Consider the following 72,089-nt stretch of genomic DNA (forward strand, 5'->3'; position numbering starts at 1 on the left):
TTGAAGTTAATGCCGATGATGTTGCATTAGGGGAGGTGCCTGCCTTTCACACTGATAATTCTGTTTCTGTATCTCCACCTTTTCCTCAGAATATAGAGCAACAATCTAAACGACCTTATCCTCAGAATATGGAGCAACAATCTAAACGACCTTATCCTTAGAATAAGGAGCAACAGCCTAACCCGAGTTATGATCCTTCGGCGCACATTGATCTATTGAATGCTGAAGTTGAGAAGTTGAGGATTGCTATTGGAAAGGTACTGCAGCTTTAGCTTTTCTGCAGTTTATCGGTACTTTTTTATATATATAATTTTTTGGTTATAAACATGGTTGTTGATTTACTTTTATTGTTTTTGTTGTTTTTTGTTGTAGTTGACCGATATAGTTACGACACTCAAAAGTTATGTAGTTTCTTCCTTTTAAAAAGTGTTAAGTTTTCTGAATATGAAGGAAACCAAGCAAACGAGGGAGGAGGTTCCTGATTTTAAGGTAATGTTTTACTGATAAAACCAAATCACTCAACAGTTATGCCTTCTTTGAATCATCACTCAACAATTATGCCTTCTCTTTCTATTATTTTTTATTAGATTCGTCAGTGCGTGTCTGATGACAATACATCTGGTCTCAGTGAATATGATGGCTATTAATATGATGTTGTTCCTGACTTTGTCGAGCGAGTGAATCAAGATAACATGCTAGCTGACCAAACAGATTTAGGTTTTAAATCAAACGAGGGAGTTACTGATGGTGTTGATCATGGTATTCGTTCTACATTTTATCTTTTTTTGTCTGATTTTTCTTTTCTTCATTTTGAAAGTTTTTATTATTGGTTTTCTCTATCTGAGAGGCAGCAGGTAATGTCAAGGGTGATACATTTTGGGATGACATTGGCGATGAAGATTTAGCTGCGCTAGAGATGTCCCAAATTGTCTTCACAGACCACCCATCATAGACATAGAAGAGGATTATATTTCTCCTAAGCAGTCGGTTCAACAGAAAATACCAGGAAAATATGCCAAATCTCCGTATTTGCCAGTTTTTAATTTGGGGGCATCAGGATTAGCGCACAAGCTCATTTTTGATATCAAGCATCCTTTCACGATCGAAATTGATGAATTTGATTCCTTGTCGCCATTGGCCAAAGAGTTTTGCGCGTTTGTTAACAATGGGATGGATACAAGGCTAAGGTATCTTAACTTTCTTTAAGCTTTCATGTTCTGATTTTATACTTGTCAATGAAGGTAGTTCTGATTAGTTTTTATTTTTTGTGATTTGAAGTGCCAAAAATATTTATACCGATGAAGTAAATAAGCTTGCGGAAGCTTTTACTTTTGACTCGTGTCATGTGACCACGAAGGATTGGTTCCACTCTCTTGTGTATTATGGTCGACCTTTGATTGACATGGTATTTAATAACTTTCTATCCTAATGCCTTTTTTTATTTGTTGCGTATCTTTATTTTTTGATACCCCCATAGTGTATACATAACTTTGTATAATCAAATGCAATATTTTTGTATAATCACGGTATAAGATTGTATAAATATGTATATGTCATGACCCCGGTTCGCCCTTCGTGAACCATCGTGACGGAACCTAGTCTCTACAACTAGGTAAGTCTAAATTGCGGAAGAAAACCAAAATTTGCGGAAAGTAAAAAAACTTTAAAAAATAATAAAGTAATAACAGTGTTTAAATGTGCCACTCGGCATACACCATATTCAACTCTCAATACCAAAACATAAATCCAAGACCCAAAAACCCACAAATCACAAGCTAAGATCAATACTACATAACTCTAACTCCGGAATGTCTAATAAGAACAGAAAAATACAGAAGGGCTAAATACTAAAAGTAGGAATAGAAAGGGACTTCTCGGTCTGCGAACGCGACAGATGTACCTCGAAGTCTCTAGAGCAGTCGCCTCCTCAAGGATGATAGGCCTGAGTAGCGGTACCTGGATCTGCACATGAAAAACAAGCGCAGAAGGGGCATGAGTACACCACATCGGTACTTAGTAAGTGCCAAGCCTAACCTCGGTTGGGTAGTGACGAGGAAGGTCAGGGCCCTACTGAGGTTAAATAAATAATAAGATGAGAGGATAAGATAAACAATACAATTGAGAACCTACAGTAAGAATCTACACAGGATAATAAGGAGTACAATAGCTGAAACAGAAATAAAGGCAAACACCAGGATGTACCACTCATAACAAGGATGATAGCTGGGGATCTCTTAATATCCCGAGGATCTCTTAGTATCCTCAATGTATGCTAGGGATCTCTTGGTATCCTCAATATATAATAGGGATCTCTTGGTATCCCGATGATCTCTTGGTTTCCTCAATATATGCTAGGGATCTCTTGGTATCCCGAGGATCTCTTGGTATCCTCAATATACGTGCCAAGGATCCCTTGGTATCCCGCACTTCAATTCAGATCATAAATATGTACAGGGGAATCTCTCGGGATGCCGTCCCATAGTCCCAAAGTAAAAACACACAGCAACAACACAAGAATACCCAATTAAGCTAAATTTTGTACCAAGTAAATAGTTAATTCTAGCCTAACATGCTTCACGTAATGCAATTAAGGCAGTTTAAGCAAATAGACAATTAAGTCAACTAAACATGCTTCTCTAAACTAGCAACAGACTAAATTCACAAGTAGAATAAAACAGGAAAAAGAATTCAATTTAAATACTTAAGGAAAAACCGGATTTTCAACAATTAGCTCAAGTACTCACTTGTCACCTCACGTATGAGGCATTTTAATTATCAAATATATCATATCCTAATGGGAAGGTCCCCCACATAAGGTTAGATAAGCCACTTACCTCGGACCAGCTCAAAATCAATCTAAAACCACGCTCTTGCCATGAGTACTCGACTCCAAATGGCCCAAATCTATTCAATTCAATTGCATAATGTAAATAACACTTCAAGTAACTGATTCTACAATTAAATCCTAAGCTAATATGCGAAATTCTGTAAAATGACCAAAACGCCCCTCGGGCCCACATCTCGGAATCGGGTAAAATTTATATTTTTAGAATCCCCATGCTCTCACAAGTTTATGCATACCGAAATTATCCAAATCTAAGGTCAAATCCCCAATAAAAAGTCGAATTCTAGGTCTAGAACTTTCTTCCAACTTTCCCCAATTTTCATCTCCAATCCGAGATTAAATGATGAAACTAACTATAGATTGATGGAATATAACTAGAAAGGGTTAAAGAATTGTTACCCAATGATCTCCTCCTCAATTTCCTCTCCAAATCGCCCTCTCTCGAGCTCCAAATCGAATTTCCAACTTTTTAAACTAAACCCTCGAAATTTCATATTTCTGCCCAGCTATTTCTGCATCCGCGGTCAAGGGACCGCATCTGCGATCCCGCTTTTGCGGACAAAAGGTCGCATCTGCAAATTCTCACTTAAGGAGGACTTTCCGCACCTACGATTACATTATTGCAGATGCAATGCCGCTTCTGCGATTACCTGACCACATCTTCGGACTCTGGCCCCTTCCTCACTTTTGCTTCTACGACTGGTGAGCCGTATCTGCGGCGCTGCACCTGCAGAACCCAAACCGCAGGTGCGGTTATGACAGAACTAGCAGCTGAAACTGCAACTTTAATTTCAAAATCTCTCCGTCAACCATCCGAAATCATCCCGAGGCCTCCGGGACCTCAACCAAAAGCACCAACAAGTCACAAACCACTATCCAAACTTGTACCAATCCTTAGAATACCTAAAACAATATCGTAACCTCAAAGTAACCATGGATTCAAGCCTAAGAACTCCAAAATTCTCAAAATACACTTTCGATCAAAAAGTCTATCAAACCTCATCCGAATTACCTGAAATTTTGCACACATGTCACATTCAACACTACGGAGCTACTCCAACTTTCATAATTCCATTCCGACCCTCGGATCAAAATCTCACTATCGGGCTGAAAACTTCAAATATTCAACTTTCGGCATTTCAAGCCTAAATTAGTTATGGACCTCCAAAATATCTGAACATGCTCCTAACCCCAAAATCACCCAACGGAGCTAACGGAACCATCAGATTTACATTCTGCGGCCGTCTTCGTACTGTTCCAACTACGAACAATTTTCCAACACTTAGGCTCTCATTTAGGGACTAAGTGTCCCAAAACTCTCCGAAACTCAAAACCTAACATCCCGGCAAATCAAAATAGCAGGAATAAACTCGAGGAAAGTAGTTAATAGGGGATCAGGGCGTAAATTCTTAAGACGACCGATCGGGTAGTCACATCCTCCTACACTTAAACATTAGTTCATCCTCGAACAAGCATAAAGACATACCTGAAGTAGTGAAAAGATGAGGGTAACGACTGCACATATCCTGCTCGTTCTCCTAGGTCACCTCTTCGACCGGCTGGCCCAGCCACTGAACTTTCACAGATGCAATGTTCTTTGACCTCATCTTTCTAACCTTCCTGTCCAATATTGCCACTGGCTCCTCAACATAAGATAGATCCTTGTCCAACTGGATTGAACTGAAATCCAACACGTGCGATGGATCACCGTGATGAACTCCGTCCAGGCTGGGAGGTAAGGCAAGCTCATAAGCAACCTCCCCAACACGCCTCAATATCTCAAAAGGGCCAACAAATCTTGGAATCAACTTTCCTTTCTTCCCGAATATCATAACGCCCTTCATAGGCGAAACCCAAAGCAGAACCCGCTCTCCAACCATATAGGAAACATCACGAACCTTCCGGCCCGCGTAACTCTTCTGTCTGGACTGGGCTGTACGGAGTCTATCCTGAATCACCTTGACCTTGTCCAAAGCATCCTGAACTAGGTCTGTGCCCAACAATCTAGCCTCACCCAGCTCAAACCAAAACAGCATGGATCTACTCCGTTTACTGTCGCGCCCCCTTTTTCTCGCGAAATCGGGTTTATGAAATTTGGTATGGGACAACTCGTTCCTTTTGGGAACTGGGTTTTGCATTTTTGAAGAGTCGCCATCTAATGATTTAAGGTGCATTAGGACACCAATGGGGTTCAATTCTAAGTCATTTGAATAACCAGAGATAGGGTAAGGTCTTAAAGTTATCCCAAGAGGAAGGTGTTAGGCACCCGTCAGAATCCACTTGTGTGGTTCCCGACTAGACAATTATTGTGAATTTAGAAAATATACAAGTACTAGCTCAAATATTAGGGGATTTAAACACATAAAAAAAGAACAATTAAAAGAAGAGTTAAAAAAAGAGTTTGCAAATAAAAGGAAAGGGGTCCTAGGTTTATATTTAATATGGATCACGTCAATGCAATACCCGGTAATCACTCCTTAAAAGAGGGGTTACACGTGGCATTAGCACACCGGTCATCATATCCATATCTGCCCTTCCCACCCCGTTAAGGTATTAAAGCGCAGATTGGTCTCGATTACCATTGCATGCTATTACCCGTTCCATTCCTATCAGTCCCGGAGGAACTTAGGACTACTAGTCCTAAGGGGTGGGATATTAGGCTGATTGGTTTCAAAGGATAAAAATCTAAGGCGACATATAAAAACACATACTGCATGTTGGGAAAGCATATAAACAGATAAAGGATCAAATATACCTCCTTGCACAAAAACACATAACTAACATGACTTGTACATACTTTTTAGGTCTGATTAAAATACTAAAGACTAGGGGAGTTTGATTAATGAAGTAGATTTATTTATTACATAATTCAGATAAGAAGTCCGAATCAGGCCTGTGTGCTGGTTGTAACAATTAACAAAGGCGGGCTTAATTTTACAATCATTACTCTAAGGATTGCTTAAGTATTTAGACGGGGTCCTATAGGCATGATATCTACTTAATTTAGAAGGTGGTGAAAAAGTGATAACTTAAAGCAAATTGTTTGAAATCCTATAGGCATGCTTGCTAAACCTCGTTAAATTAAGGGAATCAAATTATTAAAAAAAGATTCAGAATAGACGAATTTTAAATTAGACTAGTTTCAGTTTCTGCAGATGATAGTATCCACTATCGCTGATTTTTACTTCTATGAACATGGTATCTAGGATTTTTGATTTTAGACCCCTTGTAGACATAATTGCTGATTTTAAACCTTTGCGTACATAGTATCTGAATAATGTCAAACCCCTATAAGAATAATATCTAGTAGACAAAGGAAAGAGGCGGATTTTCACTTGGGAATTCCTATAAGCATGATTTCTATTCATTATGTTCATTTTAACAGGCGACTGGGTTATAGCCAATTGGGCCCTAAAAAAACATGATATCTAAATGGTGACAAACATGCATAATTTTAGATAATTCCTATACGCAGGTTATCTAGATGTGAAGTTGAACAAGTAGGTCCTATAGACATGGTTTCTAAATGTAATGTGAAAATGCAGAATTAAAAGCAGTCCTATAGGCATGTTTTCTACATGTGAATTGAACATGTAGATAAAGTAGTCCTATAGGCATGTTTTCTACCCTTGTGCATGCATAATTATCCAACCCTTTTAACTAGCCAACCCCAAATATTCATTACAAATTATTACAAACCAGGAATACTGAATCATATCAGAAAAGTACAAATAAAAGTTACAACCAGAAGAAGCCTGATTCTTGACTTCCTCTCTAAGTTATGGAGTAAACCACCTCAAAATGCCATTGATCCAATGCCTTTCTCAGACTTGAGTGTGTCAGAGCTCCCCAAGGGCCTTAATAGAACCATGGGCAGTGCTCACACCCAAGTTACATAACCAGAATGGAGATGAGTGCAGTGTAGAAATGCCAGCCCTCATGTGTCCAAGTTCAGAGGGAGCTCATGGGTCCTAAGGCAAGGCTCACATGAGGGGGGGAGGGGCAGAACTTAAGTCTAAGAAGAGAGTGAAAGTGCAGAAATAGATTTCTAAGAGCTGAGGGAATAAAGGAGAGGGAAAGGGTGATAGGAGATAGCCATTAACATTTCAGGGAGTCAATAACTTCACACAAAGGGGGCAGGGGATTGGGAATCCATTGCAAGGAGCTTATACACTTAGGCATGGGTTATCTTCGGGCATGTACTGCAATAGGAAGTGCTGACATGCCTGTAAATCAACCAGAACACACAACATATAAGAGAAACATGAAGGTTATGATCCTAAAAGGATCAAGTTTGGGTCATGCACATCAATTTCCAATGCTGTCATGCTCCAAACCAACCACAAGTATTAAAAACATTGGGGGTAGGGATTTAGAATTCACAGGTCATGATACATTGATTCAGAACAGGAGAAAGGAAATTACAGCATGCTAAACAATGGTACTGGGCTAAATACAAACAGTAGGTAGACAAGAATGCAAGAAACAGTAAATAAGCATATTGTTGTTGGTGCAGAAAACTTAATTAGAACATACCAGTAAGAAATACAAATGCAAAAAATAAGCAAGTTTCCCCATAACCTAGCCTTGGTTTTTAGCGGGCTAGGTAAGGCAACAATATAGTAGTAATAGAGAAAAGAGAGATTTGGTGGAGTGTGTGTTTGAACTCAAGTGTTTATGCCTTGTGTTCGTGTTTTTTGAATGAATATAAGTACATGGTATTTATAGCTTTTTGAAAACGAGTAAGAGAGAGTAATAAGCTACAAACATGGAAACAATCATGATTCAGAATCAATTCAAGTGATTGCCTTTAATTAAGGGATCACTTTGCTTAACGGGTAGTGATAGGTTCAAAAATAAGGAAAGAAATCAATTTATAAGCAGGATGACAATTGCCATAAAAGAAGTAGTAAAACATTAAGTAGGCCATCGAGTCTAGGTACAAAGATACACTAATTTTGGAAAGAATTCAGCGACGCACAACAGGAAAAAAAATCAATTAACCCTAACAGGCGAGTTAAATCAGAATTTCACAAAGGAAAAGTTCGAAATCAGTCACAAGTTGAAGGTCAAACAAAGAAGGAAACTTAACATATAAATAGGGTGCATAAACACTATACATGCAAGGCCAACCCTGTTAAAGAAGGAAATAACATACAATAATAGCACAAAATTCAGTGGATAGCAACATTCGAAACATGATAGCCCAGTAGGTCAAGTAGTGAAGAAAACTTAAAATATCAAAGCATGTGAATATCTCACAGTAGCAGGTGAAGAAAACCCCTCTTGAAAATTAGGGTTTCAAGCATAATCGATTTTTAGAGATGATAGAAAACCAGAGTCAGAAGAATCACACAAAGAAATAAGAGATTTTGAGATAAAGAACTTCAAAATCGAGTTATGCACTTAAACGAGCAGCCTCAGACCCAAAACCATAGGATTTTCAACAGTAGAATAGTTTTTAAAAGATGATAAACAAACAAATCAGACAGAAACTCAGGCAAACAAACATTCGTCTAATAAACAGTCATAAGAAATTAGGGCTTTTAACATGCAAACTCAAGTAGAAGAAAGATATAGGGAAACACAGCAGAACATGTCAAAAATCAGAGAAAAGTTTTGAAATAAACTAACAAGAACCCTAATCGGAAAAGATAAGGGGTTTTGAAGGCAAAGTTTTAAAAGAAACTTCGAGAAAAATGCTTAGCAGTTCAGAGCAAACATAGATCTGAAACAGATCTAAAAGAAATCGATAGATCCTTAGAGGTTAGGGTTTCAGAAGAACCCCAAGTGATGAGAAAGGCTTTGAAAACCATCGATCAAAGCAGGAGAGTCAAGAGTCTGACTCGAATAGCCATGACTGACCGGAGGATAGTCATGAACTAAAATCGAACAGGGTCTGGACCAAGCTCTTTTAAGATCTAGCCTTGAGACCATAAGAATTGAACACGTAGAAGCCATAGGGGGTTGATACATGTCTCCGATGACCTTGGAAGCCATAGATTTGGGAGGTATTAGGGTTGGGTTAGGTGGCGGCGGCTAGGGTTTGTGAGGGATTGCAGAGAGAGTTAAGAGGAAAAGGGATCCAAGGGTGGCGTTTGGTGTGAAATGAGGTGGGGTAAGGGGTCGTTTGAAGTTAAAAATGGAAAGGGCCGATATTGGCCGTTGATCTAAATGATCAGCGGCCAGGATTGAAAGGGTTAGGTAGCTGATCTGGGTTGTGTTATTTAGATTGGGTAGGGTGTTGGTTGGAATTGAAATTGGGTTGTGAAATTAGGGGCTTGTTTTGGGTTATAATTGAAACTCAATTTGGGCTATAATTGCAATAGCCACTTTTCCCTTTTAATTTTATAAAAATAGTAAATTAATTCCTAGAAATAAATTGAAGGTACTAAAATTATTTGTCATACATAATTATCAATTTAAAAATATTGGACTTAATTTTTTATAAATATAAACGCGATTAAATCTAAAAGAGGCTAATATTGCAATTATATGCAATTTAGCTTTAAAAATACTAAGTAAATTTGTAAAAACATGCAAAATTAGCTTGACTATATTTTAGTATAAATATGAGAATCAAATAAATGAATCACCAAGATTGATAACTTTGGGAATTATTATTGGGTTTTTTATGAATAAAATAGAGGAATAAATTGGTTAAAAAATCTTTAAAATTAAGAAAATTAATAAAACATTGGGACATACTTATATATGCATATATATGCTATTTTGAAAGTATTTTGCATATAAAAAATATACATGGAAAAATTGGATATCAACAGCTGCCCCTCTTTACCCGGGAAAGATGAAAGAGTTGACGGGTAAAGATATGATGGCCAATTTTGACCAAGCGAAATGGTTTGAGAAATTAGGTCGCACCTTGGTTTCTGAGTTGCCTACATATCCCTGGTTTTACAGGAATCAGGCCATATGTAGTTCGGGATTCATTGGCGGGCTATGTGGATGGAGACTTTCGAGAACGGACGCAATATCCAGGATGCGAGAATGGTTAAGATTGGACATGGATGTGGGAACTGAAGCGGGATCGCTTCTGCCGAGATGGCCATTGCTTGCCGGTTTACCTGCAAATAAGCAATACAAGCATATATTGTGCATAAATTTAAACATGATGCAATCTCTCGTCGTACCATGAGGATTGTCTTCGGACGGTTAGAATGACGTCCTTAGACCATGATGTACTGGGTTATGAAGTATATAATAAAAGATATGCAGGCCATGAAATGATGCTCTTGGGCTATGAGGATGATGCCTCCGAACCATGACGCCTTTGAATAATGATATGCAAAAGATTAAAAGGGGTCCTCAGGCCATGACATGGCATTCTCGGGCTATGAAAATGGTGCCTCCGAACAATGACGCCTTCGGATGATTTGGCGATCTTTCAGCCCATGAGATGCAGTTTTTGGCGATCTTTCAGCCATGCAAATATGGATAAGATGGCGATCTTTCAGCCATGCAAATGTAGATAAGGTGGCGATCTTTCAGCCAGGCATATGTATATAAGACAGCGATATTTCAGCCATGCAAATATAGATGAGGTGGCGATCTTTCAGCCGTGCAAATATAGATAAGGTGGCGATATTTCAGCCATGTAAATGTAGATGAGGTGGCGATCTTTCAGCCATGCAAATGTAGATGAGGTGGCGATCTTTCAGCCATGCAAGTGTAGATAGGGTGGCAATATTTCAGCCATGCAGATGTAGATGGAGGTTGCGTTTAACCCCGGAAGGCAGAATGGTAGCCTTATGCAATGCAGAAGTGCAGATGGAGACAACGTTTAGTCTCGCAAGGCAGAATGGTAGCCTTACGAAATGTAGAAATGCAGATGGAGACAACATTTAGTCTCGAAAGGCAGAATGGTAGCCTTATGCAATGCAGAAATGCAGATGGAGACATCGTTTAGTCTCAAAAGGCAGAATGGTAGCCTTATGCAAGAAATAATGTAGCAAACGGTAACAGAGCTTTCTTAGCTGATAGTGGATTGCGATATTGTGACTGCTGGGAACGTGGTGACACACGGAACGTCAACGGTATGCATGGATGACAAATGTGAGTAAGTGTGATAGTTCTGAGAGTTGTATTCCTGAATGATGTTTGTCTCGTGAGTGTATTGTATGTATGATGCTTCTGTAATACAAGTGCCTGCATCCAAAGAAAAATCGTGAGTTTTGTAAAGTGGGGAAGGTTAGTTCGTATCCCACTGGCTCCGCTTGACTTGCTCGGCTTCGATCTGGTGATACTATATGTATCATTGGGGTAGCATTGCTAAACAAGGCAATTTTAGTAATAAACATGCATGATTTGTAAAAATATAACATAGGCATATAATTAAGATAGTTTTTTAGATGAACCGACGACTGTGATGTGGTTCGAGACATCGCAACCTCTCTTGCTATGGTGCGATACCCCAATAAAGCAAATGATAAATTCTCGTGCCACTGTTTATGCTTCTCTACCATTTTCCTCAATATCTTCTTGATATTCTTGTTAGCGGCTTCTACAACTCCATTCATCTGAGGCCTGCAGGCTGTAGAATTCTTGTTTTTGATCTTGAAAGCTCCACACATAGCTTTCATCAAGTCAGTGTTGACGTTGGAGCCATTATCAGTAATGATTGACTTTGGAATCCCGAGTCGACAAACAATGCGGTTGCGGACAAAGTTTGCCATGACTTTCTTAGTGACTGCTCTGTAAGATGCTGCTTCGACCCATTTGGTGAAATAGTCAATTACTGCCAGGATAAATCTGTGCCCGTTGGAAGCGGCGGGCTTGATTGGTCCAATAACATCCATTCCCCAAGCGGCGAATGGCCATGGTGAGCTTGTTGCATTAAGATCGTTTGGCGGTACCTTTATCATGTCTGCATATATTCTGGATGCAGTCTGTTTCCATAGTCATCCAAAAGTAACCAGCTCAGAGTATCTTTTTTGCTAAGACAGTTGTTCATATGTGGACCGTAGGTCCCGGCGTGAATTTCCTCTAGTAACCTGGATGCTTCTTTTGCGTCGACACACCTTAGTGATCCCAAATCAGGAGTCCTCCTATACAGGATTCCTCCGCTATGAAAGAAATTATTGGAAAACCTCCGAAGTGTGCGTTTCTGAGTAGGATTTGCAAGCTCTAGGTACTCTCTTTTGCCAAATATTCCTTGATATTATGAAACCAAGGCTTTCCATCTGCTTCTTCTTCAACATGGGCATAATAAGCCGGCTGATCATGGATTTTTACTGGAATGGGATCAATGAAGTTTTTGTCTGGATGTTTTATCATGGATGATAGGGTAGCCAATGCATCAGCGAACTCATTCTGGACTCTAGGAACATGTTGGAACTCCGTTTTTGTGAACCTCTTCCTCAATTCATGTACATGATGCAGATACGGGAGTATCTTTGAGTTCTTGGTTGCCCATTCTTCTCAGACCTGATGTATGAGCAGGTCTGAATCTCCAATCACTAACAACTCTTGAATGTTCATGTCAATGGCCATCTTGAGCCCCAAGATGCAAGCTTAGTATTCGGCCATGTTTTTGGTGCACGGGAACCTGAGTTTGGCAAACACCGGATAATGTTGACCGGTTCCCGATAATAGGGCTGCTCCTATGCCAACTCCCTTGAAGTTTGTTGCTCCGTCGAAAAACATTCTCCAACCATCGTAGGATTCTGCAATGTTTTCTCCTATGAATGATACCTCATCGTCAAGAAAATACATTTTCAGGGGTTCGTATTCTCCATCCACGGGGTTTTCAGTAAGGTGATCTGCTAGTGCCTGTCCCTTGATTGCCTTCTGAGTTACGTAGATAATGTCAAATTCACTAAACAGGATTTGCCACTTGGCTAGCTTGCCAGTGGGCATGGGCTTTTGAAAGATGTACTTCAAAGGATCCATCCTTGATATGAGATACGTGATTTAGGCACAGAAGTAATGCCTCAGCTTCTGAGCTACCCAAGCCAAAGCACAACAGGTGCGCTCTAAAAGAGAATACTGGGCCTCGTACGGGGTGAACTTCTTACTGAGGTAATAGATGGCCTGCTCCTTCCTCCCCGTTTCATCATGCTACCCTAGAACGCAACCGAAAGCTCCATCTAATAATGCAAGGTAGATTAATAATGGTCTACCTGGATCAGGCGGGACCAGGACTGGTGGTGTTGACAAGTACTACTTGATTCTGTCGAAAGCCTTCTTGCAGTCATTGGTCCATTTGGTAGCGGCGTCCTTCTTCAACATCTTAAAGATCGGCTCAAAGATAACTGTAGACTGTGTTATGAACCGGCTGATGTAATTAAGCCTTCCCAAGAAACTCATCACATCCTTCTTGCTCTTTGGCAGTGGAAATTATTGAATAGCTTTGATTTTGACGGATCCAGTTCTATTCCTCGGCTACTCACAATAAACCTAAGCACTTTCCCAGTGGGACAAATGCGCATTTTGCGGAGTTCAGTTTCAGGTTGTACCTTCGTAGTCTATTGAAGAATTTCCTCAAATCTTCCATGTGATCAGTGGCTCTCTTGGACTTGATGATTACATCATCTACATATACCTCAATCTCCTTGTGTGTCCTATCGTGGAAAATGGTGGTCATGGCCCTCATGTAGGTGGCCCCTGCATTCTTCAACCCAAACGACATCATCTTGTAACAATACATTCTCCACGGCATAATAAAATCTGTTTTCTTAGCATCTTCTTCATCCATCCAGATCTGATGATAACCAGCGAAACAATCTACAAATGATTGCAATTCATGCTTGGTGCAATTGTCAATTAGGATGTGTAAGTTTGGAAAAGGGAAGTCATCTTTTGGACTGGCCCGATTGAGATCCCGGTAGTCGACATAGACTCTGACCTTTCCATCCTTCTTTGGTACATGCACGATGTTGGCTAACCATGTCGAGTATTCTACTACCCTGAGAACCTTAGCTTGGACCTGCTTAGTGACTTCTTCCTTGATTTTCAGAGTCATATCAGGCTTGAACTTTCTGAGCTTTTGCTTTACTGGCGGACATGTTGGATCGGTTGGCAGTTTGTCAGCCACAATTGACGTACTCAGGCCAGTCATATCATCATACGACTAAGCGAATATGTCCTCTTATTATATTAGAAAATCTGTGTATTCCTTCTTTTATGATGGTGATAAGTGGACGTTGATTCGTGTTTCTTTGACATTTTCTGCATCTCCCCGGTTAACAACTTCTGTCTCATCCAGGTTGGACTTAGGTCTGTTTTCAAAATTCTCAACTTCTTTAACAATCTCCTCTGGTATGTCATCTTCCTCTGAATCTATGTCAGTTTGTTGCGTTATCTAATTGCATGTCACAGTCATTGGCTTATCAAGATAAGTAATAGTAATGCTATATAAGTAAAGCAATGAGAGAAAAATAATAATGATCATTGATTCATAAGAAAAGTCAAAATGCTTTGATAAATTGCATAACTATTTTGGAACATTAGAGATCTTATTGCTGGAATTAAGATGCGAAAATAAAATCATTTAGTAAAATAAAGATAGTGCATGATGCTTATTTTAGCCTTGCTACCGCGAGGCTCGTTGGGCTCTGGTTGTCCTGATGGTCCAGTTATTGAGGCATGCTCCTCTGCTTACAGCTTGTACGGTAGGGCCTTCCTCCCCCTCCTCCTCGAGAATAACACAACAATCCATATCATTGTCTTCTAGGAACAAGTTCTTAACCGCTGCTAGGGCTTCCTCCTCATCAGACCCATAGATAATATCGACCGGTTGGAAATTTTGCTCCAAATGTGGTATTGGATGCTCCAGCGGATAGTAGGGACCGCGCCATGGTGGCGACCAGTTGTTGAATTCTTCCCAGGTGTACTCGTATCCTAGACCGAAAGTGGTGCCATGTTTCTTGAGTTTTATGGGCTTAGTGATTCCTTTGAGGTTCTCGCCGAGCCCCTTGCCAGGTTCGTACCCACTCTAATTCAGTATACTCTCGATCTTGTTATCCCACAATTTGTCTTTGTCAACAGCATTTACCCGTTTGATGTGATGGTAAGTCTCTCCACCCAGATTCCTTCTTCCTTCGATTGATGGAATGGTCTGGCGATTGTATATAGGGTTGCTACCGTCGCCATGAATGATCACCTTCTGGTGATTCCATTCAAACTTTACCACCTGATGTAGTGTTGATGCTACGACCCCAGCAGCATGAATCCACGGCCGTCTAACTAGTAGATTGTAATATGCTGTCACGTCTATCACTTGGAAATCAACATCGAACCAAGTTGGCCCCATTTGCAAACACAGACTAATCTCCCCAATGGTGGACCTTTGGGAGCCGTCAAAAGCTTTCACATTGATAGCTCCATCCTTTATTTCATGCAGTCCCATACCCAACTTCTTGAGTGTTACCAGCGGACAAATATTGAGATTGGACCCTCCATCGATCAGGATTCTGGTGATAAAATAGTCTTCGCATTGCACGGTGATGTACAACGCCTTGTTGTGACCCAAACCTTCAGGTGGTAGCTTGTCGTCATGAAATGTGATCTTATGACTTTCCAATACCTGTCCTACCATGTTAGCCATTTCTCTGCCAGTGATGTTCCTTGGTACGTATGCTTCACTCAACACCTTTAATAAAGCGCTCTTGTGCGCCTCAGAATTTTGTAGCAGAGCAAGAATGGAGATTTGCGCCGGTGTTTTGTTCAACTGGTCGATGATCGAGTACTCCCTGGCTTGTATCTTTCTCCAAAGATCATTTGGACCTATCTCAATAATGGGTGGCCGGTTGGAGGCCTGCTTGCTTGACTCAGCTAGATGTTCCGGGGTATAAACCCTACCAGTTCTCGTCATACCTTGTGCGGCAATAGTTTCTTCGAACCTACCATTGCCTTTCCTCCTTGTATCGGTTGTATAGTCCTATGGGCCTTTGTATGATATGGCGTCATGGTTGACATCACCACTGGATTCGGCGTGGAAATCTTTACTCCGAATGGAGCATGTGCCTTAGGTGGTAAAACCACAACTTCAAACGGTGTGGGTGCATTTGCTGGAGACACGAATTCGACCTCAATTTGTGCTGGTGTCTTTGCAGATGACGTTGTTTCTAACTCAAGTGGCATAGACATATTTACCTCGGCGTCCCCAAAGGGCTGAATCTGGACCACGATCGGATTAAGTGTAACTATTGGCTTCTTTGGGTCATCACCTTCTGTGATCAAACCGATCAATCCCTCGGGATCCCAATCATCCTCTATTTCGATCATGTGAACCCCTCTAGCCTTGTGTTCTAACAACGAATTATTGCGAACATTCGGAGCGGGTTCCTTTGCCACAATAATTTTGTTATTAATGTTTGGATCTTGTCCTTCAAAGAACGACATTCGTCGATGGTGTGTCCTTTCATGCCGGAGTGGTATGAACAGGATTTGTTTGGGTTAACCCACTGAAAAGGGTTCTCAGGAGTTGTAGTAGGGATGGGGGTGACATAACCAGTAGCTTTGAGTCTTTCGTACAACTGGTCAATAGGTTCAGCGATGGCTGTATATTGTTTCAGAGGTCTGCGGTCAAAATTTGGTCGAGGTCTAGGGAAGTTTTGGCATGCAGGAGGGGATTGATAGTGGAATGGTTAAGCATTGTAGGCTTGGTAAACATGTGCGGGTTGGGAATATCTGGGTGAAGTAGGCTAATATGTGGGAGGTGGAGGTGATTGATAAGCGGGTGGCGGAGTTTGGTAAGAGGGTGAGGGTGCTTAATAGTTCGGGGTAGGCTGATACGTGAGTGGAGGCATTGGGTAGGTTTGGTATTTGATGGGATATTTGGTTCTTTGTGCAACCATTGCGACCCCTACGTCCCTTTTCTTGGATACACCACTAGACTGTAAGGCCTTATTTGTAGCTTGCAAGGCCTCGAAGTTTGTAACCACACCACTTTTGATGCCCTTTTTGATCTTTTCACCCAGCTTGATAATGTTAGAAAATTTGTGGCTCTCGATCATCATTAGTCATTCATAATACTGGGGGTCCTTAGCCCGAACGAAGAATTTTTTCATTTGTTCCTCTTCTAAGGCAGGTCTGACCTTAGCAGCTTCGGACCTCCAGCGAGTAGCATACTCGCAGAATGTTTCTGTGGGATTCTTCTTTAGATTCTGAATATAGAACACATCTGGCGCATTCTCTGTGTTGAACCTGAACCTGTCCACAAAGTCGGACGCCATGCCTACCCAATTTGACCACTTCTTCGGTTCTTGGCTAATTTACGATAACAAAGCATCTCCCTTCAAACTCCTCATGAACAACTTTATGTGGATTCTTTCATCTTTCCCTACTCCAACCAACTTGTCACAGTAAGTTCTCAAATGGACCCTTGGATCCTCTGTACCATCAAACATTTTGAACTTTACAGGTTTGTACCCCTCGGGCAGTTCGACATCGGGCTGTATGCAAAGATCTTCATAGTTCAGCCCTTCAATTCTGTTACTTCCTTCAATGCTTTGAATTTGGCTAGTCAATTTCTTGAGTTCTTCAGCCTGGTTCCTGATGAGCAAATCCTTTTCATCAGACTCGGGTGTGCTTGAGATGGATTGGGTGGAGTGTGGCATAGTCTCCACATAGATGGGGGTGTTACAGTGGGTGTGGAAGTGGTCATTTGTGGAGTTTTGGAGTTCTGGGATGAGCAACGGGGTGTTGTTTGTGGTATGGCAGGTGTTGCAGTGATGGTGAGGAGCAGGATGGCTTTGTTGCTTTGGGATATTTTGTGGAGGTGTAGGGTTCTGAGCATTTGTGAAATTGATATCTGGAGTGGTGAGGGAAAATGACAGATTTGCCAGATTTCGAACCTGATCAAGTTCTTCTTGGAATTTCAGCAGCTTTTGTTCGAGTTAGGATGCATGTTCTTTGGAAATCTGAGTACCGTGACCATGAGTGACCTCTACCCGTTCAGTTGAGTTCTCTTTTCTGACATTATTTAAGTCTTCCATCTTCCCTTTGTTCTTGTTTTTGACAAGATTAAGAGGGGGAGTGGGTGGAGGGCCCCTGGATCTCGTGGAATAAGATGATGTTGCTAGAGTGCACAAACAAACCTTTGGGGAGGGGAATAATAAACAAAAAGTACAAAAACAAAAAGGTAACAAGTTAGTGAGGATTATAGGAAGTATTACAATATTTAAACACATAATGCGGGAATGTAAATCGTGTCCTAATTTGGGGACCTCTTTGTGTCTGAAGTAGGCCTAGCGACAAATTGATTTGGAGAACTTAGAATGCTAAATGCCTCATTTTTTTGATAGAAAATAAGATGAATCCCAAATCGACACTGAATAAATAGGAAATAAATGTCACTACTGACCATTGGCCTTATTATATTTTATAAAGCAAAAGAAAACAAACTCCTATCTACTTGGTGCCAGAAGGACCTTCCCCTTCAGCATCTTTGGCTCCGTCGAACAACTTTCCCAACTCGCGAAGTCCTAGCAATAGGTAGGCTCTGGCTAGATGTCCGCCTTCATTTCCTTCACCATTTTGGTAGTCTTCGACCTTCTTGAGAAACTTCCTTTCCAATTCCACTATGCCCCGCTCCAAGTATCCCAGTCGCTTATTGGCACTAATAGCCATGTCTTTTCACTCCTCAATTAACTTCTGGTTGGCTTCTATATCTCACGGTGCTCGCTTTTGCACTTCCGGATCCTCTTGCACAGTTGGTTGTATTTGACATGTGCCTCGGCCCTTTCATCTATGATCTCTGTGGCCCCTAGCGAACCTTGGCTGGCCCAGACCATCGTGATTATCTTCCAACCAGCCTGAATAGTAGAGAGCGCAACTAGCGTGGTATCTGTCTGGCTCGATGGTATCTCTCCCCATGACGATCTTGCAGTGCCACATATGCTGAGCTTGGCACTTATAAGGACTATTATCAACCTGAAAGTCAGCACAGAAATGACTTATCTTGTCGACCCTAAGTATAACCTGCTTCCTACCAGCTTGCCTCATAACCCGGAGAGGGACATAAGGGTATGTTCCTCGCAGACCGATTAGTAACAGGAAAGGTGCATCTCTGGATCGGGCGATGAATTCCTCGGTCGGAAACCACTGATCTGGTCCTCAGTTATATTGTCAAATAACTCTACCCATCCTTTGGCATCTTCTGGCTGGGCGAACATATTGTGCATGTAATTCATTCGCTTCGGATGATAGAAAGCGATATGATCATCCCAGTCTCTTCGCTGAATCTCTTATCGGTATTCACCCCTTTGGAGCCATGAGCCAGAGCTGAAGTAGCAAATTGCAGCCTTCAAAATGTTTGGCTCTCTGTTGACACTTCTCTAGGGCTCTGTATATTTCTGCAATGATCATGGGCACAATGCTGAATGGTTTCCCGCCAGTTCCTTCCATTAAAGTCTTAGTTACCATAGCCAGTCTGGTGTGGATTCTTGCTTTCTTCATTGGAAACACGATCAATCCGAGGAAGCAAAACATGAATACAAAGACCCTTAGGTGAATATTCCCCAATGATGTGATGGCAAACTCGTTAGGATAGGTACGGTAGGATTTTCTATGCCCGTACCTCTCATACAAATAATCAAAAGGGATGTAGGATTCTTTCAAACATGTCAGTTCTGGGCTCTTCTTCAAACCCATCATTTTGAGGAAGCCCCTACCCTTGCGGTTCTCAAGCATTAACAAACCCGGAGTTTCCCATGCTATACCGGCCAATCCTCCTATCTCTTCTAGCAAGGGTGTCATCTCAATGTCCCCTAAGCGGAATACAGCCCTCTCACAGTCCCAGAACAAAGTAGCAGCTTCTATGATCCTATTGTTGTATTAAATCTCCAGAAGTGAAGGTAGATTGCCCAGATATTTCCGGACAAGAGTTTGATCACTAGAGTGAAGGTCCTCCCACCAGCTTAGCAATTTTGGGTGGATGTTGGTAACCATGCCGAATCTGGGGACTTTGTGCCTCATATTTCTACAAGACAAATAAGGTTAGACCCTTGCCCCCACCAGACTCGACTATTTAATATCAACAATTGGCATAAAACATTTAGTTCTCCAAATAAATGCACAGAACGTGGTGATGTCCGTTTGGGTTTAGGGAAACCCGGTGGACTTTGGACAAGGCTATCTTAAAGAGTCATTATGTGGACAACATAACTGACTCGACTAGGTTTGATTATGATGCATGCACAGTTTAAACAGAGTAAGGTTTCTATGAGGTTTTAGACTGGTACCTTTGAGCGGACAACTCAAGGGGAAAATGCACGGAACTGTCGACGACACCGTTGATCTACTGGTTTTACCGCAAATATGTCTTTTTCGGATTTAGGGGGTAATAATATAAGAAGAGCGCAACCACTCATTATAAGTGTTGCTATGGTATTTGTTTGGGCACGAGTGGAATATGATGTAGAGCATGATTATGCAATAATTAAAAGAATGTTGGCACGTATTTGCACGTTAAAAAAAGCGATAAATATAGCAGTTTCATAATTTAAAGCAGTAATAAAGGAAATAAATGAAGAAGATAAGTCAGTTTTGTAGTTAAAAAGGAAATTAAATGCTTAAAGGAATTAAACAAGTAATTGCACATAAAGGAGCATAGATTCACAATGATAGTCTGAAATGGTAGAAGCCTAAAAATCCCCAGCAGAGTCGCCATGCTGTCGCGCCCTCTTTTTCTCGCGAAATCGGGTTTATGACATTTGGTATGGGAGAACTCGTTCCCTTTGGGAAATGGGTTTTGCATTTTTGAAGAGTCACCACCTAATGATTTAAGGTGCATTAGGACACCAATGGGTTTCAATTCTATGTTATTTGAATAACTAGAGATAGGGTAAGGGCTTGAAGTTATCCCAAGGGGAAGGTGTTAGGCACCCCTCAAGATCCACTAGTATGGTTCCCGGCCAGACATTTATTGTGAATTTAGCAAATATACAAGTATAGGCTCAAATATTAGGGAATTTAAACACATAAAAAAGAACAATTAAAAGAAGAGTTAAAAAAAAGAGTTTGCAAATAAAAGGAAAGGGGATTCTAGGTTTATATTTAATATGGATCACGTCAATACAATACCCGGTAATCACTCCTCAAAAGAGGGGTTACACGTGGCATTAGCGCACTAGTCATCATATCCATATCTACCCTTCCCACCCCATTAAGGTATTAAGGCGCGGATTGGTCTCGATTACTATTGCATGCTATTACCCGTCCCATTCCTATTAGTCCAGGAGGCACTTAGGACTACTAGTCCTAAAGGGTGGGATATTAGGTTGATTGGTTTCAAAGGATAAAAATCTAAGGCGACATACAAAAGCACATACTGCATGTTGGGGAAGCATATAAATAGATAAAGGCTCAAATATACCTCCTTGAACAAAAGCACATAACTAGCATGACTTGCACATACTTTTTAGGTCTAATTAAAATACTAAAGACGAGGGGAGTTTGATTATTGAAGCAGATTTGTTTATTACATAACTCAGATAAGAAGTCCGAATCTGGCCTGCCTGTTGGTTGTAACAATTAACAAAGGCGGACTCAATTTCACAGTCATTACTCTAAGGCTTGCCTAAGTATTTAGACGGGGTCCTAAAGGCATGATATCTACTTAATTCAGAAGGGGGTGAAACAGTGATAACTCAAAGCGAATTGTTTGAAATCCTATAGGCATTCTTGCTATACCTCGTTAAAATAAGGGAATCAGATTATTAAAAAAAAAAGATTCAGAATGGACGAATTTTAAATTAGACTAGTTTCAGTTTCTGCATATGACAGTATCCACTATCGCTGATTTTTACTCCTATGAACATGGTATCTAGGATTACTGATTTTAGACCCCTTGTAGATATAATTGCTGATCTTAAACCTTTGCATACATAGTATCTGAATAATGTCAAACCCCTATAGGCATAATATCTAGTAGACAATGGAAACAAGCGGGTTTTCACTTGGGAATTCCTATAAGCATGATTTATATTCATTATGCTGATTTTAACAGGCGACCGGGTTATAGCCAATTGGTCCCTAAAAAAACATGATATCTAAACAGTGACAAACATGCAGAATTTTAGATAATTCCTATACGCAGGTTATCTAGATATGAAGTTGAACAAGTAGGTCCTATAGACATGGTTTCTAAATGTGATGTGAATATGCAGAATTAAAAGCAGTCTTATAGGCATGTTTTCTAAATACGAATTGAACATGTAGAACAAGCAGTCTTATAGGCATGTTTTCTACCCTTGAGCATGCATAATTACCCAACCCTTTTCACTAGCCAGTGCCAAATGTTCATTACAAATTATTACAAACCAGGAATACTGAATCACATCAGAAAAGTATAAAGAAAAGTTACAACCAGAGGAAGCCTGATTCTTGACTTCCTCTCTGAGTTATGGAATAAACCACCTCAAAATGCCATTGATCCAATGATTTTCTTAGACTTGAGTGTGTCAGAGCTCCCTAAGGGCCTCAATAGGACCCCGGGCAGTGCTCACACACAAGTTATATAACCAGAATGGAGATGAGTGCAGTGTGGAAATGTCAGCCCTTATGTGTCCAAGTTTAGAGGGAGCTCATGGGTCCCAAGGCAAGGCTCACATGAGGGGGAGGGGGGCAGAACTTAAGTCTAAGAAGAGAGTGAATGTGCAAAAACAGAGTTCTAAGAGTTGAGGGAATAAAGGAGAGGGAAAGGGTGATGGGAGATAACCATTAACATTTCAGGGAGTCAATAACTTCACACAAAGGGGGCAGGGGATTGGGAAACCATTGCAAAGAGCTTATACACTTAGGCATGGGTTAACTTTGGGCATGTACATCAATAGGAAGTGCTGACATGCCTGTAAATCAACCAGAACACACAACATATAAGAGAAACATGGAGGTTATGATCCTAAGAGGATCAGGTTTGGGTCATGCAGAGTAATTTTCAATGCTGTCATGCTCCAAACCAACCACAAATATTAAAAACATTGGGGTAGGGATTTACAATTCACAGGTCAGGATACATTGATTTAGAACAGGAGAAAGGTAATTACAGCATGCTAAACAATGGTACTGGGCTAAATACAAACAGTAGGCAGACAAGAATGCAAGAAACAATAAATAAGCATATTGTTGTTGGTGCAGAAAACTTAATTAGAACATACCAGTAAGAAATACAAATGCAGAAAATAAGCAAGTTTCCCCACAACCTAGCCTTGGCTTTTAGCCGACTAGGTAAGGCAACAACATAGTAGTAATAGATAAAAGAGAGATTTGGTGGAGTGTGTGTTTGAACTCAAGTGTTTATGCCTTGTGTTTGTGTTTTTTGAATGAAAAGAAGTACATGGTATTTATAGCTTTTTGAAAACAAGTAAGAGAGAGTAATAAGCTACAAACATGGAAACAATCATGATTCAGAATCAATTCAAGTGATTGCCTTTAATTAAGGGATCACTTTGCTTAACGGGTAGTGACAGGTTCAAAAATAAGGAAAGAAATCAATTTATAAGCAAGATGACAATTGCCATAAAAGAAGTAGTAAAACATTAAGTAGGCCATCGAGTCTAGGTACAAAGATACACTAATTTTGGAAAGAATTCAGCAACGCAAAATAGGAAAAGAAAATCAATTAACCCTAACAGGAGAGTGAAATAAGAATTTCACAAAGGAACAATTCGAAATCAGTCACAAGTTGAAGGTCAAACAAAGAAGGAAACTTAGCATATAAAGAGGGTGCATAAACACTATACATGCGGGGTCAAGCCTGTTTGCAGAAGGAAATAACATACAATAGTAGCACAAAATTCAGTGGATAGAAACATTAGAAACGTAATAGCCCAGTAGGTCAAGTAGTGAAGAAAACATTGAATATCAAAGCATGTGAAGATCTCACAGCAGCAGGTGAAGAAAACCCATCTTGAAAATTAGGGTTTCGAGCATAATCAATTTTTAGAGTGGATAGAAAACCAGAGTCAGAAGAATCACATAGAGAAATAAGAGATTTTGAGATAAAGAACTTCAAAATCGAGTTATGCACTTAAACGAACAGCCTCAGACCCAAAACCATAGGATTTTCAACAATAGAAGAGTTTTTAAAAGAAGATAAACAAACAAATCGGACAGAAACTCAGGCAAACAAACATTCGTCTAATAAATAGTTATAAGAAATTAGGGCTTTTAACATGCAAACTCAAGTATAAGAAAGATATAGGGAAACACAGCAGAACATGTCAAAAATCAGAGAAAAGTTTTGAAATAAACTAACAAGAACCCTAATCGGAAAAGATAAGGGATTTTGAAGGCAGAGTTTTAAAAGAATCTTCGAGAAAAATGCTTAGCAATTCAGAGCAAAACTAGATCTGAAATAGATCTAAAAGAAATTTAAAGAACCTTAGAGGTTAGGGTATCAGAAAAAACCCTAAGTGATGAGAAAGGCTTTGAAAACCATCGATCTAAGCAGGAGAGTCAAAAGTCTGACTCGAATAGCCATGGATGACAGGAGAACAGTCATGAACTGAAATCGAACAGGGTCTGGACCAAGCTCTTTCAATATCTAGCCTTGAGACCATAAGAATCAAACACGTAGAAGCCATGAGGGGTTGATACATGTCTCCGATGACCTTGGAAGCCATAAATTTGGGAGGTATTAGGGTTAGGTTAGGTGGCAGCGGCTAGGGTTCATGAGGGATTGCAGAGAGAGTTGAGAGGGAAAGGGATTCAAGGGCGGCGTTTGGTGTGAAATGAGGTGGGGTAAGGGGTTGTTTGAGGTTAAAAATGGAAAGGGCCGATATTGGCCGTTGATCTATATAATCAACAGCCAGGATTGAAAGGGTTAGGTAGGGGATCCGGGTTGGGTTATTTAGATTGGGTCGGGGGTCGGGTTGGAATTGAAATTGGGTTGGGAAATTGGGGGCCTGTTTTGGGTTATAATTGAAACTCAATTTGGGCTATAATTGCAATAGCCACTTTTCCCTTTTAATTTTATAAACAATAGTAAATTAATTCTTGGAAATAAATTGAAGGTACTAAAATGATTTGTAATACATAATTATCAATTTAAAAATGCTGGACTTAATTGTTTATAAATATAAATTGCAATTAAATCTAAAAGAGCTTTAAAAATACTAAATAAATTTGTAAAAACATGCAAAAATTATCTTGACTATATTTTAGTATAAATATGAGAACCCAATAAATGAATCACCAAGATTGATAACTTTGGGAATTATTATTGGGTTTTTTTATGAATAAAACAGAGGAATAAATTGGTTAAAAAATCTTTAAAATTAAGAAAATTAATAAAACATTGGGACATACTTATATATGTATATATATGCTATTTTGAAAGTATTTTGCATATAAAAAATATACAGGGAAAAATTAGATATCAACATCTACTATATAAAGCCTCATACGGTGCCATCTGAATGCTGGACTGATAACTGTTGTTGTAAGCAAACTCTACCAATGGCAAGAACTGATCCCAAGACCCTCCAAACTCAATCACACATGCACAAAGCATATCCTCAAGAATCTGAATAGTGCGCTCGGACTGTCCGTCCGTCTGAGGGTGAAAAGCTGTATTCAACTCCACCCGAGTACCCAACTCATGTTGAACGGCCCTCCAGAACCGTGATGTAAACTGAGTACCCCTATCTGAGATGATGGACACTGGAATACCATGCAGACGAACAATCTCCTGGATATAAATCTTCGCCAACAGCTCCGAATAATAAGTAGTACATACAGGAATGAAATGAGTGGACTTGGTCAGCCGATCCACAATCACCTAAATAGCATCAAACTTTCTCAAAGTCCGTGGGAGCCCAACTACAAAGTCCATGGTTATCCTCTCCTACTTCCATTCTAGAATCTCTATCTACTGAAGCAACCCACCTGGTCTCTGGTGCTCATACTTCACCTGCTGACAGTTGAGGCACTGAGCTACAAATCCAACTATATCCCTCTTCATCCCCCTCTACCAGTAGTGCTGTCTCAAGTCCTGATACATCCTCGGGGCATCCGGATGGATGGAATACCGCGAACTATGGGCCTCATCTAGAATCAACTCCCGAAGCCCATCAACATTGGGTACACAAATCCGACTCTACATCCTCAATACCCCATCATCACCAATAGTCACATCTCTAGCATCACCGTGCTGAACCTTGTCCTTGAGGACAAGCAAATGAGGGTCATCATATTGCCGCTCCCTGATACAATCAAATAAGGAAGACCAAGAAACCACGTAAGCTAGAACCCGACTAGGCTCTGAAAGATCCAATCTCACAAGCTGGCTGGCTAAAGCCTAAACATCCATTGCCATGGGCCTCTCTGATGCTGATAAATAAGCCAAACTCTCCAAACTCTCTGCCAGACGACTCAAAGCATCAACCACCATATTGACCTTGCCCGGATGATACAAAATAGTGATGTCATAGTCCTCCAGCAACTCTAACCACCTCCTCTGGCACAAATTTAGATCCTTTTGCTTGAACAAGTGTTGTAAGCTTCGATGGCCAGTATAAATCTCATAGGGAACCCCGTATAAATAATGGCGCCAAATATTCAGGGCGTGAACAATGGCAGCTAACTCAAGGTCGTGAAGAGGGTAGTTCTTCTTATGTATCTTCAACTGTCTGGACGCGTAGGCAATCACCCTATCGTCCTACATCAACACCGCTCCGAGGCCAACCTACGAGGCATCACCGTATAAGACCCTGAACCTGTAGACATTATCAAAATTGGGGTTGTGGTCAAAGCTGTCTTGAGCTTCTAAAAGCTCGCCTCACAGTCCTTCGTCTATTGGAACAGAGCACCCTTCTGGGTCAACCTGGTCATAGGGGCTGCAATCGATGAAAACCCCTCCACAAAACGATTGTAGTAACTTGCCAAACCAAGGAAACTGTGGATCTCGGTAGCTGAGTATAGTCTGGGCCAACTCTGTACGACGTCTATATTCTTCGGATCAACCTGAATACCCTCACTCGATACCACGTGGCCTAAGAATGCCACTAAATCTAACCAAAACTCACATTTTGAGAACTTAGCATATAACTTCTTCTCTCTCAGAGTCTGAAGCATAGTCTTCAGGTGCTGCTCATGATCTTCCCAACTCCGGGAATACACAAGAATATCATCAATAAAGACAATGACAAACGAGTCAAGATACGTCCAGAACACACTGTGCATCAAATGCATAAAGGCTATTGGGGCATTGGTCAGCCTAAATGACATAACAAGGAACTCGTAATGACCATACCAAGTCCTGAAAGTAGTGTTTAGAATATCTGGCTCCCGAATCTTCAACTGATGGTAACCTGAGCACAAATCAATCTTAGAAAACACCCGTGCGCCCAGAAGCTGGTCAAACAGATCATCAATACGAGGCAAATGACGGTTCTTAACTGTCACTTTGTTCAACTGGCGATAATCAATACACATACGCATAGAACCATCCTTTTTCTTCACAAACAAGACAGGAGCACCCCTAGGTGATACACTGGGCCGAATAAAACCCTTATCAAGCAATTCCTATAACTGATCCTTCAACTCCTTTAACTCAGGAGGAGCCATATGATACAGAGGAATAGAAATGGGCTGAGTGCCCGGCAACAGATCAATGCCAAAATCAATATCTCTATCAGGTGGCATGCCTGGAAGGTCAGCTGGAAACATATCCGGAAAATCCCGTACTACTGGGACTGAATCAACTGAAGGGGTATCAATACTAACATCTTTCACATAAGCTAAATACGTGTCACACCCCTTCTCAACCATACACTGAACTTTAAGAAAAGAAATAACTCTACTGGGAGTGTGATCTAAATTACCCCTCCACTCAACACGCGGTACACCTTGCATAGCCAGTATCACGGTTTTGGCGTGAAAATCAAGAATGGCACAATGGGGCAACAACTAGTCCATGGCCAAGATAATATCAAAGTCAACCATGCTGGGTAACAATAAATTGGGTCTGGTCTCAAAACCACTAAGAGCAACCAAACACGACCAATAGATGCGGTCCACAACAAGAGAATCTCCCACAGGAGTAGAAACATAAACAGGGGAACTCAAAGAATCTCGAGGTACTCCCAAATGCGGAGCAAAATAAGAAGACACATAAGAATAAGTGGAGCCTGATCGAATAGAACTGATGTATCTCTGTGACAAACCAGTATAATACCTGTGATGACAGAATCGGAGGCAACAACCTCAGTACGGGCAAGAAAGGCATAGTATCAGGCTTGGCCTCCCCCTCTAGGGCGACCTCTACCTCCCCGACCTCCACCTCCAGATGGCTGAGCAGGTGGGGTAGCAACTGGAGCTGTAACCATAGCCTGAGAACTCTACGGGGCACGTTGCGGCTGAGAAGTCTGTGGAGGTGCACCCCTCCCAAGTCTATGGCAATCCCTCACCACGTGGCATGTGTCACCACAATCAAAACAAGCTCTAGGAGGATGTGGTGGCTGTGACTAGCTCGGGCTAGGTCTGTTGGATTGACCTCTAAAAGCACCCTGCACAGGAGGCGCGCTAGAAACCGGAGGTGCATAATAAAGCTCCTAAGGCCTAGGAGGAGCTGGATCACTATTGGTTGCTGGAAGAGAAGAATGAATAGGGTGACTCATATAACCCCTACCATGACAACCTGCAGCTGGGGTACGGGCACCAGAGTAGTGGCTTGACTCTCAAGACCTCTTGGCCTCCCTCTCCTCTCTCTCCCTAGCATGCATACCCTTAATCATCCTAGCAATGCTCACCACCTGTTGATAAGAAATATCCATCTCCAACTCACAAGCCATGCTAGACCTGATGCTGGGAATAAGACCCTCAATAAACCGGCGAACTCTCTCGCGAACAGTAGAAACCAAGGCTGGTGCATGCCTAGCCAAACTAGTGTAACAGACAGCATACTCTGAGAAAGTTATAGCACCCTGTCGTAAATGCTCAAACTCTGTGTGCCATGCGTCCCTAAGGCTCTGAGGAACATACTCTCTCAGGAACAGATCTGAACACTGAGTCCAAGTCAGTGAAGCAGCCTCATCCGGACTGTCTAACTCATAGGTGCGCCACCACTCATAGGCAGCTCCTCGAAGCTGGAAAGTAGTTAAGGAAACCCCGCTCGATCCTGATATACCCATTTTATGGAGAATGCGGTAACTCTCATCTAGAATCCCAGAGCATCCTCCGATGCTAGACCGCTGAATACAGGAGGCTTGTACTTCTTGAACCTCTCAAGCCTTAGCTCCTCCTCCTCGGAAGTCGCTGCCCTGTCCTCGGGCTGATATGGCACTGCAGGCGGTACAAGAATAATCTCAGGGACCTGCTCCGGAATGTCTAATAAGAACATAAAAATACATAAGGGCTAAATACTAAAAGTAGGAATAGAAAGGGACTTCTCGGTCTGCGGACGCGGCAAATGCACCTCGAAGTCTCAAGAGCAGTCGCCTCCTCAAGGATGATAGGCCTGAGTAGTGGTACCTGGATCTGCACATGAAAAACATGCACAGAAAGGGCATGAGTACACCACAGCGGTACTCAGTAAGTGCCAAGCCTAATCTCGGTTGGGTAGTGACGAGGAAGGTCAGGGCCCTACTGAGGTTAAATAAATAATAAGATGACAGGATAAGATAAATAGTACAATTGAGAACCAACAATAAGAATCTACACAGGATAATAAGGAGTACAATAACTGAAACAAAAATAAAGGCAAACACCAGGAAGTGCCACTCATAAAAAGGATGATAGCCGGGGATCTCTTGGTATCCCGAGGATCTCTTGGTATCCTCAATGTATGCTAGGGATCTCTTGGTATCCCGAGGATCTTGTGGTATCCTCAATATATATTAGGGATCTCTAAGTATCCCGAGGATCTCTTGGTATCCTCAATATATGCTAGGGATCTCTCTGTATCCCGAGGATATCTTGGTATCCTCAATATACGTGCTAAGGATCCCCTGGTATCCCGCACCTCAGTTCAGATCATAAATTCGTACAGGGGAATCTCCCGGGATGCCGTCCCGTAGTCCCAAAGTAAAAACACACAGCATCAACACAAGAATACCCAATTAAGCTAAATTTTGTACCAAGTAAACAATTAATTCTAGCCTAACATGCTTCACATAATGCAATTAAGGCAGTTTAAGCAAATAAGCAATTAAGTCAACTAAACATGCTTCTCTAAACTAGCAACATGCTAAATTCACAACTAGAATAAAACAGGAAAAATAATTCAATTGAAATACTTAAGGAAAAATCGGATTTTCAACAATTAGCTCAAGTACGCACTCATCACCTCACATACGAGGCATTTTAATTATCAAATATATCATATCCTAAGGGGAAGGTCCCCCACACAAGGTTAGACAAGCCACTTACCAAGAAATCGGCTCAAAATCAATCCGAAACCACGCTCTTGCCACGAGTACTCGACTCCAAATGACCCAAATCTATTCAATTCAATTGCATAATGTAAATAACACTTCAAGTAACTGATTCTACAATTAAATCCTAAGCTAATACGCGAAATTATGTAAAATGACCAAAACGCCCCTCGAGCCTACGTCTCGGAATTGGGTAAAATTTATATTTGCAGAATCCTCACGCTCTCACGAGTTCATGAATACCAAAATTATCCAAATCTAAGGTCAAATCCCCAATCAAAAGTCGAATTCTAGGTCTAAGAACTTTCTTCCAACTTTTCCCCAATTTTCATCTCCAATCTGAAATTAAATGATGAAACTAACTATAGATTGATGGAATAGAACTAGAAAGGGTTAAAGAATCATTACCCAATGATCTCCTCCTCAATTTCCTCTCAAAATTGCCACTCCCGAGCTCCAAATCGAATTTCCAACTTTTGAAACTAAACCCTCGAAATTTCATATTTCTGCCCATCTGCGGTCTCGTTTTTGCGGACCAAAGGTCGCATCTGGGACTTCTCATTTAAGGAGGACTTTCCGCACCTGCGACTACATTACCGCAGATGCGGTACCGCTTCTGCGGTTACCTGACTGCATCTGCGGACTCTGGCCCCTTCCTCACTTCCGCTTCTGTGATTACTGAGCCGCTTTTGCGGTGCCGCACCTGCGGAACCCAAATCGTAGGTGCGGTTATGACAGAACCAACAGCTGAAGCTGCAACTTTAATTCTAAAATCTTTCCTTCAACCATCCGAAATCATCCCGAGGCCTCTGGGACCTCAACCAAAAGCACCAACAAGTCACAAACCACTATCCAAACTTGTACCAATCCATCCTTAGGACACATAAAACAACATCGAAACCTCGAATTAACCATGGATTAAGCCTAAGAACTCCAAAATTATCAAAATACGCTTTCGATCAAAAAGTCTATCAAACCTCATCCGAATGACCTGAAATTTTGCATACATGTCACATTCAAAATGAAGAGCTACTCCAACTTCCAGAATTCCATTCCGAGCCTCGAATCAAAATCTTACTATTGGGCCGGAAACTTCAAAAATTCAACTTTCAGCATTTCAAGCCTAAATTAGCTACGGACATCCAAAACACAATCCGAACACGCTCCTAACCCTGAAATCACCCAACGGAGCTAACGGAACCATCAGATTTCCATTCCGAGGCCGTCTTCGCACTGTTCCGACTACGGCCAACTTTCTAACGCTTAAGCTCTCATTTAGGGACTGTGTCCCAAAACTCTCCGAAACTCAAACCGAACATCCCGGCAAATCAAAATAGCAGAAATAAATTCAGAAAAAGTAGTTAATAGGGGATCGGTGGGTAAATTCTTAAGACGACCGACTGGGTCGTCACAATATAACTCTGTAGAATAGTGTATATATTTGTATATTTAAAAAATATACATCATATATTGATTTTTTTGTAGTACTTTGAATCATTTAGTAGTGATGATTATTTTTGTTTTTATTTTCTTGTCTCAGCACTTGAATGTCTTATTTTACTATTTGAGGAAGAGGGAAAATATGGGCCGAATGTTGCCATACGGTTTACTACAACCGATTTTGTCTTTGGTAACAAAATCAACTCACTGTATAAAGATTTCAATGTGAATCAAGATTCTTCAGTGATTCCTGAAGGGCATGAAATAGAAGAGTCCATTAGAGGGTATTATTGTGATGTAAATATAGCGTGGCACACTGTTGACCACGTCTTATTCCTTATCTATGTCAAGCGCGGAAGAGCAAAATTGGGCCACTGTGTTTTGGGGTTGTTTACGTTCATAGATAGGTGCATCCACATCTATGACTCTAACTATGGAGATATTAATGATAGACTTGCTTTGGATGATGAATGCAATTTTGATACCTTACTTCTTGAAGAATTCTGATTTTTATGTCGAGAAGAAGGGCATTGATTGGAACAATGGTGCATATACCGATAAATCCCATTCTGATGCTTTACAGATTAATCTGGTTAATAATGTGCCACAACAGATCAAATGGTAGGTTAATATCAGTTTTTTACTATTTTACTATTAGTGTACCTATTTACAGTAATGTACAGAGAATCTGATTTTTTTTAATTACAGTGATTGTGGTGCTTTTGTTGCTGGCTTTGATGAGTATTTCATCCTAGGTAAGGAAATTCAAAAAGATAATTTTGACATTGAGACACTTCGTACCAGGTGGGAATCTTTGTTGTGGGATTATGGAAGGAAAAAATATCAGTCCGATGCAATTAGTGGTGATGAAATCACATGGAGATTTTTCAGGAAGAGGAAGAGGGGACGAGCGAGAAAGTAGTTCAATTTTTTTCATTTTAATGTAGTTTTGCTATGTATCAGGAGTTGTTGCCTAGTTTTGTCTCATTACTATTATGCTACTTGTGAGATAACATTAAAGGATATTATAGATGATTTTATTTTTATGTAATTTGTGGTAGTAATTACACATTGTGGCTGTGAATGAATTACATTTTAAGGAATATTTCAGTTGTTTTTGTCCTTTAACAAAGTATGTGTTTTCGTTATTGTTGCAGTTTTGTCAATGTTGCAGGGTTTATACATATGTATACAATAATATACATAGTTATACAATTTTATACAAACTTATACTCTCATTTATACATCTGTATACATATAATAACATTGATTGTTTTCAGTTCTGTTTTGCATTTGTACAATCTATTAATATATTTAGCACCATTAAAAATATCAACACACTATTATTGGATAATCAAAACATGTATAATGAAACATATTTAACATAATTGCAATATATAGTATAAATTGTAACTCAATTGCTTGTAAAACTTAATTATTCAACATTTGTAACTATTGTTTGTGAAACTTAACTACTCGACATGACAACATATGTAATAAGAAGTGTTATGTTTCCAACTGTTTATTTTGGTTGATTCATAATATTTTTCTATTGTGGCCACTTTGTCCACACACTGAACATGAAAACACCCGTTTAGACTCTTTCTCTAAAGCAGGTTTGAGTCTTTCTTTTCTTGGCCTTCCTGAATTTCTTCTCCCTTTAGGTGGTAGGACCACATATTCCAGCACCTCTGTTGGGATTACCCATAAACTCTCATCTGGCATCGGATTCACGGAAAATTCATAAGTTCTAAGGAGGTTATCCTTCTTGTAGTAAAAAGAGCAATACTGGCCAGGTTTCAGTTGCTGGTTCTTCAAAATCGCCCAAGCATGCAGACATGTAAGTTCATCCATTTGAAATTTTCCACAACTGCATAGACCCTCTTCAAGACACACTATGTTTCACCTTACTCCTTCAAGCACAATATATAACTGCTCTGTAGCTGGCCTCACCTGCAAAACTTTTTAAAAAAAAAGTGAAAGCACATTATACATTATTATACAGAGTTATACTTCTTTATACAAGCAGTAAAATGCAAGTCAGCAGTACCATGCATTATTATATTTGATTCGTTTTATCGTCATTTTCTCCGATGCAATCAGATTTTCCCGAAGGAGTTTGTCGTACTTTTCGCCAAACTTTGTAGTTGTCTCCATTGCATTTTTTCTGTTTTTCTTGTTCCACTGTTGTATCAAATTTGTCATGTACTCTAGCAATCCCATTACTGGTACCTCTCTAGCATCTTTGTTTGCTGCATTAATTGACTCTGCAATATTGGAAGTCATTACCATTGACCTTTTCACTTTGGAGTATGCCCTAGACCACCTTTCGTAGCCAATTTCGAACAAGTAAGGCTGCACCCTCGGATCAATTTTGCACATCTGTATCATATGGTAGTCAAACTTCTCTATCATGTAAGCTCTAGCTAAAGCGAAGAAGATATCCTTCAATTGCTTGTGATGTTTCTTGAATGTGCGCTTGACATTCTGCCACTAGTGAAACATGCAAATACAATGTGGTACTTCTGGGTATACAACTTTTGTGGCATTGAAGATGCTTTCATTTCTATCTGAAACTATACACATCCCTTCCCTAACACCAAAAGTACCCTTTATCTGGACGAAGAACCACTCCCAAGATTTATTATTCTTTGAATCTATAATTGCATATGCAAGTGGATGGATTTTTCCTGTTTATACAAATAGATATTAGGATTCAGACAATTATACAAATCTTTTACACAATTATACACGAATATACAACTTTATACATACTGCAAATTTTATAAAAATAGCAGCTCTGAAATCCTATACACGTTTATATATGAAACTACAGCATTATACAAACTGCAGAAACAAGGTAGATGCAGTCAACTCACCAGCTCCATCCTGTGTGCGAGCAGTTAATATGGTACCCTTATATGTTGCTTTAAGGAAACTTCCGTCAACAACCATTATCGGTCTGCAATGCTCCCAACCCTTGATAGATGCATATAGCGAAACATATGTATAAAGAAAGCATCCATCTTCTTATTTGTGCAACTTTGTAATCGTTCCTGGATTTGTATGCTCTAACATATACAAATACCTCGGCAATTCCTTATATGAATTGCTCGGATTCCCTCTTATCATTGCCATTACTATCTCTTTAGCTCTCCATGCTTTCATGTAGCTCATTTCAACCCCGTGTTGCTTTTGTATGTCCTCTATTATATCATTTGCGGTGTAAACGTTTTTTGAATTAACATACTTATCCTTGACTATTCTAGCAATTACACCCGAAGTAGCTTGAGATCGTGTTAAGTATCTTTCACCATAGCCGCATGTGTGATTATTATTGTAATTCTCACCTTGATTATGTTTACCTTGTAAACGGTAGAAGATTTGAAACTCCAAGCACAATTGTCATCCACACACATAAGGTGATACCTAGGATTAAAGATCATTCAACTTCTAAATACACTTGTATAACAAATACATAACTAGATATATACTAATTTTAATACCTATATACAAATATATACTACTTTATACATATATACACACACACTCACACACACACACACACACACACACATATATATATATATATATATATATATATATATATATATATATATATATATATATATATATATATATATATATACTACTATCACGACCCGGATTTCCCGCCCTCAGGAGTCGTGATGGCGACTACTAATATGAGCTAGACAAGCTGACGGCTTGATCAATTTACCCTTTTTCCCATTTTAATCCTTTAACAATTATGAGCAATAATTTAAACACAACGGAATTTAAGTCAAGCAGAAGAAAAAAACAATAAAACTACTGAGTAAATCCAATACAACTGTTTAAACAAGACTACCCAGAACTGGAGTCACAGCTTCACAGACAGTCTAAGAACACTACAAACAAAGTCTGAATGAAATACATAAGTCTGTCTCTGAATAAGTAAAAACAGAAAGAGGAAAGATAGGAGGTGACGCCAAGGCCCGCGGACGTCTGCAGGACTACCTCGGGTCGCCTGTGTGGACTGAAGACAGCACCCTCACTGTGGTCCAAGCGCTCCGGTACCAGTATTTGCACACAGTGCAATGTGTAGTATCAGCGCAACTGACCCCATGTGCTGGTAAATGCCTAGCCTAACCTCGGTGAAGTAGTGACGAGGCTAGGGCCAGACTACCAAATAAACCTGTGCAGTTAAAACATATACATCGGAAATAGAAGGAGATAATTACAATTAAAATTGGGTAGGGGAAACATGCTGCGGGGAGTAACAGGTAACAACAGAACGACAGTAGAGAAACATAAGGAATGCCATAAATCAATCACTAGCTAAAATAAGGAAATAGAAGAAATAGGTACACACATAATATCGTTGCAGGTGTGCAACCCGATCCCATTTCATATGATACCGTTGCATGCGTGCCACCCGCTCCCATTTCTAATATTACCGTTGCAGGCGTGCAACCCGTTCCCATCTGACATATTACCATTGCAGGCGTGCAACCTTCTCCCATTTCACATATTACCATTACAGGCGTGCAACCCGCTCCCATTTCACATATTACCGTTGCAGGCGTGCAACACGCTCCCATTTCTTTTATCAACACCAGTCATAAAAGGGTCCCGGTAAGGGAACAATAATATCAAAACAAACATCTTGGCAAGGGAACAATAATGATAATAACATCCCGACAAGGGAACAATAATGATAATAATATCCCGACAAGGGAACAATTATGAAAATCCTCATATGAAGCGCAATAAACCACAACGGAGTCATAACAAGTACAATACACGAGGTTCTGACCAAAACCCAATCACCCATTCACACACGAGCCCGAATATGTAATTAGTTCCAAAATCTGACCCCAAAATGAGATCTAAATCCTAATTATACAAAAAGCCCTAACTCTACCCAAATCCCTAATTTTCTACCCTTAAGAACATGATTTAGACCTAGAAATCTAATGGGTGTTAACGGAAATTGAAGAAAATGAGTCTAAGATTACATACCTATGAATTTGTGGTGAATTTCGCTTTTAAAAATCAACCAATTTGGAGTTTGGAAGAAGAAGTTATGAAAATTATGAAGACTCCTATTTCTGTTACTGTTTTAAATGACTGGGCAAAAATACACTATGCGATCGCGAACAAGCCTATGTGATCGCATAGGTTTGACTCTCCTGACCTGCGCGTTCGCGAGCTAGGGGCCGCGTTTGCATAAGGTTAAAACTACCTAGCCCCTAGGCCCCTTCCTACTCTATGCGTTCACGACTGACCCGGTGCGTTCGTGTAGAGTAAATTCCCAAAGCTCCGCATTCGTTCCCAGGTCTACGCGTTCGCATAGTGCAAACCTGCCCTCCTCCCAATTTGTGTTGTGCGTTCGCGAGGGTTACCATGCGATCGCATAGAGTTAAAAACTCAGACACCAGCAACAACAAAAATACCAGATTTCTAAGTCCAAAACACTCCGACGCCTATCCAAAACTCACCCGAGCCCTCGGGGATCCAAACCAAACATGCACACTACCTCAAAAACACCCTACGGACTTACTCGTGTGATCAAATCGCCAAAATAACATCAACAACTATGAATTTAGCATCAAAATCTTGTAATCACTTAAGAACTTCAAATTTTCAAATTTTTCTCAATTACAGTCCTATTCACGTTATTTCAAGTCCGTTTCTTACCAAATTTTACAGACTCAACTTAAACCAAATATAAGACCTATACTGGGCTCCGAAACCGTAATACGGGTCAGATACCATAAAATTTTAAACACATTTCATTTCCAAAACTCATAAATAATTCTAGAAAATAATTTTCTTTAGAAATTCATTTCTCGGGCTTGGGACCTCGGAATTCGATTCCGGGCATACACCCAAGTCCCATATTTTCCTACGGACCCTTCGGGACCGTAGAATCATAAGTCCAGGTCTGTTTACCTAAAATGTTGACCGACGTCAACTTAAATTCATTTTAAAGTCATAATTCATCATTTTTCACAAATTTTCACCTAATGGATTTCCGGCTACGCGCCCGGACTGCGCATGCAAATTGAGGTGATGCTGAAAGAGGTTTTTAAGGCCTCAGAACGTAGAATTTATTTCTAAAACTTGGGTCATCACATTCTCCACCTCTAAAACAACCGTTCGTCCTCAAACGGAAATAAGAAGGAAGTACCTGAGTCGGGGAAAAGATGGGGAATGGGGATAATGGCTCTGCATATCGAACTCGAACTCCCAGGTCGATGCCTCAGCTGACTGACCTCTCCACTGAACACAAACAAAACGAAAATTCTTCGATCTCAATTGATGAACCTGCTGGTCTAGAATAGCTACTGGCTCTTCCTCATAGGACAAGTCCTTGTCCAACTGGACAGTGATGAAATCTAACATGTGGGATGGATCGTCGTGATACTTCCGAAGCATGGACATATGAAACACTGAGTGCATGGGTGATAAGCTCGGCGGCAACACAAGTCTATAAGCCACCTCTCCCACTCGATCAGGAATCTCAAATGAGCCAATGAACCTGGGGCTAAGCTTTCCCTTCTTCCAAAATCTCATCACGCCCTTCATAGGCGGCACTCGAAGCAATACCCGCTCACCGACCATGAAAGCCAAATCACAAACGTTGAGTTCGGCATAACTCTTTTGCCTGGACTGAGCTGTACGAAGCCTGTCCTGAATAATCCTGACCTTGTCCAAGGCACCCTGAACCAGATCTGTACCCAACAATCGCGCCTCTCACGGCTCAAACCATCCAACCGGCAACCGACACCACCTACCATACAAAGCCTCATAATTAGCCATCTAAATACTCGACTCGTAGCTGTTATTATAGGCAAACTCTGCTAAAGGCAAAAACTGATCCCACGAGCCTCCAAAGTCAATAACACAAGCTCGGAGCATATTCTCCAAAAGCTGAGTAGTACGCTCGGACTGCCCGTCCGTCTGAGGATGAAATGTTGTGCTCAACTCAACCTATGTGCCCAATTCTCGCTGAACTGCCCTCCAGAAACGTGAGGTAAACTACGTACCTCGGTCCAAAATGATAGACACGGGCACAACATGAAGACGAACAATCTCCCGAATATAGATCTTAGCTAACCTCTCGGAAGAATAGGAGACTGCCACAGGAATGAAATGCGTTGACTTGGTCAGCCTATCAACAATGACCCACAGTGCGTCGAACTTCCTCTGAGTTTGTAGGAGTCCAACAACGAAATCCATAGTGATCCGCTTCCACTTCCACTCGGGAAGCTCAATCTTCTGAAACAAACCACCAGGCCTCTGATGCTTGTACTTAACCTGCTGATAGTTCAAACACCGAGCCACATATGCAACAATGTCCTTCTTCATTCCCCTCCACCAATAATGCTACCGTAAATCCTGGTACATCTTAGCGGCGCCCGGATGAATGGAGTACCGGGAACTATGGGCCTCCTCTAAAATCAACTCTCAGAGTCTATCCACATTAGGAACACAAACACAACCCTACAATCTCAAAACTCCATCATCTCCCAAGGTAACCTACATGGCACCTCCGTGCTGCACCGTGTCTCTAAGGACACATAAATGGGGATCATCATATTGTCGATCTCGGATACGCTCCAATAACGATGAACGAGAGACTGTGCAAGCTAACACCCGGCTGGGCTCAGAAATATCCAACCTCACGAACTGATTAGCCAAAGCCTGAATATCCAAGGGAAGCGGTCTTTTACCGACCGAAATATAAGAAAGACTGCCCATACTGGATGATTTCATACTCAAAGCATTGACCACAACATTGGCCTTTCCCAGATGATATAAGATGGTGATATCATAGTCTTTCAACAGCTCCAACCACCTTCTCTGCCTCATGTCGTGCCCTCTTTTTCTGGCAAAATCGGGTTTATGATATTTGGAGGGACAAATTGTTCCTTTTGGGAACTGGGTTTGCATTTGAAGAGTCGCCACCTAATGATTAAGGTGCATTAGGACACTAATGGTTTTTTATTTGAATAACCAGAGATAGGGTAAGGGCTTGAAATTATTCTAAGGGGAAGGTGTTAGGCACCCCTCAGAATCCACTAGTGTGGTTCCCGGCCAGACATTTATTGTGAATTTGGGTGCAATTAACAAATAAGCAAATAAGGCTCAAATAAGAGGGGATTTCAATACATAATGGTTTGAAAGTAAACAAATTTTAAAGAACGATCAAAGAGTTGATTTTTAAATAAAGAGATACAATACTAAAAAAAGAATAAATGGGGTCCTAGGTTTATTAAAAATATGGATCACCCCACATAATGTCCGGTAATCACTCCTCACGAGGGGCTACACGTGACATTATCGTGTGGTCATCATATCCATATCTACCCTACCCACCCCATTAAGGTATTAAAGCGCGGATTGGTCTCGATTACTTATTGCATGCTATTACCCATCCCATTCCTATCAGTCCTAGAGGCACTTAGGGCTACTAATCCTTAAAGGGAGGGATATTAGGATTATTTGAAGTTTCAAAGGTAAAAACTCTAAGACGACATACAAAAAAACACATACTGCATATTGAAGGGGAAACACATAAGCATATAGGCTCAAGTATACCTCCTCAAACAAAACACATAAAATAGCATGTCTTACACATACTGCTAGGTCTGATTTAAAATACTGAAGATGAGGGAGATTAATTATTGAGGCAGATTAGTTTATTACATAACTCAAATAAGAAATCCGAATCAGGCCTGTCTGCTGGTTGTAGCGATTAACAAAGTGGATTCAATTTGCACTTATTACTTTAAGGCTTGCCTAAATGTTTAGGCGGGGTCCTATAGGCATGCTTGCTAAACCTTGTTAAGCGAGGGAATTAGGTTATTAAAAGAGGTTCAGAATGTACAAAATTAAAAATTAAACCGGTTACAGGTTCTACAGGAGATAGTATCTACTATTATTGATTTTAGTTCCTAGGAGCATGAAATCTAACATTCACTGTGAATAAAACGAATTAGAATTATTTAGAAACCCCTACAGGCATGATTTCTATATGAAGTGAATATGCAGAATTTAAAACACCCTATGGCATGATTTCTAGGTGATGTTTTGAATATGCAGAATTTAAAAGTACCCTAGAGGCATGTTTTCTAAATGTAGTTTGCATATGCAGAATTTAAAACACCCAATATGCATGTTTTCTAAATGAAGTTTGAATATGTAGAATTTAAAACGTCCTATAGGCATATTTTCTACCCTTGCATGCATATTACCCAACTCTTTTTACTAGCCAACCCCAAATATTTATTACAACTTATTACAAACCAGAATAATAAATTACATCAGAAAAGTACAAAGAAAAGTGCAACCAGAGGAAGCTTGATTCTTGACTTCCTCACTGAGTTATGAGATAAACCAACTCAAAGACCATTGATCCAAAGCCTTTCTTTAGACTTGAGTGTGTCAGAGTTCCCTACGGGCCTCAATTGGACCCTGGGCGGTGCTCACACCCAAGTTTCATAACCAGAATAGGGACAAGTGCAGTGTGGAAGTGCCAACCCTCATGTGTCCAAGTTTAGAGGGAGCTCATGAGTCCTAAGGAAAAGCTCACAAGAGGGGGGCAGAACATAAGTCTAAGAGAGAGTGTAAGTGCAGAAATAGAGCTTTACGAACTAAGGAAGGAAAAAGGTGCTGGGAAACAGTTACAGAGTTGATAACCTCACGCAAAAGGGGTTCAGGGGTTGGGAATTTATTGCAAATAGACTATGTACTTAGGTAAGGGTCAGCTTTGGGCATGCACAACAATAGAAGATGCTGACATGCCTATAAGCCTACCAGAACACACAATATCAAAGAGACATAGAGGTTATGATCCCAGGGGATCATGTTCGAGTTATGGACAACAATGTTCCATATTGCCATGCCTCAAACAAACCATAAGTATCAAACACATTGGGGTAGGGGTTTAGGATTCATAATACATAGATTCAGAATAGGGAGAAAGAAATCACATCATGCTAAAATAAAGTACTAAATTAAATACAAGAAGTAGGAAGACAAGAATGCAAGAACATTAAGTAACCATGTTGTTGTTGATGGTGAAAACTTAATTAGGACATACAAGTTCAAAGAAGCAAAACGTAGTAAAGAAAGGTAGCGTGATTTTTGAAATATAGCTTTAGCTTTCAGCGAGTTAAATAGGCCACAACAGAAGTAGTGAAGCAAGAGAGAATGTTTTGAGTGTAAGTGAGTTCAAGACTAAGAGTGTTCGTGTGTTTGTGCTAATGAAAGAGCAAGGTACTTATAGTTTGAAAACAGGTAGAAAGTAAGGCAAGAATCATAGTTTAGCAGAAATTATGGAACTATGTGCTAATTAAAATCAAATCAGAATACTTCTTTTAATTAAGGAGTTAAATTTAAACGGTAATAGGCAGAAAACATTTTAGGAAAGAAATCAAGTAGACCATCATGTGCAGAATAGACAATTAGGGGTAAGTACATAGCGGTTCAATTAAGGGAACAACTAATGAAGAATCCTTGAAATACTCAGTTAATCCAAATAAGGTAAGAAGACAAAATAAAGTTGTAGAATATGGAGATAATCGAAAATCAGTACATAGTAAATCAGGGAATCAATGATTTTGAAATCACTGATTTAAGGAAAGTAACATGGGTTCCCATGAGTAACTAAATAAACCAAGTTAAAATAGGAGAATCGAAAGTCTAAGGAAAGTTTTCAAATCAAGCCCAGAAACAAGGAGCTCAGAGTCAATCAAAGAGAGAACCATGAGTCCTGTTTTAGCATATAAATAGAGTGCACAAAACATTAGGCATGTGAGGCTAAACTACGACAAAGAGAAGTAGCATGAATAACAATCACAAAGTTAGTAGACGGTGAACTATCGAAACATAGTAGTCACATAGGTCAACTTCATTAGCTTAGTGATAGAGAAAAGAGAGAGTATCAGAAGCATGCAAAAGGGTCAAGTAAAAAAAAACACTTTCTGAAAAGTATAGTCTAGTTTCAATGATTGCAAGAAACCAAATCATATAAAGAAACAGATGCTGAAACAAAAAGGATTTCGAATCCAATTGAGCAACTTCAAATAGGTGAAGCAGCTTCAAAAGCTCGAATAGGCCCCCAAGAAATTAGGGTTTTGAAACCAATCGGATTCAGAGATGATGAACAAGTAAATCACACAGCAAATGGTCTCAGAACTCGAATGAACCCAAAATTTTAAGGTTTTTACCACCAATCGAGTCTAGAGATGAAAAACAGATAAATCGAACAAATACTAACAAAAATAGAATCGTAAACCTCGAAAAGAGTTAAGGCCCTTAACAAGAAAACTCAAGTAGAAGAACGACATAAGGAAATACAACAAAACGTGTTAAACAACTTAACAGAAAACCTAATCGGAAAGGATAAAGGTTTTGAAGGTAGAGTCTTAGAAGAAACTTTGAGGAAAAATGTTTAAAAGTTTAGAGCAAACACAGATCTAAAATAGATTTAAAAGAAATCGGAAGAACCTTAATGGTTAGGGTTTCAGAAGAACCCCAAATGGTGAGAAAGGATTTGAAGACCATCGAACTAAGCAGGAGAGTCAAGAATCAGACTCGAATAGCCATAGCTGGCCGGGGGAAGATCAGAGATGATCGGAGAACAACCATACACTGAAATCGACCCAGGTCTGAACCAAGTTCTTTCATGATCTGTCCTTGTAACCGTAATAATCGGGCACGTAGAGGCCAAAGGAGGTGAATACAAGCCTCCAATGGTCTTGGAAGCCATGGATTTGGGAGGTTTTTCGGGTGGTAGTTGAGGGCGGAAGCTAGGGTTTGAGAGACGATTGAGAGAGAAGGGGGATTCAGAGGCGGCTGTAGGTAAGAAATGGTTAGGGTTTGGGGGTAGTTGGGAATTAATTTAGGAAAGGGTTAATGTGAGCCGTTGATCTAAACGATCAACGACTGGGATTAAACGGGAATCCAGGCGGGGTTTTAAAAGGGTCATGGGTCGGTTTGAATGGGAATTGGGTCGGGGTAAAATTGGGTTTAAATTGAATTCAATTGGGGTCCGAATTGGGGCTATAATCGAAAGGAAATTGGGCTAACATTTAAATAGCCACTTTTCCCTATTTGATTTATAAAAAGTAGTAAAATAATTTTTAGTAAAATAATTTTTGGAAATAAACTAAAGGTACTAAAATGACTAATAGTATATTATTATCAAATTAAAATACTGGACTTAATTTTTATAAATATAAAAATAATTAAATCCAAAAAGCGGCTAACATTGTAATTATATGCAATTTAGCTTTAAAAAATACTAGATAAATTTGTAAAAATATGTAAATCTTATCTTAGCTATATTTTAGTTAGCATAAATATGAAAATCCCATAAATGAGTCACCGAAATGATAATTTTGGGAATAATTATTGGGTTTTTTTGGATAAAATAGGGTAATAAATTGATTTAAAAATTCTTTAAAAATTTAAGAAAAAATAATAAAATATTTGGACATGCTTATATATGCATACATATGTTATTTGAAACTATTTGGCATGTTAAAAATATACAGGGAAAATTGGGTATCAATAGCTGCCCATCTTTACACGGGAAGGATGAAAGAGTTGTTGGGTAAATATATGATGGCCAATTTTGATCGAACGAAAAGGTTTGAAGAGGTTTAGGTCGTGCCCTGGCTTCTGAGCTGCTTACATATCCCCGGTCTTATAGGAATTAAGCCATATGTAGTTCAGGATCCGTCGGCAGAGTATGCCGATGGAGACTTTCGAGAATGGGCGCAATATTCAGGGCGGGAGAATGGTTAAGGTTTGTCATGGCTGCCGAAACTGGAGCGGAATCGCTCCTGCTAAGATGGTCGTTGCTTGCCGGTTTACCTGCAAATAAGCAATACAAGCATATATTGTGCGTAAATTTAAACATGATGTAAATTCCCGTCGGACCGTGAGGATTGTCTTCGTACGGTTAGAATGACGTCCTTAGACCATGATGTCCTAGGCCATGAAGCGTATAATAAAGGATTTGCAGGCCATGAAATGATGCTCTCAGGCTATGAGGATGATGCCTCCGAACTATGATGCCTTTGAATAATGATATGCAAAAGATTAAAAGGGATCCTCAGGCCATGACACGGTGTTATCCGGCTAAGAAAATGGTGCCTCCGAACAATGACGCCTTTGGACAATTTGGCGATCTTTCAGCCCATGTAGATGCAGTATGTGGAGATCTTTCAGCCATGCAATGCAGTATGGGGCGATCGTACAGCCATGCAGATGTAGTATGGGGCGATCTTTTAGCCATGCAGATGCAGTATGAGGCGATCTTTGAGCCATGCAAATGTAAATAAGGTGGCGGTCTTTCAGCTATCCAAATGTAAATAAGGTGGCGACCTTTCAGCCATGCAAATGTAAATAAGGTGGCGATCTTTCAGCCATGCAAACGTAGATAAGGTGGCGATCTTTCGGTCGTGCAAATGTAAAGGTGGCGATCTTTCAACCATGTAAGCATAGATAAGGTGGCGAACTTTCAGCCGTGCAAGTATAAGTAAATAAGGTGGCGATCTTTCAGCCATGCAATAGAGATGGAGGTAGAGCTTAGAAGGCAGAATGGTAGCCTTATGCAATCTAGAAATATAGATGGAGGAAGAGCTTAACCTCGGAAGGTAGAATGGTAGCCATATGCAATGCAGAAAATGCATATGGAGACAACGTTTAGTCTCGGAAGGTAGAATGGTAGCCTTATGCAATGTAGAAATGCAGATAGAGTAGAGCTTAACCTCGAAAGGCAGAATAGTAGCCTTATGAAAAAAAAAGATAGCAAATGATAATAGAGCTTTCTTAGCTGATAGCAGATTGCGATATTATGATTGTTGGGGATATTGTGCCTACTGGGGACACTGTTGTGTGTAGATAGCAACTGTGAGTAAGTGCAACGGTTCTGAGAGTTGTATTCCTTAACAATGTTTGTCTCATGAGTGTATAGTATATTTGATGATTTTGCAATTCAAGTGCCTGCATCCAAAGAAAAATTGTGAGTTTTGTAAAAGGGGGGCGGTTAGTTCGTATCCCCTACTGGATCTGCTTGACCTGCTCGGCTTTGATCTGGTGATATTGTATGTATCGTTGGGGTGGCGTTGCTAAACAAGGCGGTTTCAGTAATAGACATGCATGATTTAGTAAAAATATGACATAATAATAATAATTTTTAGATGAACCGATAACTGTGACATGGTTCAGGACATTGCAACCTCTCTTGCTATGGAATTTTGAGGGTCCTCCTCAAAATTCTGCCCCAGTTCAATGTGTTGATGTTTTTGACTATTGCTTGCGATGATTGGCTGAAATCAACTTCGGAATTTTGAGGGTCCTCCTCAAAATTCTGCCCTAGTTTCCAATTGCTGGAGAGGGGATGAAACTTTTATTGAATTATGACCAAAACCAAAGGGCTACCTACGTATCACCTCTTAAACGGGAATCAGGTCAGGCGTAGTTCAATTTACATCATATAAGGAAAGCATAATGATTACACATAGTAGCGCTTGACTGCATCTGAATTGATCGACTTTGGCCAGACTTCTCCGTCCATTTCTACAAGTATGAGGGCTCCTCCTGTCAGAACCAGGTGAACCATGTATGGACCTTGCCAGTTGAGAGAGAACTTTCCTTTGGCTTTATCTTGATGCGGACAAATTTTCTTCAACACCAGCTGCCCCGGTGTGAACTGCCTCGGCTTGACTCTTTTGTTGAAGTCTCTGGACATTATGTTCTGATAAAGGTGATTGTGGCAAACTACATTCATCCTCTTTCCATCTATAAGAGCCAACTGCTCGTAACGACTCTTCACCCATTCTGCTTCATCAAGTTCTGCTTCCTGTATGATTCTCAAGGAAGAAATTTCCTCTTCGGCGGGAATGACGGCTTCTGTACCATAAACCAACATACAGGGGGTTACCCCAATTGATGCGCTGACTATGGTGTGATACCCCAATAAAGCAAGTGATAGCTTCTCATGCCACTAGTTATGCTTCTCTATCATTTTCCTTAGTATCTTCTTGATGTTCTTATTGGCGGCTTCTACGGCCCCGTTCATCTGAGGTCTGTATATTTTAGAATTCTTGTATCTGATATTGAAAGTTCTACACATAGCTTTCATCAGGTCACTGTTGAGGTTGGAACCATTGTTAGTAATGATTGATTCTAGAATCCCGAATCGACAAACGATGCGGTCGCGGACAAAGTCTGCCACGACTTTCTTAGTCACTGCTCTGTAAGATGCTGCTTCTACCCACTTGGTGAAATAGTCTATGGCTAATAGAATAAATTTGTGTCCATTGGAAGCGGAAGGCTCGATTGGTCCAATAACATCCATCCCCCAGGCGTAATGAAAGTCGTTTTCTCAGCATCTTCTTCATTCATCCAGATCTGATGACAACCAGCAAAGCAATCTACAAATGACTGTAGCTTATGCTTGGACCAATTATCGATCAAGATGTGTATATTTGGCAAAGGGAAGTCTTCTTTCGTAATGGCCCAGTTGAGATCCCGGTAGTCGACACAGACTCTGACCTTCCCATCCTTCTTTGGCACTAGCACGATGTTGGCTAACCATGTCAGATATTCTACTAACCTGAGAACCTTAGCTTTGACCTGCTTAGTGACTTCTTCCTTGATCTTCAGACTCATATCAGGTTTGAACTTTCTGAGCTTTTGCTTTATCGGTGGACATGTTGGATCAGTTGGCAGTTTGTGAGCCACAATAGATGTACTCAGACCAGTCATTTCATCATATGACCAGGCAAATATGTCCTCATATTTCCTTAGAAATTCTGTGCATTCCTTCTTTTCTGATGGCGATAAGTGAATGATGATTCGTGTTTCTTTGACATTTTCTGCATCTCCCAAGTTAACAACTTCTGTTTCGTCCAGGTTGGACTTAGGTCTGTTCTCAAAATTCTCAACTTCCTTAACAATCTCTTCTGGTATTTCATCTTCCTCTAAATCTATGTCCGTTTGTTGCATTGTCTCGTTGCATGTCACAGTCATTGGTTCAACAAGATAAGTAATAGTAATGTTGTATAAGTAAAGTAATGAGAGAAATAATAATGAGTGTTGATTCATAAGGAAAGTCAAAATGCTTTGATAAATTACCTAATTATTTGAACATTGAAGATCTTATTGCGGGAATTAAAATGCGAGAAGAAAATCATTTAGTAAATAAAAATAGTGCATGATGCTTGTTTTAGCCTTGCTACCCCGAGGCTCGTCGGGCTCTGGTTGTCCTGATGGTCCAGTTATTGAGGCGTGCTCCTCTGCTTCCAGCCTGTATGGAAGGGCCTTCCCCTTTCCCCCTCGAGAACAATATAGTAGTCTATGTCACCGTCTTCTAGGAATAAATTCTTTACTGCTGCTAGTGCTTCCTCTTCTTCTGACCCATAGATAATATTGGTTGGTTGGAAGGTCTGTTACAAATGTGGTATCGGCTGCTCCAATGGATAGTAAGGACCGCGCCATGGTTGCGACCAGTTGTTGAACTCTTCCTAAGTGTACTCATATCCTAGACCGAAAGTGGTGCCATGTTTCTTGAGTTTTATGGGCTTGACGATTCTTTAGAGGTTCTTTTCGAGGCCCTTTACAGGTTCGTTCCCTCTCCAATTCAGTATACTCTCGATCTTGTTATCCCACCATTTTTCTTTGTCGACAGCATTTGCCCGTTCAATGTGATGGTAAGTCTCTCCTCCTAGCTTCCTTCTTCCCTCGATTGATGGAATGGTCTGGCGGCTGTATATGGGGTTGCTACCGTCACCGTGAATGATCGCCTCCTGGTGATTCCATTCGAACTTTACCGCCTGATGCAGTGTTGATGCTAAGGCCCCAGCAGCAAGAATCCATGGCCGTCCCAATAGCAAATTGTAAGGTGTTGGCACGTCTATTGCTTAGAAGTCAACATCGAACCAAGTTGGCCCCATTTGCAAACACAGGCTAATTTCCCCAATAGTGGGCCTCTGGGAACCGTCAAAAGCTTTCACATTGATGGCTCTGTCCTTTATTTGATGCAGTCCCTTTCCCAACTTCTTGAGTGTTACCAGTAGACAAATGTTGAGACTAGAACCCCCGTCGATCAAGATCCTGGTGATAAAGTAGTCTTCGCATTGCACAGTGATGTGTAGTGCTTTGATGTGTCCTAACCCTTCAGGTGGTAGCTCATCCTCATGAAAAGTAATTTTGTGACTTTCCAATACCTGTCCTACCATGTTGGCCATCTCCCTGCCAGTAATGTTGCTTGGCACGTATGCTTCACTCAGCACCCTCAACAAAGCATTCTTGCGTGCCTCAAAATTTGTAGCAAAGCAAGTATGGATATTTGTGCCGGTGTTTTGTTCAACTGGTCGATGACCGAGTATTCCTTGGCCTGTATCTTTCTCCAAAGATCGATGGGACCTGTCTTGATGATGGGTGGCCGATTAGAGGCCTACTTTATTGAATTAGCTAAATGTTCAGGGGTATAGACCCTACCAGTTCTCGTCATACCTTGTGCGACAACAGTCTCTTCGAACCTGACCTTGCCTTTCCTCCTTGCCTCGGCTGTATAGTCCCATGGTATAGCCTTTGTATGGAATGGCGTCATGGTCGACATTGCTAGTGGGATCGGTGTGGCTATCTTTACTCCGAACGGAGCATGTGCCTTGGGTGGCAAAACTATAACTCCAAATGGTGTGGGTGCATTTGCTGGTGACACGAATTTTACCTCAATTGGCGTTGGTGTCTTTGCAGATGACATTGTTTCAAACTCAAGTGGCACAAACATATTTACCTCAGTATCTCCAGACGGCTGAATCTGGACCACAATCAGATTAAGAGTAACTACTGGCTTCTTTGGGTCATCACCTTCTGCGATCAACCCGATTGACCCTCGGGATCCCAATCATCCTCTATTTCAATCATGTAAACGCCTCCACCCTTATGGTCCGACAGATGGTTATTGCGGACATTTGGAGCAGGTTCCTTTACCACAATAATCTAGTTGTCAATCAGAGCCTAGATCTTGTCCTTCAGAGAATGACATTCGTCGATGGTGTGTCCCTTCATGCCGGAATGGTATGCACATGATTTGTTTGGGTTAACCCACTGAGAAGGGTTCTCAGGGGTTATAGCAAGGATGGGGGTGACATAACCAGCAACTTTGAGTCTCTCGTACAACTGGTCAATAGGTTCAGCAATGGCTGTGTATTGTTTAGGAGGCATTCGGTCAAAGTTTGGTCGAGGTCTAGGGAAGTTTTGGCGTGTAGGAGGTGATTGATAGTGGGATGGTTGAGTATTGTAGGCTTGGTAAACATGTGCGGTTTTGGTATATCTGGGTGAAGTAGGTTGATATGTAGGAGGTGGAGGTGATTGATAAGTGGGTGGCAGAGTTTGGTAAGAGGGTGAGGGTGCCTGGTAGTTCGGAGTTGGTTGATATGTAAGTGGAGGTGTTGGGTAAATTTGGTATTTGGCAGGAGATTTGGTTCTTGGTGCGACCATTATGGCTCCTACGCCCTTTTTCTTAGACACACCACCAGATTGAAAGGCCTTATTTGTAGCTTGTAAGGCTTCGAAGTTTGTAACCATACCACTTTTGATGCCCTCTTCAATCCTTTCACCCAGCTTGATAATGTCAAAAAATTAATGTCTCTCAATCAACATTAGTCGCTCATAATATTGCAGGTCTTGAGCCCGAACAAAGAATTTGTTTATCTGTTCCTCCTCTAAGGCAGGTCTGACCTTAGCAGCTTCGGACCTCCAGCAAGTAGCATACTCGCAAAATGTTTCTGTAGGCTTCTTCTTTAGATTCTGAATATAAAACATATCCGGTGCATTCTTGGTGTTGAACCTGAACCTGTCCATAAAGTCGGACACCATGCTTACCGAGTTTGACCATTTATTTAGATCTTGGCTAATGTACCAAGATAGATCATCTCCTTTCAGACTCCTCATAAAAAGCTTCATGCGGATTCTCTCGTCTTTCCCTACTCCAACCAGCTTGTCATAGTACGTTCTCAAATGGTCCCTTCGATCCCCTGTACCATCAAACATCTCGAACTTAAGAGGTTTCTACCCCTCGGGCAATTCGACATCTGGCTGTATGCAAGGATCTTCGTAGCTCAACCCTTCAATTCCCTTGCTTCCTTCAACGCCTTGAGTTCGGCTAGTCAATTTCTTAAGTTCCTTAGCCAGGTTCCTGATGAGCGAGTCTTTATCATCAGACTCGAGTGTGTTTGAGGTGGGTTGGGTGGAATGTGGCATAGTCTCTACATAGATGGGGGTGTTATGATGGGTGTGGAAGTGGTCATTTGTGGAGTTTTGGGGTTCTAGGATGAGCAGCGGAGTATTGTTTGAAGTATGGCAGGTGTTGCAGTGGTGGTGAGGAGCGGGATGGTTTTGTTGCTTTGTGATATTTTGTGGAGGTGCGGGGTTCTGAGCATTTGGGAAATAGACATCTAGAGTGGTGAGGGAAAATGAATGATTTGCCAGATTCCAAACCTGATCAAGTTCTTCTTGAAATTTCAACAGCTTTTGTTCAAGTTGGGATGCATGACTGACTTCTACCTTTTAATTGAGTTTTCCTTTCTGGCGTTGTTCAAATCTTCCATCTTCCCTTTGTTCTTGTTTTTGACAGGACTAAGAGGAGGAGTGGGTGGAGGGGCCCTGGATCTCGTGGAATAAGATGATGTTGCCAGAGTGCACGAACTAACCTTTGGAGAGGGGAAGTAATAAACAAAAAATAAAAACAAAAAGGTAACAAGTTAGTGAGGGTTATAAAAAGCGTTGCAATATTTAAACACATAGTGCGGAATGTAAAACTTGTCCTAATTTGGAACCTCTTTGTGCCCAAGGTAGGCCTAGTGACAAATTGATTTGGAGAACTTAGGATGCTAAATGCCTCATTTTATTGATAAAGATAGACGAATCCTAAATTGACACTAAGTAAACAGGATATGAAAATCACTAATGGCCATTGTCCTTAATACAATTTATAAAGCGAAAAGATAAACTCCTATCTATTTGGTCCCAGAAGGACCTTCCTCAGGTTGAATGCTCTCGTTATTCAAATCCTCCAGTTCCTGTAGGTTCACCAGTAAAAATGCCTTTGCCAGGTGTTCTCCTTCGTTTCCCTCAGTGTTTTGGGAGTCGATAACTCTCTTCCTCACTTTTCCTCCCAACTCCAGCAGACTGTATTCCATATATTCCAACTTTTCGCTAGCTTTGGTGGCCCTCTCCTTCCACTCATTGATTTGGTCATTTGATGGAAGACTCTTCCACCAGTCTAGCAAGAGTGAGGGTGCTCTAACCATACCGAAGATGGGGACCTCGTTCTTCATTTTCTGCAAAACAAAAGGGTTAAGACCATACCCCCATCAGACTCGAATATTTAATATCAACAATTAGCATGAAGCATTTAGTTCTCCAAATAAATGCATAGAACGTGGTAACATCCGTTTGGGTTTAGGAAACCCAGTGGACTTTGGTCAAGGCTATCTTAAAGGGTCATTATATGGACAACATAGCTGACTCGGCTAAGTTTGACCATGATGCATGCATAGTTAAACAGAGTAAGGTTTCTATGGGGTTTTAGACTGGTACCCTTGGGCGAACAACTCAAGGGGGAAAGACACAGAACCATTGACTACATCGTTGATCGACTAGTTTTACCTCAAACATGCCTTTTTCGGATTTAGGGGTGATATTATCGGAAGAGCGCAACCACTCATTATAAGCATTGTTATGGGATTTGTTTGGCACGAGTGGAATATGAGCATGATTATGCAATAATTTAAAACATGTTGTCACGTATTTGCACGTTTAAGAAAGTAGTAAATACAACAGTTTCATAATTTAAAGTAGTAGTAAAGGAAAGCAGTAAAGAAAGAAACAAAAGATAAGTCAGTTTTGCAGTTGAAAAGAGAATTGAATGAACAAATAATTTCACGTAAAGAAGCATAAATTCACAATGATAGTCTGAAATGGTAACAGCCTAAAAATCCCCAACAGAGTCGCCATGATATCGCACCCCCTTTTTCTTGCAAAATCGGGTTCATGAAATTTGGAGGGACAATTCGTTCCTTTTGGGAACTGGGTTTGCATTTGAAGAGTCACCACCTAATGATTAAGGTGCATTAGAACACCAATGGATTTTGATTTGAATAACCAGAGATAGGGTAAGGGCTTGAAATTATTCTAAGGGGAAGGTGTTAGACATCCTTTAGAATCCACTAGTGTGGTTCCCGGCCAGACATTTATTGTGAATTTGGGTGCAATTAACATATAAGAAAATAAGGCTCAAATAAGAGGGGATTTCAATACATAATGGTTTGAAAGTAAACAAATTTGAAAGAACGATCAAAGAGTTGATTTTTAAATAAAGAGTTACAATACTAAAAAAAATATAAAGAATAATGGGGTACTAGGTTTATTAAAAATATGGATCACCCCACAAAATGTCCGGTAATCACTTCTCAATGAGGGGCTACACGTGACATTATCGCGTGATCATCATATCCATATCTACCCTTCCACCCATTTAAGGTATTAAAGCGCGGACTGGTCTCGATTACTTATTGCATGCTATTACCCGTCCCATTCCTATCGGTCCCGGAGGCACTTAGGACTACTAATCCTAAAAGAGAGGGATATTAGGCTTATTTGAAGTTTAAAAGGTAGAAACTCTAAGACGACATACAAAAAAAAACACATACCGCATATTAAAGGGGAAACACATAAGCATATAGGCTCAATTATACCTCCTCAAACAAAACACTTAAAATAACATGTCTTACACATACTGCTTAGGTCTGATGAGGGAGATTAATTATGGAGGCAAATTAGTTTATTACATAACTCAGATAAGAAGTCTGAATCAGGCCTGCCTGCTGGTTGTAGCGATTAACAAAGCGGATTCAATTTGCAGTTATTACTCTAAGGCTTGCCTAAATGTTTAGGCGGGGTCCTATAGGCATGCTTGCTAAACCTTGTTAAGCGAGGGAATTAGGTTATTAAAAGAGGTTCAGAATGTACAAAATTAAAAATTAAACTGGTTACAAGTTCTGCAGGCGATAGTATCTACTATTACTGATTTTAGTTCCTCGGAGCATGAAATCTAACATTGACTGTGAATAAAACGAATCAGAATTATTTAGAAACCCCTATGGGCATGATTTCTATATGTAGTGAATATGTAGAATTTAAAACACCCTGTAGGCGTGGTTTCTAGGTGATGTTTTGAATATGCAGAATTAAAAAGTACCCTATAGGTTGTTTTCTAAATGAAGTTTTCATATGCAGAATTTGAAGTACCCTATAGGCATGTTTTCTAAATGAAGTTTGAATGTGCAGAATTTAAAACGTCCTATAGGCATATTTTCTACCCTTGCATGCATATTACCCAACCCTTTTTACTAGCCAGCCCCAAATGATTATTACAACTTATTACAAACTAGAATAATAAATTACATCAGAAAAGTACAAAGAAAAGTACAACCAGAGGAAGCCTGATTCTTGACTTCCTCATTGAGTTATGAGATAAACCAACTCAAAGACCATTGATCCAGAGCCTTTCTTCAAACTTGAGTGTGTCAGAGTTCCCTAAGGGCCTCAAAAGGAGCCCGGGTAGTGCTCACACCCAAGTTTCATAACCAGAATAGGGACAAGTGCAGTGTGGAAGTTCCAGCCCTCATGTGTCCAAGTTCAGAAGGAGCTCATGGGTCCCAAGGCAAACCTCACAAGAGGGGGGCAGAACTTAAGTGTAAGAGAGAGTGGAAGTGCAGAAACAGAGCTTTACAAATTAAGGAAGGGAAGAGGCGCTGGGAAACAGTTACAGAGTTGATAACTTCACACAAAAAGGGTTCAGGGGTTGGGAATTTATTGCAAAGAGCTTATGTACTTAGGCAAGGGTCAGCTTTGGGCATGCACAACAATAGAAGATGCTGGCATGCCTATAAGCCTACCAGAACACATAATATCAGATAGACATAGAGGTTATGATCCCAGAGGATCAAGTTAGAGTTATGGACAACAATGTTCCATACTGCCATGCCTTAAACAAACCATAATTATCAAACACATTGGGGTAGGGGTTTAGAGTTCATAATACATAGATTCAGAATAGGAAGAAAGAAATTACAACATGCTAAAATAAAGTACTGAATTAAATACAAGCTGTAGGCAGATAAGAATGCAAAAACATTAATTAACCATGTTGTTGTTGATGCTGAAAACTTAATTTGGACATAGCAGTTCAAAGAAGCAAAACGTAGTAAACAAAGGTAGCAGGATTTTTGAAATATAGCTTTAGCTTTCAGCCAGCTAAATAGGCCACAGTAGAAGTAGTGAAGCAAGAGAGAATGTTTTGAGTGTAAGTGAGTTAAGGACTAAGAGTGTTTGTGTGTTTGTGCTAATGAAAGAGCAAGGTACTTATAGTTTGAAAACAGGTACAAACTAAGGCAAAAATCATAGTTTAGCAGTAATTATGGAACTATGTGCTAATTAAAATCAAATCAGTATAAGTACTTCCTTTAATTAAGGAGTTAAATTTAAACGGTAATAGGCATAAATCATATAAGGAAAGAAATCAAGTAGAGCATCATGTGAAGAATAGACAATTAGGGGTAAGTACATAGCGGTTCAATTAAGGGAACAACTAATGAAGAATCCTTAAAATACTCGGTTAATCCAAATAAGGTAAGAAGACAAAATAAAGTTGTAGAATATGGAGATAATCGAAAATTAGTACATAGTAAATCAGGGAATCAAGGATATCAAAATCACTGATTTAAGGAGAGTAACAAGGGTTCCCATGAGTAAGCAAATAAACCAAGTTAAAATAGGAGAATCGAAAGTCTAAGGAAAGTTTTCAAATCAAGCCCAGAAACAAGGAGCTCAGAGTCAATCAAAGAGAGAACCATGAGTCCTGTTTTAGCATATAAATAGAGTGCAATAAACATTAGGCATATGACGCTAAACTATGGCAAAGAGAAGCAGAATGCAATAACAATCACAAAGTTAGTAGACAGTGAATTATCGAAACATGGTAGTCACATGGGTCAACTTCATTAGCTTAGTGATAGAGAAAAGAGAGAGTATCAAAAGCATGCAAAAGGGTCAAGTAAAAAAAAGCCCTTTCTGAAAAGTATAGTCTAGTTTCAATGATAGCAAGAAACCAAATCACATAAAGAAACAAATGCTGAAACAAAAAGGATTTCGAATCCAATCGAGCAATTTGAAATAGGTGAAACAGCTTCAGAAGCTCGAATAGGCCCCCAAAAAATTAGGGTTTTGAAACCAATCGGATTCAAAGATGATGAACAAGTAAATCACACAACAAATGGTCTCAGAACTCGAATAAACCCAAAATTTTAGAGTTTTTACCACCAATTGAGTCTAGAGTTGAAAAACAAATAAATCAAGCAAATACTAACAAAAATAGAATCAGAAACCTCGAAAGGAGTTAAGGCCCTTAACAAGCAAACTCAAGTAGAAGAATGGCATAAGGAAACACAACAAAACATGTTAAACAACTTAACAGAAAACCTAATTGCAAATGATAAAGGTTTTGAAGGTAGAGTCTTAGTAGAAACTTTAAGGAAAACTGTTTAAAAGTTTAGAGCAAACACAGATCTAAAAGAAATCGGAAGAACCTTAAATGTTAGGGTTTCAGAAGAACCCGAAATGGTGAGAAAGGCTTTGAAGACCATCGATCTAAGCAGGAGAGTCAAGAATCAGAGTCGAATAGCCATAGCTGGCCGGGGAAAGATTAGAGATGATCGGAGAACAACCATACACTGAAATCGACCTAGGTTTGAACCAAAGCTCTTTCACGACCTGGCCTTGAAACCATAATAATCGGGCACGTTGAGGCCAAAGGAGGTGGATATAGGACTCCAATGGTCTTGGAAGCCATGGATTTGGGAGGTTTTTCGGGTGGTAGTTGAGGGCCGCGACTAGGGTTTGAGAGACGATTGAGAGAGAAGGGGGATTCAGAGGCGGTTGTAGGTAAGAAATGGTTAGGGTTTGGGGGTAGTTGGGAATTAATTTAGGAAAGGGTTAATGTGAGCCGTTGATCTAAGTTTTCAATGACTGGGATTAAACGGGAATCCAGGCGGGGTTTTAAAAGGGTCATAGGTCGGTTTGAATGGGAATTGGGTCGGGGTAAAATTGGGTTTAAATTGAATTCAATTGGGGTCCGAATTGGGGCTATAATCGAAAGGAAATTGGGCTAACATTTAAATAGCCACTTTTCCCTATTTGATTTATAAAAAGTAGTAAAATAATTTCTGGAAATAAACTAAAGGTACTAAAATGACTAATAGTATATAATTATCAAATTAAAATACTGGACTTAATTTTTATAAATATAAAAAATAATTAAATCCAAAAAGCGGCTAACATTGCAATTATATGCAATTTAGCTTTAAAAAATACTAGATATATTTTTAAAAATATGTAAAACTTATCTTAGCTATATTTTAGTTAGCATAAATATGAAAATCCCTTAAATGAGTCACCAAAATGATAATTTTGGGAATAATTATTGAGTTTTTTTTTTTGATAAAATAGGGCAATAAATTGATTTAAAAAATCTTTAAAAATTTAAGAAAAAATAATAAAATATTTGGACATGCTTATATATGCATACATATGTTATTTGAAACTATTTTGCATGTTAAAAATATACAGGGAAAAATTGGGTATCAACACCTCAAATTTAACTCCTTGTGCTTGAACAAGTACTGCAGACTTTTGTGATCCGTGAACACCTCACATGCCACGCCATACAGATAATGCCTCCAAATCTTCAATGCGTGAACAATGGAGGCCAACTCCAAATCATGAACCGAATAGTTCTTCTCATGAATCTTCAACTGTCGTGAAGCATAGGCAATGACCTTGCCATCCTGCATCAACACCGCACCAAGTCCAATACGAGATGCATCACAATAAATTGTATAAGGCCCTAAACTTGTGGGCAAAACCAACACGGATGCCGTATTCAAAGCTGTCTTGAGCTTCTAAAAGCTCGCCTCACACTCGTCAAACCATCTGAACTGGGCACCCTTCTGGGTCAACCTGGTCATCGGGGTTGCAATGGACAAAAACCCATCCACAAACCGACGATAATAGCCTACCAATCTCAAGAAACTCCGGATCTCTGTAGCTGATGCTGGTCTAGGCCAGTTCTTAACTGCCTCAACCTTCTTCGGATCAACCTGAATACCCTCCACTGAAACAACATGACCGAGGAATGCAACTGAACTCAACTAGAACTCACACTTCGAAAACCTGGCATACAACTGACAACCCCTCAAAGTCTGAAGAACCACCCTAAGATGCTGCTCGTGCTCCTCCCGGCTGCGGGAATAGATCAAAATATCATCAATGAAGATTATCATGAACAAATCCAAGTAAGGCCTAAACACTTAGTTCATCAAATCCTTAAAAGTTGCTGGGGCATTTGTCAACCCGAATGACATCACCAAGAACTCATAATGCCCGTACCGAGTGCGAAAAGTTGTCTTAGGGACATTGGATGCCCTAATCCTCAACTGATGGTAGCTAGATCTCAAGTCAATCTTTGTAAATACCTTAGCACCCTGAAGCTGATCAAACAAATCATCAATCTTCGGCACTGGATACTTATTCTTGATTGTAACCTTGTTCAACTACCGGTAATCTATGCACATTCTCATCGATCCGTTCTTCTTTTTAACAAACAATACCGGCGCACCCCAAAGCAAAACACTAGGTCTAATGAAACCTTTTTCAAGCAAGTCTTGCAACTGCTCCTTCAACTCTTTCAACTCAGGCGGGGCCATACGATACGGCGGGATAGAAATAGGCTGAGTGCCCGGAGCCATATCAATGCAGAAGTCAATATCCTTGTCAGGTGGCATACCCGGTGTAGACATGTGATTTTTGACCCTCCCCAAGATTTTTCATTTTTTAGCTCGTAAATATCTAATTTAGGCATAATGTAGATATTTTAAGTAATTTTGACTCTTTTACTTTAATTTTATTACAAAAAAACAAAAATCACAAAAATAGGTTCATTAATGTTTAGTAGTCATTTTTAAATCTAAAAAAAATTAAAAAAAAATATATACAACAATAGTATCATATTTTTATTTTAATATGATATTTGAAAATACCAAAAATATATTTGTTTTAATGGTTAGTTTTATTTTAATAATTATTTGAATAGTAGGAATAATTAATAAATGGGCCCATATTTTTAATCTCATTCGCAGCGAAAGAATAGAACTTGGGCTCGAGCAACCCATTTTTAGGCCAAATTTTGGACCTAGCCCACAATTTCCAAGACCATAATTCCTAGGCTCATACCCCTTAACCTAAAAACCCTACCTAAACCTAGACTCTACCTATATATTAGTGCTTAAAAAAACACAGAAGAAGGGAAAGCAAAATACGCAGCAGCTGCGGAAAAACGACCCCCACCCCCCTGCGCCGTCTTCTTCACGACCCCTCGACCCCCCCTGCGAGTCGCTGTTACTGTCCAAACGACCCTACGCTGCCGATGATGCTGTGCTGTCCAAACGACCAGCCTACACCTTGAGAAGCCATACAGGACCCATGCACACCGGACCAACGTCCACCAGCTCCATCGACGACCACCCTTCAGCTCACCATCGTCGGAAAACGACCACCCCTCACGTCGGACACAATAACCAGCGACCCTAAACCTTCACCAACCAAAACAACCTCCACCCATCTTCCTTCTCATGCTAGCACTCAACAGCAGTAACGACCTTTCCTTTTCACCCGATCTCACCAGCTCGCCGGAAAAACGCGAACGACCTTAAACAGCCGGCCGGATCTCGACTATTCTTTAACACCCATCGTTGCTCCTCATTCTCCATACAATAGCTTGCCGGAAAACACCCACACACAACCACAAACACGCACAGAAACAAGAAAAGGACAGCATCGAACCAGTGGAGTTTTGTGAGCACGAGAGGAACTTGAATCTAGTTTCAAGCTTCGCTTGGCTTTTCAGTTATCATCCATTCAATATCTTTTGACATTGTGATCGAGATACTGTCGAGATCAAGGTAGTTTGGTGAGGTTCCGTTTGCAGTCCAAAATCGGATCCAGATTTCTGTCGTAGTGAAAATCTGTAAGGTTCGGTTCATACAATGCTTCTTGAAGGCTCACGGTGTGATTTCTCTTAATATCATGCTTAAAATTTGATATATTGCTTATCGATGTGTGATTGCTTGGTGTTCTTGTTGTTTAAGTCTAATATGTTTGAGACCTCTTTCTATAGATTTGTTTGATCTTTGTAGTCGTAAATTTCTGCTTGCCGAGTTACCGTCTCATTGTTTTTTTTTTGGGCAGAATGTGATATGTTTCATTTGTTAATTAGCTTCATGTGATATTTATCATATTTTGATCATTTGGTTTTTAGGTTATAGGATATACACCCTTGTACTCTTATAAAAGAAAGGGCTTTTGAATTTTTCAATTGCCTAGTTAATTTTTTTTTTCTTTAATAAATTTGAGGTGTGCCATCTAATCACATAGTTAAATTTGGAATTAAGTAAATGCGTAGTTACTTTAGACACGCTATTTTAATAATTTACCTTCCTAAACTCGGGTGCACATTTATGTGACCCAAATTCAAATTTCAACATTGTTAGATAAAATATGCCGAGGACTGCGGGTGCATTTATGTGACGTGGTTCAAGGTGTATTTTAAATGACGCTGCAATTTTTTTTAAAAATAACTAAAAGTGGCTAATAAAGTTAAAATTGCACCATAGGCTAAAACATGTACTAAAATCAGATAATAGGCCAATTATAATAGTTGAACGACCGTGCTAGAACCACGAAACTCGGGAATGCCTAATACCTTCTCCCGGGTTAACAGAATTCCTTACCTGGATTTCTGGTTCGCGGACTATTAAACAGAGTCAATCTTTTCCTCGATTCGGGATTGGAACCGGTGACTTGGGACACCATAAATCTCCCAAGTGGCGACTCTGAATCTTTTAATAAATATAATCCTGTTTCGATTGTCCTTTAATTGGAAAAACTCCCTTACTATACCTTTATCGGGGGTGTAGGTAAAAAGGAGGTGTGAAAGCTCTGGCGACTCTGCTGGGGACAAGAACCAGAACTTCTGATTCAGGGTTCAGAATTCGAGCTTAGATGAATTGTTATATTTGGCTTTATTTATTAGCTGATTTTATTACATGTTCGGGCCTAATGTGCTAAATGTTGCTTTTACCGCTTTGATATTATCTAAAATGTACATAAACTGCTACGAAACCTCTCTCTTCTCTCTCCTGAGGAGTGCACGCTGGTCGTGACTTCTTTCTGTTAGTGTCAAATCCCAAATAAAACGAGGTTCGGACAAGTTGCAAAGCCGGATGATCTTTTGGTTACCGGTATGCAGCCCCCCCCGGCTCGAGTTGTCCGCTCGGGTAAGCCAGGTCTAGAACAATAAACCCAGGTTTTAAATCTAGTATAACAAAGCCTCATGTCGGATCCCTAGTAGGAACACTTGTTTGCATTACGTGCATTTGACTTAAGGGACTCAACACATGGGTTGGGTTCGTCTAGGACAGGTGTATTCAAAATAACAGACCATCTTGATGCATCCTATGTGTTACATGTTGCATTTCTTCAAGGGTAAAAGGTGTCATTTGGCGGACCAACGATAATTGAGGGCAAATGAAAAAAATGGAAAAAAAAGAAAAAAAAGGAAAAAGAGAGGGTGAAGTGTGAAGATAAAGCGAGTGGGGCCTAATTATGTTTTCTGTCACATTTTTGTTAAGAAAAAAAGAAGAAGAAGAGAGCTTGAAAAAAAAAGATTTTGCACTTTTTCATCATTTTTCGAAAAATGAAAAATCAAAATAAAAAAGAAGGAAAAAGAAAATCCAAAAAGATTTTGTATGTTTCATCATTTTTCACAAAAAAAGAGACAAAAAAAATGTTTTCTCTAAAATTAGTTGTTTTTTTTTCTTGCCCGTATCCAATTTGCTCGAACTACGCAAACCTGATTCTCGTCTTTCGGGGCGTGATACGTAGGCAACCCAAATAGGGTCCGGTATTCTTAGTAAATCTTAGGTTCTTGGCTCTGCGGGGTCATAGCCAAATTTTGCACTTCTAGCCACATTTTGGCCAAATAAGCTATTTTGCAAAAATAGCCTCAATCATGTCTTCCATGTGTCTAGTAAGGAATGTTTTGTCTCACATAGTGTTGGTTTAAGTTTTCTTATACAAGTGTGGATTTATTTACCGGAGTTTAAGCATGACAGACACCCCGTGACCATCCAGTCAGGATCGCTCAGTCGGAGTTGCTTAAGGAGATTTGTTTTATTTTTATGTCCTGAGGTTGTTCTTCATTTTATGTCGTCTTTTACTTTATACTTTTGTACAGTGATGTCAAGTCCTTCGTTATTGTTATTTTCTGCTTTATATTTGAAAAAATGTGCTGTAACTCAAAAATCCAAAAAAAGAGATGTTGCATTTTATATTTCCGTTATAAGTTTTCTTTAAATTACTAATTCTAGAATTGGAAAAATTTTGAGGTCGTTTCTCCTTTAGGCAATTAATATCTATGACTTAAAATGAATTATTTTTATGTTTCCTTTAGTATATTAGGACCAAAATTCAAAAAGAGAGAGAGAGAGAATTTTATTTTAGCGCTTCTTTAAAAGCTTTCTTTAAGGTGTTAATTCCAAAATCCAAAAAAAGATTTTCTTGTGAGGTGTTTCTTTGGGAAATTAATGAAAGATGAATTTTTTTTAATTTTTATTAGAAGTTTAGGATATTGTACATAAAAAAAAAGAATACTTTATCTTTTGTTTATCATTAGAATTTTTCCTTTAGGCAATCAAAATTGAAATCCAAAAAAACATTATGTTTTATCTTTTTCATTGCTTTCTTCGAAATCTTGCGTCAGGATATCAAATGAAGATTCAAAATAGTTTTTCTATGGTTTATTCCTTAGATTTCCTTCATAAAAAAAAAGAATCATAAAAATATTTTTCTCTTTTAGGATTTTCCTTGATAATGTTTCATCGAAGCATCCGTTTTTAAAAGAAAAGAAAAAAAAAGAAAGAAAAGAAAATGAAAATGTTAGTTTGTTTACTTTATTCCCGATCTTCCCGAACTACGCAAAGATCTGATTCATGTGGCGTCATGATACGTAGGCAACCTACATAGGGTTCGATCGAATCATTTTTTTATTATTAAAAGAAAAAAAAAGAAAAAAAAGGTGAAGTCATGGGATGAGGAAATGAGAAGGAAAAAAGAGTGATAATCAGAAAGAAAAAAGGAAAGAAAATGAGCAAGCTATGAAGTGCAAGGAAAGAAAAGAAAAGAGAAGGTTCAAATGGACAGATTGGGATGATGCCAAGTGACTTTATGACCCTCGAAGTCATTTTAGAACCATTAATTATTGCTAGGTGCATTGCACGCAAGGTGATATTTTTGCTGTTAAATGACCTAACGCTAACGAGATGACCCCATTTTGTTCCTTTTGATATCTTTATAGTAGAAAGGTGGTTGGTTTGTGGTTCTCAAAGTAGTAACTCCTCTCCACAACATAAAGTCAAAAGGCAATGGCAAACAACAACAAAACTGAGTTGGTTGATATCAGGGCCTGAAAGCAGTTGGTTGAACAGGACAATGGGTTGGTTGAAGAGGTAAAGATGTTGAGATAACACATGGCAGACATGTATCAGGCTTGGATGACTAGGAAGGTACCACCCCCGCCCCCACCTAGCTTCCTAGATGCCGCCCTTACCCAAGCTCCGAACACAATGCCAGATGATCCTCCATACTCTCCAGATCTACCCGCCTATCACAGCTTTCCCAACCGTCTTAGTAGCTCCATCACTCATCCTCCAATTACCTCTCCCCAAAATCGCCTTCCTGTCACACCTACCATCCCCAATAATGAACACCCACTCAGAGCTCACGATGCCCAATATTACCCCTCAGAGGTTGCCCACAAAGTTCCCAACTCATACAAACAGAGCCCTCGGGATAAGTTACATGTTGAAAGTGAAAATTTCACAGGAAGAAAGGGGCAAGATGGGATACCCAGGAGGCTGAAAGGCATAGAACAATAATTAAAGAACAAGCAAGGAATGGGAGACCAGGGTAGCATGTCTTACAAAGAATTGTTTATGTCCCCCGATGTTCGTCTGCCTGCGGGGTTTAAAGTGCCAAAGTTTAACTTATATGATGGGTGTGGGGATCCGGTAGCCCATTTGAGGGATTATTGCAGTAAAATGAGAAGTGCTGGCGAGAAAGATAATTTGTTGATGGCGTACTTCAGTGAGAGCCTGACTGGGGTAGATTTGGAATGGCATAATCGTCAAGATGTTGGTAAGTGGCCTACATTGGGTGACATGGCTCAAGATTTTGTTCGATACTTTCAATACAGAGCAGGTGTTGTCCCAGACCGCTCCCCCCTTATCTCAAATGGAAAAGAAACCCAGAAAAGTTTTAGGGATTTTTGGCTCAGATGGAACGAACAAATTGCTCGGGATAGTCCTCCCATTGATAGAAAAGTTGTTAGTGAGCCCCACCGACGACAGGGTCCAGTGGTTGTTCTTCCTAAACGCTTTCAGCAGGGCTCTCATTGGAGAGAAGTAGCATTGGGGAGGATTACAAGCATATCCCCACAAAACTCCCAAAGTCGTACATCACTTTCCCAGTACCCTGTCCACAATGCACCACCATATGCTCCACACCCACAAGGCGCGCAATGGCCCACACCGCTTCCCCAAATGTCTTACCCGCCCCCACGAGCCTGCCAAAAATCCCCTGGATCAGGTTTCCAGCCCAATCAAGCAATTAAGAATGAGAGGTTGCTGAAAAAAGAAAAGGCTTTCACCTCTATTGGAGAATCATATGCCAGTTTGCTCCAAAAGTTGAAGCAATTGGACATGTTGAAGCCGATTCATATAAAAATGCCAAACCCTCTGTCAAAGAAGTTTGATTTTTCTCAAAAGTGCGCATATTGCTCAGATGCCCCGGGGCATGGCATAGAGAAGTGTTGGAATCTGAAGAAAGCAATTCAGAAGCTTATTGATGTAGGCGACATTGCCGTACAAAATCAAGATGCAGCAAACACTAGCCAAAGTTCATCGCCTGTGCATAATGAGACGCATATGGTGGGTATGGTTTATTCTAAAAAGGAATGTGATAATTCTTCTGGGAGTCTTGGAGGTCCACGTGCTGCAAAGTTTTCAGTGCTATCAGAGGTTGATCTTAAGAACGAGCCAGCAAAGGGAACCCAAAAGCAATTTGTTAAGAACAACGTGATGGAAGTTTGTGAAGGTCCTAGTAATGTTGATGCAGAATTCAGTGGCTAAGATGCCTAGCTTGGCAGTTGGAAAGACGCTCCTGTCTAGGTTAGCTAGGGAGGAGTTTTGGTGGTTTAGATTGTTGTCATTTCTGTTGTACGGGTTATTTAGGGTTGTAATCCAGATATTGTATTGTGACTCAAACCCTTCTATCCTCTTATTTTGCCTAGTTTGTTTAGTCTAGTAGCCTGTTTAGTGTTGTCCAAACCCTGTCACCATCTGTCTAATGCAATTTTCTGTTTTTTGTGATTTCTAGTCATTTTCGTTTAGTTCTCTTTTCTTTTATAGTTCTTCTCCTCTTGACTCTAGTGACGTGACATGCACGCGTAATTCTCAGCCTAGTTTTAAAAGACAGTTTAATCACGAAGCAATGAAACAATGTTGAAGATGTAGGGACATTTGAGGGAAATAAGTAAAGGCATTTTGAGATCACTTCAAGCCCGAATTGTGTGAAACTGGGGCAAATAGAACATAAAGAACCCCTATCGAAATGCATCCTGCCGCATCAATTTGAAGATAAAAACAATTTTGCCCCAAATTTGTAGGGGGCCGTTCGTGGTAGTGAGAGTGAGAGTGTTGTCCAATGGTGCTTTGTATGTAACAGATGTAGAAGGCGAATGTGTGGATATTGTCATCAAGTTTGGCGCAATCAAAAGATGTTACGAATGTTTTTCTTGGTTTGTTTAATTGTGTTGTTTGTACTTGGCATGTTTTGAAGATTGGAATGACGAAGGCATTTTGTTCTGCTATCTAAACACCTTATCCTTCGTTACCCCTTTGAGCCTTGTTTACTTTCTTTCATACCCCTCTTTCGGAATCAGTAGCAAAGATTAGAAACACAAGCGTGAACGTTAAGTAAAGGAAAAGGAGAAAAGAAAAGAACGAAAAGGGAGAGAAGAAAAATGAAAAAAAGATAGAAAAAAAAAGGAAAAAAGAGAAGAGAAAGAAAAGAATGAAAAGGAAAAAAAAAGAAAAAAAACAACAAAAAGAGAAAAAGAAAGCAAAAAAGAGAAAGAAAAGAAAGAGAAAAGAGAAAATCACAACAACAAAGTAATTCCTATGACATGAACTACGTTTGACCTGATTCCTTTTAAGGATACGTAGGTAGCCTCACGGTTCGGTCTCATCAAAATAAAAATCCAAAAGTCCCCAAGCAAGAAACTGGGGTAGAAGTTATGGTTATTGTAAGAAATCTGATTCCGAAAGTTGTAATTTTGAACCCATTTGAATTGTTTTCGAGCCTTTGATATCTTTTCTTCTTAACCCCATCCAAAAGCCCATGTTACGGTCTAAAGAAAGACCTTCCGATCAGTCTTTGAGAGATGCCAAGTCAAGCAAGGAGAGGTAATTCATATCAGGGGCAACACTCTGGTCCAAGCAGAAAAACAATGAAAATGAGAGAGTCTTATTGGTGAAAACTCTCGCGGGCACCTTAAGGCGACGGTAAGTGGAGAGAAAGAATCAAAAATGAGAGAGGCTTGATGGTGAAAACCCTTCGGGCACCACAGGTCGAATAAGGTTTGTGAATCCGATTGGATAATCGGAGCATTGAAGCCCAGTTTCACGGTTTAGGGGTGTAACAGGAGTTGAACATCAGACTTGCTCAACAGAATAGGCCACAGGTGCATGTCATGGCCATTAGAGTTGGTATCCACATTTGATAGGTTTATACTTTGTAGTTTTCTTGTTAGGAATCATTTCTTTCCTTTGTCCTTTACTCTGTTCCTTTTGTCTTGTTTACTTCCTCTTTCTGAGTCGGTTTGGTCAGAACAAGTGAGAAATTACTTCAAAATTTGCCGCCAGCTTTCTAATTGCACAAAACGGGATTTGGCCAGCACATCAAAGTGGCATAAGTTAGGAAAGAACAACAAGCGCACTGAGTTGGTAGCAATCAACATGCTTTGGGGTCTACGAGAAATACAAAGGTTTGGTATATTTCAACTCGTGAACAATACAACAGATAGAGGATGTTGGGTGAACGGGTCAAAGGTATTCTTTGTGATGAGATCAACAAAGAAAGTGTTTAACGAGTGACAAACGAGGTATTCCAAGCAAAAATCAAAGTTGTTGTGGCAAGTGAAGGAGCAATAGACCTCAAGGCCAATGCCAGTGGGTTAAGTCAGGAAAGAACAACATGCACATTGAGTGGACGGTAATTGACGTGCTTTGGGATTCATGTCAAATACAAAGGTTTGGTACATATCAATTCAGGAACAATGCAACAAGATGGAGGGTGTTAGGTGAACGAATCAAAGGTATTTTCGGTGAAACACAAAGGTTGGTAAATGTAAGTTCATGCGCAATACAACAGATAAATGGAATTGGGTCTGAACGGAGAAGGGGTATTTTCTGTGATAAAGATGACAGAGAAAGTGGTTAGTCCATAAGCAAGCAAGGTCCTCGAGTGGAAATCAGTTATCATGGGGAGTGAAGGAGCAATCGCCCTCAAAGTCAAGGCCACAAACCAACCACCACATTTTAAAATGACAAAATTTTTCTTTGATTAAAACAGGGGCAGGAGATTTCGGTTGTTTTGGAGAAACCCTCCATAGAGAAAGGCAATCACCAAACAGGTTTGATTTTTGATTTTCAGGACCCTCCTAGAAAATGGGACCTAGTTTAAAGATCAGAAATAGCATAATCTAGCATAAATGCATCCCAAAAGAATATAAGTTAGCTTAGAAGTTTGCATGTTCGATATAGGATTCAATTAGGAGTTGCCAGGACCCTCCTGAATAATGGGACTTAGCTTTAAGATTTCGATTAGATAACAACATTTAGCGTAAACTCTGTTGTAGTGTAGTATAATTCTGCCATGAAAGTTGTCACCCTTAAGATAAAATTGGACTTTTGATTTTCAGGACCCTCCTGGATAAGGGGAAGTAGTTTAAAGATCCTCTTAGATAGCAAGATTTAGCAGAAGTCACACCTATAGAAGATATAACTTAGATTTTAAATTGTCATTTAGTTAAGAATTGGCAGAACCCCCCTGAATAATGGGACCTAGCTTTCAAATCCTTAGTAATACTTGGTAATATGATTTAGTTTTACAATCACATCTGTCCCCAGCCACCAAACTGGGGCAGAAAATTTTCTTTGTTTTTGTCTGTTTTGTTGAAGTCAGGAGCCCGCCTGGAGAGCAGGGAGTACATTTCAAGTTGAAGTCAGGAGCCCGCCTGGAGAGTAGGGAATACATTCAAGCGTAGCAGTCAGGAGCCCGCTTGGAGAACAAGGGAGTACAATTTAAGTTTTAGCTTTCAAATTCTTTGTTTTGTCTGTTTGAAGTCAGGAGCCCGCCTGGAGAGCAGAGAATACATTCAAGCGTAGCAGTCAAGAGCCCGCCTGGAGAACAAGGGAATACAATTTAAGTTTTAGCTTTCAAATTCTTTGTTTTGTCTATTTGAAGTCAGGAGCCCGCCTGGAGAGCAGGGAATACTTTCAAGCGTAGTAGTCAGGAGCCCGCCTGAAGAACAAGGGAGTACAATTTAAATTTTAGCTTTCAAATTCATTGTTTTGTCTATCTTGAAGTCAGGAACCCGCCTGGAGAGCAGGGAATACATTTCAAGTTAGAAGTCAGGAGCCCGCCTAGAGAGCAGGGAATACATTTCAAGTCCAGCAATCAGGAGCCCGCCTGGAGAGCAGGGAATACATTCAAGTCAGCAGTCAGGAGCCCGCCTGAAGAGCAGGGAATACATTTCACGTCAGCAGTCAGGAGCCCTCCTGGAGAGCAGGGAATACATTTTAATTTAGCAGTCAGTAAGCCCCGCCTGGAGAATAGGGTCAGTTTTTACTTTAGTCAAGCTTAGTTTATAGTTTTCCTAGTCTATTCTTTAGTTTAATTTCATCATTGCATCAATAGTACAAGTGGTTTACCATTTTGCTAACAACTCACAAATCTTCCTAGAGCAAACTAGGGCAGAAAAATTTCTTTATTTTTGTCTATTTTGTTGTAATCAGGCGGCCACCTGGAGAACAAGGGGAAACAACACAAGTTTCTAGGGAAAAGTAGTTTCTAAGGAAGACAGTTCAAGTTTCAGGGGAAAATGGTTCAAGGTGCAAAGGAAAGAAGTGTCAAGTAACAAGAGAAGATGGTTCGAGTCCAATAGTCAGGCGTCCACCTGAAGAAGAGGAAAAACATCCCAGATTGCAAGTCAAGTCAACAACCAAAGAATCTCGCGGTAAGAATGCGAGTCAACAGTCCGAGGTGATTGACGAAGTTAGTCACAGTAAAGAAAAAAGAAAGGCAAGAAGTGAATCCAAATGCAGAAGTTGATGAAAGAAGTGGGTTACTCAAAACATGGCCGAGGTAACAAGCATTGCATACCTGGTCTTGATCCGAAAAGCTGTAGAAGAACGAGCTAGCACCTGCAGCTAACAAGCGCCAAGGTTCAAATCTAAAGTCTGCATGAAGAACCATTCAAGATTCAAGATCAAGCTTCAGAAGACTTATAGATAGGACCCTTGTAACTCGTAGTTGAAAGGTTTAGTTAGTCTTTTTCATTTGATTTTTGATGTAATAACAGGGACCGCGGACCGGAACCTCGGCGGAACGGCACCTCGATCAGCTCTCCACCTCGGCATACTCCATCATCTCACTCACCTCTGAACTACACGCGGCCTGATTCTTTTATAGCCAACGATATGTAGGCAGCCCAGATACCAGGGCTCGGTCACACTCCCTTCTCTCTTAGCTTTAGTCTCTCCAAATAAGGGTCGGGTCAAAAACCTGTCTAGTCAGTGTTTTTCTGAAAACTCTGTACGTTTCCAGTCAAAGATGGACAGTTATAGACATGTGATTTTTGACCATCCCCAGGATTTTTCATATTTTAGCGCGTAAATATCTAATTTAGGCATAATATAGATATTTTAAGTAATTTTGACTCTTTTACTTTAATTTTATTACAAGAAAACAAAAATCACAAAAATAGGTTCATTAATGTTTTGTAGTCATTTTTAATCTAAAAAAAAAAATCTTAAAAAATATATACAACAATAGTATCGTATTTTTATTTTAATATGATATTTGAAAAGACCAAAAATAGAGTTGTTTTAATGATTACTTTTATTTTAATAATTATTTGAATAGTAAGAATAATTAATAAATGGGCCCGTATTTTTAATCTCGTTCGCAGCAAAAGAATAGAACTTGGGCTCGAGCAACCCATTTTTAGGCTAAATTTTGGACCTAGCTCAAAATTTACAAGCCCATAATTCCTAGGCCCATACCCCTTAACCTAAAAACCCTACCTAAACCTAGACTCTACCTATATATTCGTGCTTAAAAAAAACACCGAAGAAGGGAAAGCAAAATACGCAGCAGCTGCGCAAAAACGACCCCCACCCCCCAACGTCGTCTTCTTCACGACCCCTTGAACCCCCCCTGCGTATAGCTGTTCCTGTCCAAACGACCCTACGCTGTCGGCGATGCTGTGCTATCCAAAAAACTAGCCTACACCCTAATCAGCCATACACGACCCATGCACGCCGGACCAACGTCTACCAGCTCCATCGACGACCACCCTTCAGCTCACCATCGTCGGAAAACGACCACCCCTCACGTCGGACACAATAACCAGCGACCCGAAAACTTCACCAACCAAAACAACCTCAACCCGTCTTCCTCCTCACGCTAGCACTCAATAGCAGCAACGACCTTTCCTTTTCACCCGATCTCACCAGCTCGCCGGAAAAAAGCGAACGACCTTAAACAGCCGGCCGGATCTAGACTACTCTCTAACACCCATTGTAGATCCTCCTTCTCCATACCATAGCTTGCCGGAAAACACCCACACACAGCCACAAACACGCACAGAAATAAGAAAAGGACAACAACGAACTTGTGGAGTTTTGTGAGCACGAGAGGAACTTGAATCTGGTTTCAAGCTTCGCTTGGATTTTCAGTTATCATCCATTCAATATCTTTTGAAATTTTGACCGAGATAATGTCAAGATCGAGGTAGTTCGGCGAGGTTCCGTTTGCAGTCCAAAATCGGATCCATGTTTCTGTTGTAGTGAAAATCTGTAAGGTTCGGTTCATACAATGCTTCCTGAAGGCTCACGGTGTGATTTCTCTTAATATCATGCTTAAAATTTGATATATTTCTTATCGCTATGTGATTGCTTGGTGTTCTTGTTGTTTAAGTCTAATATGTTTGAAACCTCTTTCTATGGATTTGTTTGATCTTTGTAGTCGTAAATTTCTTCTTGCCGAGTTACCATCTCGTTGTTTTTTTTTTGGCAGAATGTGATATGTTTCATTTGTTAATTAGCTTCATGTGATATTTATCATATTTTGATCGTTTGATTTTTAGGTTATGGGATATACACCCTTGTACTCTTGTAAAAGAAAGGGTTTTTTTAATTTTTCAATTGCCTAGTTAAATTTTTTTTTTCTTTAATAAATTTGAGGTGTGCCATCTAATCACATAGTTAAATTTGGAATTAAGTAAATGCGTAGTTACTTTAGGCACGCTATTTTAATAATTTACCTTCCTAAACTCGGGTGCACATTTATGTGACCCAAATTCAAATCTCAACATTGTTAGATAAATTATGCCGAGGACTGCGGGTGGATTTATGTGACGTGGTTCGAGGTGTATTTTAAATGACGTTGCAATTTTCCTTAAAAATAACTAAAAGTGGCTAATAAAGTTAAAATTGCATCATAGGCTAAAACATGTACTAAAATCAGATAATAGGCCAATTATAATAGTTGAGCGACCGTGCTAGAACCACGGAACTCGGGAATACCTAATACATTCTCCCGGGTTAACAGAATTCCTTACCCGAATTTCTGGTTCGTGGACTGTTAAAGAGAGTCAATCTTTTCCTCGATTCGGGATTGGAACCGGTGACTTGGGACACCATAAATCTCCCAAGTGGCGACTCTGAATCTTTTAATAAATATAATCCCATTTTGACTGTCCTTTAATTGGAAAAACTCCCTTACTATACCCTTCTCGGGGGTGTAGGTAAAAAGGAGGTGTGACACCCGACAGGTCTGAAGGAAATACCTTAGGAAACTCACGAACAACAGGCATAGAATCAATAGAAGGAACCTTGGCACTAGAATCACAAACATAT

General features: G+C 40.1%; 1 protein-coding gene across 1 annotated transcript; it reads right to left on the bottom strand.

The window, feature by feature from the left end:
* Positions 1-33,159: 33,159 nt before the first annotated feature.
* LOC104230475 (uncharacterized) lies at positions 33,160-46,576 on the bottom strand. Its single transcript, XM_009783301.2, has 5 exons — positions 46,430-46,576; positions 34,503-34,602; positions 34,159-34,313; positions 33,674-34,116; positions 33,160-33,493 (listed from the first exon to the last, which is right to left on the bottom strand). The coding sequence occupies exons 1-5, from the start codon at positions 46,574-46,576 to the stop codon at positions 33,160-33,162; spliced, it is 1,179 nt and encodes a 392-aa protein (XP_009781603.2).
* Between the last annotated feature and the right edge of the window lie 25,513 nt (positions 46,577-72,089).

This window comes from Nicotiana sylvestris, chromosome 5, assembly GCF_000393655.2.
Source record: "Nicotiana sylvestris chromosome 5, ASM39365v2, whole genome shotgun sequence".
In the NCBI taxonomy this organism is placed as follows: Eukaryota; Viridiplantae; Streptophyta; class Magnoliopsida; order Solanales; family Solanaceae; genus Nicotiana; species Nicotiana sylvestris.

Coding starts and splice junctions, on each gene's coding strand:
- LOC104230475 (XM_009783301.2), bottom strand. CDS start 46,576: ATGTTGGTTTATGGTACAGAAGCCGTCATTCCCGCCGAAGAGGAAATT. Junction 34,314..34,502: donor TCGCACACAGGATGGAGCTG/GTGAGTTGACTG, acceptor TTGTATAAACAG/GAAAAATCCATCCACTTGCA. Junction 34,117..34,158: donor TCTTCAATGCCACAAAAGTT/GTATACCCAGAA, acceptor ATGTTTCACTAG/TGGCAGAATGTCAAGCGCAC.